At 39.6% G+C, this 68,545-nt stretch overlaps 6 protein-coding genes across 20 annotated transcripts in view; 2 read left to right on the top strand and 4 right to left on the bottom strand.

Moving 5' to 3' along the window:
• Positions 1-7,932: 7,932 nt before the first annotated feature.
• On the bottom strand, positions 7,933-21,556 carry LOC115663880 (ATP-dependent DNA helicase homolog RECG, chloroplastic). Of its 3 annotated transcripts, none has more exons than XM_056308386.1 (16): positions 21,397-21,556; positions 20,169-20,956; positions 19,959-20,071; positions 18,909-19,143; positions 18,289-18,452; positions 17,993-18,074; positions 16,275-16,364; positions 15,302-15,535; positions 14,940-15,011; positions 14,653-14,802; positions 14,424-14,567; positions 12,725-12,883; positions 11,058-11,141; positions 9,145-9,717; positions 8,471-8,768; positions 7,933-8,269 (listed from the first exon to the last, which is right to left on the bottom strand). In XM_056308386.1, the coding sequence occupies exons 2-15, from the start codon at positions 20,877-20,879 to the stop codon at positions 8,676-8,678; spliced, it is 2,904 nt and encodes a 967-aa protein (XP_056164361.1). In that variant the 5' UTR covers positions 20,880-20,956; positions 21,397-21,556; the 3' UTR covers positions 7,933-8,269; positions 8,471-8,675. The 3 variants fall into 3 exon arrangements, with proteins under 3 accessions (XP_056164361.1, XP_056164364.1, XP_056164363.1); XM_056308389.1 differs by having other exon boundaries at positions 20,169-20,879; positions 21,397-21,552; XM_056308388.1 differs by having other exon boundaries at positions 21,054-21,549.
• Positions 21,557-22,674: 1,118 nt separating this feature from the next.
• On the bottom strand, positions 22,675-24,425 carry LOC115672145 (serine carboxypeptidase-like 50). Its single transcript, XM_030593928.2, has one exon. It carries the CDS (start codon positions 24,254-24,256, stop codon positions 22,862-22,864), a length of 1,395 nt encoding a protein of 464 aa, XP_030449788.1. The 5' UTR covers positions 24,257-24,425; the 3' UTR covers positions 22,675-22,861.
• Positions 24,426-27,612: 3,187 nt separating this feature from the next.
• LOC115672562 (uncharacterized) lies at positions 27,613-43,799 on the top strand. 13 transcript variants are annotated; one of them, XM_030594395.2, is made up of 26 exons: positions 27,615-27,820; positions 28,354-28,466; positions 28,593-28,719; positions 30,547-30,645; positions 30,728-30,796; positions 30,886-31,020; positions 31,087-31,155; positions 32,120-32,175; positions 32,255-32,414; positions 33,006-33,170; positions 33,748-33,832; positions 33,935-34,168; positions 34,285-34,379; positions 34,509-34,551; positions 35,643-35,800; positions 36,556-36,666; positions 37,661-37,729; positions 37,831-37,974; positions 38,138-38,212; positions 38,298-38,474; positions 38,566-38,651; positions 40,851-40,905; positions 42,061-42,186; positions 42,290-42,403; positions 43,012-43,128; positions 43,405-43,799. In XM_030594395.2, the coding sequence occupies exons 1-26, from the start codon at positions 27,698-27,700 to the stop codon at positions 43,468-43,470; spliced, it is 2,871 nt and encodes a 956-aa protein (XP_030450255.1). In that variant the 5' UTR covers positions 27,615-27,697; the 3' UTR covers positions 43,471-43,799. The 13 variants fall into 13 exon arrangements, with proteins under 13 accessions (XP_056164143.1, XP_056164144.1, XP_056164141.1 ...); XM_056308168.1 differs by having other exon boundaries at positions 27,613-27,820; positions 30,728-30,762; positions 31,122-31,155; positions 33,748-34,168; XM_056308171.1 differs by lacking the exon at positions 33,006-33,170 and having other exon boundaries at positions 27,614-27,820.
• Positions 43,800-44,350: 551 nt separating this feature from the next.
• On the bottom strand, positions 44,351-51,113 carry LOC115672609 (SEC12-like protein 2). The gene is made up of 10 exons (XM_030594471.2): positions 50,754-51,113; positions 50,081-50,175; positions 49,630-49,780; positions 48,950-49,041; positions 48,731-48,830; positions 47,999-48,074; positions 47,789-47,909; positions 45,770-45,886; positions 45,620-45,687; positions 44,351-44,769 (listed from the first exon to the last, which is right to left on the bottom strand). Exons 1-10 carry the CDS (start codon positions 51,033-51,035, stop codon positions 44,684-44,686), a joined length of 1,188 nt encoding a protein of 395 aa, XP_030450331.1. The 5' UTR covers positions 51,036-51,113; the 3' UTR covers positions 44,351-44,683.
• Positions 51,114-52,900: 1,787 nt separating this feature from the next.
• Positions 52,901-62,842, top strand: LOC115672597 (protein ESMERALDA 1). Its single transcript, XM_030594442.2, has 10 exons — positions 52,901-53,500; positions 54,732-54,801; positions 55,952-56,019; positions 56,143-56,231; positions 57,250-57,447; positions 58,682-58,886; positions 58,976-59,143; positions 60,878-61,045; positions 61,129-61,319; positions 62,063-62,842. Exons 1-10 carry the CDS (start codon positions 53,135-53,137, stop codon positions 62,223-62,225), a joined length of 1,686 nt encoding a protein of 561 aa, XP_030450302.1. The 5' UTR covers positions 52,901-53,134; the 3' UTR covers positions 62,226-62,842.
• A 700-nt stretch (positions 62,843-63,542) lies between these two features.
• LOC115672634 (uncharacterized) overlaps positions 63,543-68,545 on the bottom strand; it is a 5,005-nt gene continuing 2 nt past the window's right edge. Inside the window, exons 1-7 of the mRNA XM_030594504.2 lie at positions 68,313-68,545; positions 66,702-66,938; positions 66,455-66,510; positions 66,127-66,205; positions 65,901-66,039; positions 64,156-64,269; positions 63,543-64,050 (exon numbers count right to left, since the gene is read on the bottom strand). The exon at positions 68,313-68,545 is cut by the window's right edge and continues 2 nt beyond it. Coding sequence (XP_030450364.1) covers positions 63,859-64,050; positions 64,156-64,269; positions 65,901-66,039; positions 66,127-66,205; positions 66,455-66,510; positions 66,702-66,904 — 783 coding nt within the window. The 5' untranslated portion in view covers positions 66,905-66,938; positions 68,313-68,545 and the 3' untranslated portion in view covers positions 63,543-63,858. The remainder of the gene's footprint in view (positions 64,051-64,155; positions 64,270-65,900; positions 66,040-66,126; positions 66,206-66,454; positions 66,511-66,701; positions 66,939-68,312) is intronic.

Here is a 68,545-nt window from a genome sequence, read left to right as displayed (position 1 = left end):
GATCATTACAATCACTGAAAGTCCACAGACAATAATGCTTGTGATAGGATTATGTGAGTAGACAATTTTATTGGATCGACCGTTTGAGTAAAAGCAAAGTTTAGAGAATTGCATGCTGGCCTCTATTCACTTTTCTTAATACCCGTACAACTAAACCTTGAAATATATCACTTCCTCGAAAACGCTTATGCTTACGTACGTGCCGAAAAAGATAGCGCTCATATTCTCATGAGATTGGCTCAGTGATTAAAGAATGGACTCGTATATGTATGTAAAAGTAAACGACGTTGTCACGTCATTAAATGAACGGATTTTATGTTTGGACTACCCCCTCAAGATTTCTAACTCATGCTTCACTCGATTCAATCTCGGGGCAACGAGATATTCCATTACTTTAGCACTTACCTATATAAGATCACTTTCTCATTATTAACAACAAAAGGGTCGATTTTGTTCAATGTTTCCTTTACACCGGAGATAGGGGTTGATGATACCAAGATCGGATACGCTTGGTTTGTCTTTCGGTTCTCATTCAACTTTGATCCCCCCAAATTCACTCGCTTTTGACCAGGGAAAGGGAGATAAAAAGGTGGGTTGGGGGGAGGAAAAAGAGGGGAAAAGGTGAGGGCTTAAAGGTGATCAGTGGAGCGAAGGGTCTTTGGCGTGGGAAGATAATGAGGCAATAAATGCAATTACCTGCTCACGGGTACAAAGAGGGGAGCTGCAACGCCTCTCTTTAAACATCGATGCTGAAGAAGAAGAAGAAGAAGACGACATAAATTTTTCTAGGGTTTCATGTTTTTTGGACGAACGCCATTTATATGCCCTGTGGATTCTCTTCATTATCTGCACTGCTTTCCACGGATTTCTTTCTCTTCCGTTTCCCTTTGCTATGCTAAGTTGAACTTGAGACTGAGTTGATTACATGAAGAAAAAAACGCAAGGAATCAATACACTTAAAGTTTTTTTTTTTTTTTTGTAACCGAGGATCAACCTCCATTCCCCGGGAACAAACCCGTACAGGTAATCGGGGCGCCTATACCTCGGGGGAGACTAGCCCAGCAACCCACCGCCAGGGCCTCCCACTTAAATTACGGAACCGAACGGGGATTCGAACCCAGAACCTCTCTAAGGGAAGGAAAGCGCCCATCAACTCGGCCATGCGCAGGTGGGTATCAATACACTTAAAGTTGCTAATGATAAAAACATAAAAGAAAGAAAGAAAAACGATTGCGGTTCAGATCCGTATCAGTCATTAATTATGTGACGTGACCGACGTGGGATCCATATGATCTCAGGATATAATGGAGCCGGTCCACATGAACCGGTTCATGCAAATCTTCAACCCAATCTGATATTGTTATAGAATGAGATTACGACGTATACCAGCGCTCATAGTTCCAAGGACATATCTTGAAATGTCGATAATGAATATAATTTTTATTAACTAATTACCTCAAGCGATAATTTTTATGATAATGTTTTCCAAATCATTTATTTTTTGCGAAGCAAACGGAAACTTAACGGGGACAATTTTGGTTTTGTTTGACTATAGTATTCAGGTTTTCATGATTCCAAAATTATTTATTAAGCTTTATCAATATGGGGGTGGGGGGTGGCATTGAATGAAGATACTTACTAATGACACACTTCTATACTTCATGAGAAATTTAAGCAGGGCAAATTATATTTACTTAGTAATAAATTATTGAGCATAACTAAAAATTCATGACCTAATTCAAAGTTCTAGAAAAATTATTGGGAAGCAACATCTAACATGAGTCTTTTACGTTACACATTGCTCAGAACCGTGAGACAAAAGGAAATAATCGAGAGGCAATTAAATCATATATATAACTGATACTGCAGTCGCATCATAAAGAGCAGGGCAATTATTGCTCAACAAATTAAGATTTAATGAGATTTCCAATTGATACAAGAACATCGAGTTGACTCTTCAACGGAAGACATTTACAAACCATTATTAACTTGGGACTCATCCTCGTACTAATTGCAACTCAGTTGTTATCTAATGCTTGTTTCATCGCTGGCTTAACTTAAGTACCTGGTTTTAAGTTAAATAAGTGTGTTAGGGTTACTAAAACCAATTTCCAAAATGACACGGTAATTAACACAACTCTGAACTTCCTTTGCGATTCCGAACGTTAGTTTCATCACGTCGCGTGTTACTTTATTGCAATCATCGCATAATACGTGACGCCGTACATAAATCTTATTATCATACGAATAGAACATCGCCGGGGAAGAAAAGAAAACAAAGCCCCCGACGGAGTTGTTTCTACTGCCGCGGCACGTCATCGTGACGGAAGATATCATCATTCAAAAACACACTGCTTTTGCAAAAGCCCCCCACTAACTTTCCCTTGAGAGAGGGGGTTTGGCAGGTTCGAGGGTTTACTAGGCTACAACCAAACATGGTACTGTTGAATCTGAATGTGGAAAGCTTTTGAGTTCATCATGCACAGGCTCGACAATAATGTCCGAGTGCCGAGACTTTCCTGAGCAACCAAATCGTGCTGTGTGCACCTTTGCCCCCTTCCTTATAAAAGTCAATGAATCCAATCACTAGTGAACATGGACTTGTGTCGCCTATAATGTCCCTCTTTGCCACATATGTTTCAGTGGAGTATATCATAAGGGTCAAAAAATAGGAAAGAGATTATGTGGAAGGTACTGTTTTAGGTTGCGTTAGATAGCTTCGCTTCTTCTTCTGCTTTGCGTTTGTCTTTCATCTTTTGGACACTCGACGGACACTTTCTTTTCTTTTCTTGTTCTTTTCTTTTCGTTTATGAGAGAAAGAGAGATCACACTAAGGCTACGTTTGGTAACCTGGATAAAATTCGAGATAGGATAAATTTTATCCTATCTCATGTTTGGTGCGTGCTCAAGATAGGATAAAGTTGGATACAGGAGGGATATAGCCTAGATAAAATTATCCCATGGGAGAGGTGAAATAAAGGTGGATAGGATTTCTACTATCCATAATATAAAATTATTTTTCTCGAATAACAAACTTGTTAAATTAATAAAATTAAAATAATATTTGAATTTTAATATAAAAAATTCAAAATAACAAAAAAAACAATACATTCGCTTTTATTTATTATTATTTTTATTTATATATTCAAATTTCTTTCTATCTTATGATATAAATTTTATATATATATATATACATATTTAGTATATATATTTATTACATATTTTAGGCATATTTGTGTAGTTTACTATTTAATAAAATTTTATTAGAGAATGATGGAAGGGGAATAAATAAAAAATAAAATAATTAAAAAAGAGAGGGAAAAATAATAAACTAAATAAATAAAAATGAAATAGGTAAGAGTGTCGTGAGAAATTTTTATCATCTCCGTTTATGTAATTTTTAGGTTCATTTACACTGATATAACGTTCATAGCAAATAATGGATATAGTAATATGTGAAAATATCCGGCTTTATTCTTGCGATTCACCAAACAGTAAATATTTCATATACTATCATATTCTGACTAGAAATTAATTCGAACGATCAGACACAATCTAAGGGATTTAACATGGATCAGGTGTACGATTTTCTCGGGAAAATTGGCAGGTACTTGGTTGGACCATTTGGAACATCTCATCGTACTTCACGAGAGAGAGAGAGAGAGAGAGAGAGAGAGAGGAGCACTAGACGAAGCTGCACGATTGTCATTTTCTGGGTCTCCCAACGAATAAATAATGGAGAATTGGGTGCAGAACAAGAAGAGGTCAAGCTCAGCAAAGGGGAAGGGGGGGTCATTTCCTGTTTCGTCAAGTGCCCACACAAGGCACGGCACAAGTCCTCCTTCTACACGGCACTGTCGATACACCAAGCAATTCATTGATTCAATTGTCAAATATAGCATCCATACATGATGGTATCGCGGGCGCGCAGACACACCATACCCCTATAAACGCCATACAAAGTACTTGTCACGCCACGTCCGAGCATCGTGTCCCGTGACATATCGATCATCTCAACCGGCCGATCTTTCTGTGTCGGGTTATTTTCGCTCCCGCGTTCAGAATAGAAACCCATGATTCGGACCGCGAGTATACCCCGTTAAGACGTTACGAGTCGGATCCACGAGATCTATTCGGTCGGTATCGAAACGACGGGACAGGGCCACCGGCACGGTTATTTCTATTGAATAAAGATGACACGAACGGTCCCTGAACGATGATTCAATGTGCAATGTCATGCCCGAAATTTTAATTTGTACAACGCGGTTCCTGAACTTTTATTCAAATATCTAATGCCGTCTCCAAACTTGTAAACATTTTCATATTAGTCCAGAGATTACATTGAACGTTCGTCAATAGTTAGGGAATCACGTCACACAAATCAAAAGGTTTGAAGACGGCATTACACGTCGGACCAAAATTTAAGAATCGTATAGAACAATTTGTGCTGATATCCCCTTTCCTGTCGCGGGAGAGGAGGATCCCCTCGAGATGCTCGAAGGCTAATTTACATGGAAAACCTAGCTCTATCTTATTATTTTCCCAAATTTTTTTTTTTTAAATAGAATATTATTGCGGGGGTGGGGGGGGCCAGGGAGATGATTAGGTGAGCGGACAAAAGGGAAGGAACCAAAGTCTTTCTCGGGGTGGGGACCGCAGTTGATGATTGGGTAGGGGACCGAGGTGGGCCCCGCCCTGTCCCCTTGTCTTCCCGTGAATTGCTGATGATGCCCACCCCCGATCGCCATGTCGGCCCCAACAACACATCAACCCCTCCCTCCCCCCTCTTTGCAACGACACCAACATTCGCTTCGTGGGAAAAAAAAAGAGAGAGGAAGAAAATCGATATATTAGTTTTTTTTCTTTCCTCAAAATTTTTTTAGTAATTGATATCGCAAGTGGCGCCTTTCAACGACGAGACAGCCCTGCTTTTAGAAAAGGGTTTAGTTCCGAGCACACTTGGATCACATTGTCGGAATTGGATCGGATTAAAACAGAGGGCTCGAATCGAATCGTGCGTCTTTGAGAAAAATCGAGATGAGTCTTGCCGCGGTACTTCTATCGTATCGAGTCTAGCCCCCACCAAAATAAGGGCAGAGTTCGTGGGTAGGGCCCCGAGATATCTGAATGAACGGATCAGTTAGCTCCGATTAAGGGTGAGCATGGTTCCAAGGTAGAATCGATTGATGGTCCGATTTCCACCGGTCCGATTCCGAATTTCATAGTATGCAAGGTAGGTTTCAAGTTCCAAAAATTGGAAAAACGGTTTTAACGAGTAGGTTCTATGATACCAAGAACAAGACTTTGCGTTTTTCTTATTCTATGTCTTTGCGCAATCATGCTTTATTATATGGTGTCCGATGATGAGTGTGTAATCTGGAACTACTAGTCTGAGTTTTCCTTTCCGGCAATATTCATAACTGAGCATTTTATTTTGTTAATGTTTCGTATTATTTTTGCATCTAATACGAGATGTGGTCAATGGCAACAAATAGCGGTTGTTAGAGGTGAGAATACAGGTGAAACTGGATAGACCCTGGAATAGGTGACAAGATAGGTTTCAAATTCCAAAAAATGCAAAATAGGTTCCATGTTCCAGAAATTGAAGAATCGGTCCAATGAATAAGTTCCAGGTTCCAAGTGAAACATAAACCGACCCTAGAGCCCCTCACCCCTAACTCCAATATTCGATGCGATAATTTTCACTTGATATCTATGCGAGTGAGTCGTTTGGGCATCGATCGACCGTCTTTTTTACCCCACGCGCGGGGGGCCTAGCGGTCGGGCAACTAGCCATCGTTTCTCTTGTGGTGGCGCGGAGTGTTATTCTCTCCTAGATCTAATTCGCATCTCACATTTCTCTTGCGGTCGCACAAGTGTTATTCTCTCCTAGATCTCATTCGCATCTCGCCCTCCCCCCATTTTGCACGACGACGGGACAATCCATCCGCCTCGGAGGTTCCTTAAAACGGTCCATCGATCTATGCCGATCGCAAGTTTGCATTCATATATTCAGAAGTGTAAACAAAACCCTCTTGATTAAATTGTGCAAAGCGTGTCGGACATGTCGTGTTATATGTGGTTCAAACGTGGGCGAGCGCGCAGTTTAGAAAAGTTTGTGAGATTATGGAAAAGCGAGGGGAAGACAATCAGCATTCCATAGCTTTGCCAATTTTCTGTCTCCTTTTTTAAGGCTCAAGCATAATTGCGCATCGTTCATCGAGGAAAGTAGAGTGACTATATAATTGCAACCTTTGTCTTGTCTCCCCTCGCAGACAAAGCAAGAGATTGGAGGCACACTTTTGGGTTCCTTTCGTCTTTGACAACTCATCATGGAAGAACTCTCCTGGTTTTTTCCTACTTGCATGATCAGCCTAGCTTGTGTAAATTCCCCCATCTATCATGTGTTATTCAAGTGGCATTGCATGTGAAACATGATGGAAACATTAGTTTATTGGTTCGATTCGATAATTTTAATTGTATGGTGCAAGACAAGCCCTAGCAACGTGGCGGAAGCTGGTTGTTTCGGATTATGCTTGCATTCTCAAATTAAGAATTTTCAATTTTCGCCTTTCGCCGGTAGGATAAATTACCGTGGTCACCAGATTTTTTGCCAATATAGTATTATCAAGTCGAGTCTTGGAAATTGTCTCCGCATGTCCCGTTGGACGACATCGTGCGTAGGGTCGCATGTACTCTCATGTGACATTTATCTTATCTTTTGAGGCAACTTGATTCAATTGGGTATGAAGTAAAATTTCACATCGATGCTCGTCATCATGTCGTGACATTGTGATAGGTGCAGCTTTCAAATGAGGCCACCAAACATGCATCAAAACGCAAGTTGTCTTGCAATTTTGGTGAAAAACACGAAAAGCAGCATTATGGCTTTAATATAGCTTGAAATCTAATATACTGTCAAGAGTGAGCTCCATGGCTGTCTCTCTCCCACTTGCTTATTATCCATTTCTTGACCAAAAAGAGAAAAGAATCAATGTCTAGTCAATGATCTGCTCATACGTCGTGATGCTCAAAATGTATAGTTGCTTGCTAGATTAAGCATTTTTAACTTTAGCCAAATAAGTTAAGTAGCAACAAAGGAGGGCAAGCCAACTCAAGTCCACTTGAATCGAGCCACACTAGGATCCATTGACGGGACCATTTGAGATGCTGAAAAGGGCATGCAAGGTCTGTGCACAATGTATTGAGTCAAGTTTAGGCTTAACCATCTTTTCATAGGCTCCAATTCTATCCCCTTTTTGTCTTTTTGGAACTGTACAGTGTCTTGACCTTTGTCTTCCCTTCCCTCTTTGAAGTCCCAAGTAAGATCGTTCTAGGGGGTGCATATCCTTCAGTCATGATCCAGCTGTTTGACAAACCCTTCTTTTGCACAGGCAATTTCCTCCCTCATCTGACACCGTCCCTCCTCTCACGTCTCCCACAGTTTCCTCGACCTGCCTGTGTTCCCTTCATTGAATGGATTTTCCTGTTTTCCTCCTCAAAACATGGCCTATATTTGGGCCTGAAAAGGAGTTGTTTTCCGGGCAGTGGTCTTCACAACCACCCCCAACAGAAACTTGCCCTACAATCTTCAGAGACATTAGTACTATAGTTTGTTTATCTTCATATTACGAGTAATTAATTTGTTAAGAGGTGATTGGGTTATCTTTGTCCCATAAGCGAGTGTAGCAGCTACACATGATATTCTTACTAGTTTTTTCTTTCACATCGCATGACATGCTCTTGAGCAAAAACAAAACATCATGCGCGAGTTCAGTACCCCGGATTTCATCAGTTCCTTCCTTTTTCCCCCTCGCCTACCTCAGTTAATATCAGTTATCAATTGCTATGTAGTAGAAATTGAACCACTTCCAAGCCCATTTTATGACAGTTAAGAAGATGAGAAACTTTCAATAGATACTGGCATCAAAAGACAGCATAATCGGCTATATATAACACTTTCGGTCGGGACAAAAAATTCAAAAACAAGTCGGGGCTTGAAGACATTATGAGCCATTAGATCTCCGGTGGTGCATCCTAACTCAATTACTATACAAAACATTTCCTTCCTTACTTGTAGTTCGATTGATTGATGAAAAGATCGTCTTGTATGTTTGAAGCTTTCCTCCAGTACTTATCTTTCGAGTCTCATGAGAATGCTTTCTCCATGACAAAATCTTCAGTTTTAAACGACTTCAGATCCTCCCAGTATGTACAAGAGTCAAGTGCAATGATGGCTCCAATGATCATAATAATTACTCCCGTCATTCTAGAACAATGACAACAATCAAGCGAAACAGTATAATCAACAATTATGAGATGGATCAGAGTAGCTATGCACAAAAGAAGTGATGTGAGGCCTATGCACCTATTGTATCAGCTTACATCATGGACTGTACAAGTATTATGAAACTTAAAAATAAAGCTCCTATTCTTGAGAGGTTAAAAAGGAAAAGGGCGAAACACTCACCGAGAAAGCGTGAACCTTTTATCTTGTGGCATTGACAGACGCATGCCTCCCATGACAACCATAAAAAAAGGTTATGTACACTGAGTGAGAGCTTTACAAAACCCAGTTTGAGAAGTGTTGAAGATAAGTCCTGCCAGATCTCTGTAGCTCCATCTTGCAAATGAATTTGGTCATTTTGTGCCTTAGGCATCTTCCTGTTTGAAGCTCAATCTCCAAGGGGGCTTAGTGGTTGACGCATGCTAAGCTCTACCTTTAGCCCTGGGAAACGCTCCAGGTCATGTGAAGAACCCAAAACTTTCTGCGCATCAAGAAAAACCAGGGATCGCAAGAAACTTTCTCGATTGTGTGCTGAAAAGAACTCTGATGGACATTTAAGCAAGCTACATCTCAGGTATTTGCCCTAGAAAATAGATCTAAGACAGGCCTTCGCAAAGTGAAATGAACCCAATAGGCTCCGTGTCTCCCAACAAAATAAGGATGATAACAAGAAGGTGGAAAGGATAAAGATGCCAACAAAGCCAAATATTCCATATGACATGGAAGAGATAAATCTCTGGCTTGATACAAACGAAATCAATTTTTACGCACTGACTAACCTTGCCATGGTAACTCGCCGTCATATATGAGAAAGTAGATATTCAAGTTTCCACTTGGTTTATCGAGCAAGAACTTACCAGTACAGCATGATGTGCATCTTGCAAAATATTCCCGTCTATTTCAAGTCTAGCAATGGGAAATTCTGGAAGGTGTCCTGACTGTCTCTTACCAAGCAAATCGCCCGGTCCACGCAAGAGAAGGTCCATATTTGCCAAGTGAAAGCCATCAGTTGAATTCTCCAGCACCTTCAAACGGATCAAGCTACTGGCAGTAGATGCTAAAAGGATGCATCTGGACTTTCTTGCTCCACGTCCAACTCGTCCTCTAAGTTGGTGTAACTGAGCCATCCCAAATCGCTCAGCATTCATCACAACCATCATTGATGCATCTGGGACATCCACACCAATCTCAATCACCTGTGTGGAAAGCAGTATATTTGTATCACCCGATCTAAATCGCCGCAAAGCTTCCTCTTTCTCGTCGCTTTTCATTTTCCCATGTAACAAACCACAGTTGTAATCCTTGAATCGTTGAGATATGTCTTCTAGATCAGCAGAAGCTGCACGAAGCTGCGGCAGTTGCTCGGATTGCTCAATAACTGGATAAACAAGGTAAATCTTCCCTCCATCTTCTAACTCATCAAACATCATCTGCATCAATCAAAGCACAGTATAACATCACAAGTTATTCATCACAAGTCATCGTGTTTTCTTTATGAGGAAGGACTCTTAATAGCATTTCTAATCTCCTCACAAGTTTAGATAAGTAGCCAATTTGTCCTATGCTTGAGGAACTAGTCCACTCATTATAAGAAAAGAACCTTCTAGCAAAAGATTTTGTAACTTCACAAGAATTCCCGCTTCAACCTACCCCAATTATTATAAAATCTAAAAAGTAATCAATTCAGTCAGTCTGGGTGCCCTCATTAATATGACTCATAATTACACTAGACAAGCAGTACCGATTACTCTCTCTTCTGGTGGGCAAAGTAGCATCAATTACTTCTAATATATAGGAGGCACCAATCCATTCTACCAATGAAAAAGCAAGGTACCAAAAAACAGAATGTCATGGACGAATAGGGCAATGTGAAAGATAGAGAGTACATTCGAACAGCCAAAAAGATACTGCTATCCCTTATGTAATCAATCCACCGGATTTATTTTGCCCTTTGACAGACGCAGAGTCTGACATGAAAGGGGAGGTAAAAGTCTTCACAAATTCACCGTGGTATCTACACATGGATGTGCCAAAAAACAGAAATGACAATTATTTTTTGCAGGGACGGCCTTCTCAACCTAGCAAATGGCTACCTGAACAGTAGGCTTCTTCCTTCTATCAAGCCCATAGGAACAAAACTGGCATGTGTTTTACGATACCCTTAGACATAGACGAAATGATCTCTTCCTGGATCAAGCTGGTTTAAGAATGACCTTACTTTGATTGAAATGAGATAAGAGAAAACTAAGAAGAAAAACTCATACAAATGTCAATCCAGTGTCAGAAAACAGTATGGAAGGATTGTGAACTGACGAGCACATTTGATCCATTTTTTCACATAAATAACACTGGCCTGGCTTCTGAAAGGTGATGTTCGCTCTTCTAAGAGAAGGTCATACTGTAATTCAAAGGTTGAAACAGTTTCATGATGAGCCCATAATGACAGTCCATAAATCTCCCATTCCCCTCTCGCGATGTGAAAAATGTGTTAAGCTGACAAGACAAGGTTGCTTCCCCGCAACTTCACAGATAAAAAAGAAAACCATAGAACAACCTAGTGGAAGTCCTGAAACCAAAACTGGGCTATAGAGCATGACATTTGACGAATAAGAATATGATAGCGATAACTATGAAGCATAAGAACAGTGATTTAACAACCAGAGACTTCAAGTCGATCAATTGAACAAGGAGAAATACTCTCAATAAGTGTATTTTTATGATTGCCTGAAGTTACTGATAACAGGATTCTTAAACAAGGGGACATGTTCACCTTATACATTTCTTGAAAGCCTTGTTCATTTCCTTCAATTACATGTGTTTCAACAGGAATTCTTCCAGGAGGCAAGTCAGTGATCTGTTTTAGCAAGCAAAAGATGGCAGTTAGCGGCCAGAAACAATACGTTGACAGATGCACTGGAAAATCAAGTGTAGAATATCAAATAAATTTTGTCAAGACAAAAAGAGCATCTGTATGTCAAGAATTAGAAATACTTGAAGCAAAAGTGTACAGCGAAATGAGAAGCAAGATGACTTTCTCACTCAGGCCCTCATGAAGAAAAATAAAGCATTCATCTTCCCTAATATGAGATAACGAACATGCTATACAAGCAACAATAAACAGTGTAATGTCCAGTCTACCCCATCTCACAAGAACAACCTAACCAAATATTTAATCCTAGCAACACTTAACAATACTGTCAAAAGCAGAAGGCAGACTGAAACTCACCAGCCCCACCAAAAAAGGGTAAGCATTGTATTTAAGAAAATTTTAGGGGGATTCCTCCCAGCCGAAAATTAACATCTGAAGCTTAATTAAGCGCCCAAACGTATTCTCTGTGTTGCCAAGAATTACAACCCCTTGTGTCTATATACACAAATTAAATAAGGCTAGAAAAAGCTTCCTGCTATGGCTTTTATCTCCCTCACTTAGATATAGTAGTTTTTTCGTAAAAATTCTACTTTTCGTCCGTGAGCTTACAACTATGTCCAATCAAGTCCTTAAACTTTTAATTTGTCTAACCAAGTCCCTGAACTTGCATAAATTTTCTAGTCAAGTTCCTCCGGCAACAATTCCTATCAATTTGAGTAAGATGTGGCCCTTGGAAAATGTCGAACATGATGTGAGAAAAAAAATGGGGAAAATGACCCGAATTTTCCTGTGGAAAACTTTACCTTCACGAACAAGCTACAATGGAAAAAACTCTTTTCCCCCTCATACTCCAACATGATCTGACAACCACATCAGCTCGAATTACCCAGGATTGGTGCCGGAGGAACTTGATTAGAAAATTTATGCAAATACAAGGACATAATTACAGAATCTATGTTAGTTCAATAACTTGATGAAGACAATTTAACGGTCCAAGGCTTTAAGTGGAAAAAGTGCGCAAGTTCAAGGATGAAAAATAGAGTTAACCTAGTTTTTTTTCTCGCTAGCCTGCCATTTAAGGTAACGCAGACCAAACTATTAGGAAACTTCACCAAACTTCTTTTTTCCTAAATTTTGAATTTTAAGCATTCGGTTTTTCTGGCAACGCATATACAAGGAAACAAAAGCCCAATAGAATACATATTTCCAACAAGCTAAATAAAGCCCCACTGCCCCCATACACCTCTCTGCAGACAATGCCTAAGCTCAGGTCAACAGGACCTCCCCTTCCCACTGAATGACCACAATCAGGTGAGAGCCTCAAGTGCTTTCAACGGCACTGATGCTCTTCCTTCATCAAGAATTTGCGGTATCTGTCATCTTTACTACTGGAAATGCCCAAATACCAACCAAACATTCAGTAGCTAATTACCTATATACAGGAAAATATCATTACAGAGTACACACCAGAAAAATCATCAATTAGTTTGCATAACATGTTAAATTATGATACAGAACCATGTATTACATGCCGATACTTTTGTTTAACAAAGGAAATACTGACGCACCTGTGTCATGGACATATCTCCATACAATGCTAAAGCAAGTGTCCTGGGGATAGGAGTGGCTGACATGGCAAGGACATGAGGGGCCATATTAGCATCACCTCTGGAAGGATCATCAAGATGAGCTGCAGCAGTTCTTGAACTTGCAGAGTTATAATACAACTGCAGAAATGAGATCTGATCAACACTCTCCTTTTCCAAAAGGATTAAAAATTTTATAACAAAAGAGAAGGAAAAGGTCTCCTGCTGAAGAGTGATATAGACAACAAAACTTCCTCCTTTACAAGCAATAGATGAAGAAAAAGCTTAAATTTCCATCTTATTCAAAACTTTGACCATCTATTCTAGCTTCAACCAGAACCTTAAGATGTGATTTGTCCGATAATTTACCGTGTTCAGGGTTTAAATCATCAGTCCGAAGCCAGGATTGACGTCTTACATTCATCGTTTAAACAATAACCATGGTAAAACACATGCAGAATGTAAATATCGAACTTCAAATGAGATTTGATATCTTGTCGTGGCCATTATTCACTATCGGCCAAAGCACCTTGGCACTAGGTCCAATGTGAAACGAAGAAGCTTCTTTCACTTACTCAATGGCTTAGAACTGATCTTTTGGACGGGTAGAAACTGTCAATTCAGAGTGCTTAGTCCCATTACAGGTACTTCTTACGCCGCTCTGATGCTTTTTTAGGCCGATCAAGTGATCAAAATGCAATGGATCTTTTATTCAAATTTGTTTAGCATCCTGACTGATTTGGAGCTCCCATTCCTGAGAATGATTGGTTGAGAGAAAGTTCAAAGGTGGTAGTTTCATTTTCTACAATGTAATTTATTATACTATTCAAACCATATCCAAATTTTGTGAGATAGATCATTAGATGTCTTAGATGGATGAAAACTGGGAAAGGAGACATTCCCTCAATATAATTATACTAATTTGGCACATAAGCAAATATCACTAATGCAAAAAAGACCTCAACAAACCCCTGTTATAGTATACAGGAAAAGGTCATTAAAGAGGAAAAGAACTGGATCAGAGAGACTTAAAAGGGCAGAAATTATTGCCAATACTACATATGCAACAACTAAAACTCTCACAGACGACTGAGTATACAATGAGTCCCATTCCCGCCAAAACTGAAATATGCTACCTTTCGCCTAATAATACCACCTTTTTCCCTAGGTGTTTTGGCTTTCGCATTTTGGATGATTGCCCGCACATATAAACTCTCTGGTCATATCCAAACTGACACATTTTTTTTCCTTTGGAAGATTTTATTGGCATGTCGCTTGGTGCAAAAGAATATCTATAATAGTGCTGCGAAATCACATGCTGCAGAATTGACGGTCAGTCACTCAAAGCACAAGAAAGCATATTCTTCAAAGGAGACAATCTAAAAGGTCAATCTCGAAAGGCAAAAATTATCCCCTTTCAAGAAAAAGCAGAGGACAAAACCAAAGGATAAAATATAACTAAGGCCAAATCAGATGCTGAAGAAATGTACAGCTTCACATTCCATCGCTGCTATGAAAAGGAAAATCAACTTTTAGTCGATAAATTCTATCACAAAATTTATCCAAGTCAAGGGAAGGGAATGACAAATGGCATGGCCAGTATGCAAAGCGAAGAGAATTAACTGCCTATCTAGCCACAGCATCTACATAGCTAATTCACAATATAAACATATGTATTTACCTTACTATTAAACCTCCCTCTTTGAACCACACCAAATCGATGTTGTTCATCCACCACAGCAATACGTAAGGCAGAAAACTCAATCCTCTCGGCTATCAAACTGTGAGTTCCAATAACCATTGATATTTCTCCAGCTTGGAGCCCCTGTTAAACAATCAGAATACCGATAACAGAAGCAATGCATGACTGGAAACAATGACAAGAGAAAAGAATGCATACTGATACATACCTCACGAATGACCCGAGATTGTTTTGAAGGTGTTGCACCAGTAAGCAAAGCAATAGAAGGTCTGGATTCGATGTCCAATTTCTCAAGCAAATTAAGCAAGTGTTCATGATGTTGGATCGCAAGCAACTCAGTTGGAACCATGAAAGCTGCCTAGACATGAGATAGAGAAAGTATAATTATAAACAATATTAAAAACTAAATCCATCTTATGGTGGGCTGTGAAGGAAAAATTTCAAACTCTAAGGTAAGTAGAATCTTGACATGAAAAGATATTGTGGAGAACCAACCTGATATCCAGAGCCAATTACTTCCATGCAAGCCAAAAAAGCTACAACGGTTTTGCCACATCCCACGTCACCCTGAAAAGGAAGATTTTAATTGAGCATGAGCAAGCTAAACTGTAGAGGCTGTATGCCAATTACGGGTTTTACTTTGAACGACCTTCAGCAGATGGAAAATATATACAAGCCGCCTTACATACCAACACAGGGCCTCCAACTTTAATGCAGAAGAATTAAATTGCAGAAAATGGTTACAAGAAATCTCAGTGTGCACGATCGTTCAGATGACTCACAAGTCACAATAATTATCAATCGACAATTAGAAAAGATGAAGGTCATAATGATGTTTGTTAATACAAACCCCTAACCTGCAAGAGCCTATTCATGGGAACAGGTCTTTTTAGATCTGATATGATCTCAGAAACAGCACTTAGTTGACTAGTTGTGAGGTCATATGGAAGAGTCTTCAAGAACTTTTTTGTAAGACTGGACCATTCCTCAATATATGTGGAGCTCATTTCAGGTTTTCTGTACTTGTCTAACAACCCAACTTTCTCGATTTCCGTACCAAGGCCTTCAAGCATTTGGAATAAGCGTCCCAACTGTCACAAAATTCAGTTAATGACTAAGAATTTAAGTTTGAACATGGTTAGTGCATAGACAAATAACTTATGGTCGGAATATAAAAGGAGGACCTTTAGCAAGGAATTAAGCCAAAGTAAAAATCCACTGAGACTGTCGGACAGATTAGCAGAGGATCAAGCTAAAAAGATGCCTATTCTAATTACAGCATACATCAGCATCAGTATAACCTCTTATTCCATATTTAGAAAGCTCTCTGACTGAGAAATCACTATTTGGGGCACCTGATCATTTGTATAGAAGGAGGCCAATATAGCATTTCAGTATAACCATAATTTGTGTCGAGTCCCACATCCAGAGTGACTTAGATCATAGAAAATGAAAATCTACAAATTGTGCTGACTATTCTAGCATTAGTCATACAAATTGAGATCCCACAAACTCAATACTTGCCTCCTCTCACCTCTCACTAGCATCTCAAAATTACTTTTTCTAGATGTTCTCTGGTAAATTATGGGTGAAATGGAACTGAAATTGGAGTTTAATGATTGCTCCCAAGAAAAGCCGATGCCCACTTTAATCTCCTCACATGACAAATCAGCCTGAGTACACAGAGTCCTGACAATATTCTCGTATCGATTCTTTCAGAAACGATCTAGAGATGTTAAAATTAAGTAAGAACTAGAGATGTTAAAATTAAGCAAGAACAGGAATAATCATCTTTTGTTCATGAAAGCATATGCAAAAGAGTTCTTTTACCTGCAGGTAAAAAAACTCATCGAATATCAGCCTTTTGCGAGCTGAATCAGCCTCATATATATTCTTTGGCTGGTGAATTCCCATGTATGCCTGTGTATTACAATAAAACCAATAAATGATAGTAGATAAAATGCTCCAGATAAACACCTTCATGGACGCATTGCAAGACTTAAATTTCTAGTCATGCCTTCATATTACCAGATAAAATACTACCACATTAAGAACTGGTTCGTCTTCCCTTCTTTGGGATTGATTTCAGACAAGTTGAGTCTCTGTAGGTAGATAGGCTTCTTTTCAGTCGCTAACTAATGTGAGACCATCTCAGGAAAGGGAAAGCCTCTAAATAACCTGGTCTTGTTCCTTTTTTATTCTTATCCTTTGTTTTACTATTATTTGTGGGTTTGAGGTTCACCTTCGTGCATCTTGAACAATTTATTTTCCCAATAGGTGGATTGGTCTATCATGCATTGAAAGTTTCAACCTTATTCTAAACATGGTTTGATGGGAAGAGTGCTTTTGATGTTTATATGTCTGAATCTATGTTAGATTGAAAAGAGTGCCAAGATGGATTTCTGTTTGTTCATAGATATCTGAATTAATGTTGGGCCAAAATTAACCTGACAACGATATCTGATCTGATGTACTTAAAAAGGGACTGATAAATGGTAATATGGATAGACTCAAGAGGAAGTGCTTATAAAAAATGCTACTAAGAAAATGGGTCTAATAGTGAAAAAACGCAAAAAACGGAAGTTGCTTGCTTGAAGTCTTGGAGGTCGACTTTATATTACTCTTTTTATATGGAGATAGACATCTGAACTCTCCACAAACAGTTAATTTTGTCAGTTTTATTGACCAAATTGAGGTAAAGAAAAGGGAATGGGATTTAAGACGAGAAAGGATGACCTTAGGCTCCGTTCGTTTGGCGGAAAATATTCTTCCGGAAAATATTTTCCGGGTTTTCCGGTGTTCGGGGGGCGGAAAACGTTTTCCGTGGAAAAATATTTTCCTTCCCCCCTTCACAAAATAGCCTAAGTCTATGGAAAATGACTTCCGCTTCTTCAAAAGCGGAAATCATTTTCCGGAGCTTCTTCTTCTTCTTCTTCACTAAGGTCGCCGGCCACCACCGCCTCCGTCGCCGGCCGCCGCCGCGCCGCCGGTCGCCGGCCACCGCCGCCGCCGCCGGTCTCCGGCCGCCGCCGCCGCTGGTCTCCGGTCGTCGGCCGCCGGTCTCCGGTCGTCGGCCGCCGGTCGCCGCCGGTCGCCAGCCGCCGCCGCCACCGCCGGCGAAAAATATTTTCCGAAAATTTTTCATATTAGTCGCCGAACACCGGAAAATTATGTTCCGGGAAAACATTTTCCAGAAAAATGACTTCGGGGAAAATATTTTCCAAAAGGAGAATATTTTCCGCCAAACGAACGGAGCCTTAGAAGAGGGAGTTCCAGCAACTAAATGGCAAGGATGTAGATGGCATACAGGTCAAGGTATGTGGCATCATATCAGCTATCCACTAACATGTAGCTTAAGTAACCTAGCTGTCGCAAAAATTTTCTGTCCCTGATCCTTTATTTATTTAGTTATTTATTAATGGCAAGGGATGGAGTTATATGAAAATTCTTATAAGTAGATCAGCCCCAAACAAAAGTTAGAAAATGTACATTTGAGGTAAGAAAAAAAATTCCAAAAATGAAGTGAATGAAAAGGACAGACCACTTACGTCACGAAGACATAAAATTCCAAGTTCCTGAGTGACATCTTTTGGAATAGGATCCATGCCGAAAGACAAGGTTTGCAAAGCTCTGACACGATAAAAGATACATACACAAGACACATATAAAAATGTGTACAGAGGATAGAGCAAAATTGTATATCACTGTGATAATACATGTCTATTTATAGAGACTGGTTTTGCAGACAGAGTAGTATATAGGGAAGAAAACGAGAAGGTTCTATGCAAGTAGAAGTGCTTGATGAAATCCAGTATTGAGCAATGACATTTTAGGAAGAACTCACCTTTGAATAACATCCCTAATAAAGGTAGGGTTTAAGCCACCTTTAGAAGGGTATATAGGGTATGGCCTCCCAGCAGTGCAGAGAGAGGAGTCCTCTTCATCTTCAAGCACGTCAATATTATACTCTCTAATTTCATAATGATCTTCAGAACTCATAGATTTTACCTAAAGGGAGAAAAGTGCTGCTCAAAATTTCCAGACAAGAAAGAACTCATTATTCCGTTCTTGAGATATGTTACCATTTAATAATATCTTTACACACGAATGCAGATAGTAGTTTTTGTTTGAGAAAAAATAAGGGAGGAAAAGCAGAAGTTCAAGACAAGCAAAATAAGCATTACAGTTGTAAGAATTTGCAGATTATTTTTTCTGGCAATACACTTGTAGGAAAATGCAGATTATTTTTCCATCCCACCTATCTATCAAATCTATCTTTTGAAGGTTCAAAACATTGACAACATATAGTTTGAGTAATGCAAATTCATGAAATTCACCGTCTTTATTGGTGAACAAATATGAAGTGTGCTGCAAAAATTGGAAAAATGAAGAAACCAACTTTTTTTAAAATGAATTTTTTTGATTTTCAGATTGCAAAATCAAAACATATATGCGTATACTAACCTTGCCACTAACACACACTATGTCTCCAACTCTGTGCTTCTCCTGAAGGATTCTTAGAAAAGATTGACTAGTAAAACGAGTACCACGAAAGAATTTCTTCAGATGCAGATAGATTGTCTTTTTCTCCTTCGCATCTAGATCACCATCCATATGCTCCCAAGTTGATTTATCATCAGCGATCTCACAACCCACAACCACCTCTAGAAACGAAAATGAACAGCCTGCTCTGATTCCCCTGTGGAGAATGGGTAAGGCTTACTCATATTAAAACTTCCTTATTCTACTTCAAAAACTCAACAGCCGAGGCAATCTTTCGAACAAAAAAAATAGTTACGGCCGAGGCTGCAAATATTTGGAAAAAAGAGGGGGAGGAGCAAGTACAGAATAGTAGAAAGGGGGTTTTAACATATTTAACTATTGGAGCCGCATGCGTACAAGTTTTACAGAATGATAATGTTAACAAGAACAGCAGAAAATGTGTAATAGATCGTCAAAGACATATTAATATTCTTGCTCCAGACCAAAACTATAATAGAGCAGTTGCAGTAACCAAAATTTAAGTTAGGAAGCTCCAGAAAACTACAAAAGCTAGTAGTGAAGAAAATACAAAGTGGATGATCACAAATCAACAACAGATTTTGTCACCTAATAAATTGATTTCAGTAATATATAAAAGGCCAACATGCTTGCACTATTTGCAAGAATTGCCAACGGTAATCGGACTGAAGTCAGTATTTGCTGTCACCTTAATCACAAAAGTTTCTGATTAAGTTCCCAGTCTTCCATTTTCCTCATTAAGGGTTGAACAAAACAATTATATGCAGCTATCCACATTTGATGGCTAGACTGATTGCAAATGACACAATCATTTTCATCAAACGTGTCGATGCACGACAGTTAAAGTGAAAATTCACTCAGCTCGATGGCAAAATGTGCATCATCACTTCCCTTATCAAAACAACTGAACTAGCAACTAAAATGCCTATGTCTTTTTTGGTAGGTTGAACTCCTATGTCAATAGGCCACAAAACATTGAAAAAATGAAATTACCTGGAAGACAAAATCCTGCCAACCGAGATCAAGTATTGTCCATCCTGAATTCCAATATGTGCATTCTGAAGATCAGCATAAGTCCTTGGAAAATGGTTTAGCATTTTTCGTATCTACAAGAAAACAAAAAGGGCAGTGAAAATACATGCTTTATTTCATGGATAAAAGCTCATATGTAACACAAATTTTACATGATCTTCGGGGGCCCACCGTGTGAAAGTCATTCTTTTCGAGTAGATGGCACTGCCTCTTAGTCAATCCAGGTAAGGAACTGATTGGTCTGTCAAGAATCATCTCAACCGTTGCAGCAACTAAATCTGTTTCAGCTTTTACTTTGTCCGAAGATTCCTCCTCAACAACTGACCTATCCAACCATCCAATTTCCACAGGCATGGGCTCATTAGGTAGCAAACTTGCAACACTTTCTTCCATTGGCAATTGTGATGGAGACTTTTCCTCTTCGAGAGAGACAGACAAGGAAGACCATGTATTGCAGAGTCTACTAGGAACACCCCAATTTGCATCAACGGCATCGTGGGGAAATCCCCAGCAACTTTCGGTTGCTGTAGGAGAGAAAGAAGTTGTCCCATCATACAACTCTATCGTCGGAGAACTGCCAATGATGATGGATGGATATTTCTTGCACACCAACAAGGCATCGAATTCATCCTTTAGATTCGCACCGGAATTCTTCCCATCCCATTCATCCTCAACGAGATCGTGAATTCCACTACAAGGTATGACGACCCGGGAACTTAAACGGCGGCCTGGAATATAGATGCAGCTATGGCGGCACAAATTCAACCGGCGCAAGTAGTGGGACACGATTCCAGCACGCAGCGGCAGCAAAGCGAAACGCTCTGTGACAAGTTGCCCGGGAAGGCCGCCGCGCAAGTTCATGAGCAGCCGCTGGATTTTCATCTAAGAGAAACAACATAACAGTCAAATCCTACGGGCCCGTAAGTTCTTCCTGCCAAATCTCGGTGGACACGACTCATCTGGGGCAATATACAGTCGCGGGTTCTAATCAATCAGCAGAAGCCAAAGAAGCACACGATACGATGACAAAACAATCGCACTCGAAATCAAGCGAACCAAAGCAATTCAGAAACAAATATTAGCTCTCCATCACCCGACATTCACGCGGCCAAAACGGTTCCAAGCGACGGCATCCAAACGACAAGGAACTCCGGGGGGGAAACAAAAGTAAAATGCGAACTTTTCAGTCGAACAGCCACGACATTCATTTCCTTAAGTTCCCCGAGCTCAATCGGACCGAATCGGAATGGAACGCCCAGCTCGTCTCGTCAGAAACCAACAGAAGACCCGCGGCGCAATCGGCGAGAGCAGGGCAACGCGAAGAGAGAGCCAAAAGGGAATGAAGAACGAAGGTTTCCGAAGAAGAAGAAGAAGAAGGAGAAGGAAAGTGGTAGCTTACGAGCTTCTGAATTTCGAATCGCCAGCTCAAGCTTCGGAGCTCGCGAGCGTTTCCATGCCCGAGCGTCCCAGTCCCGTGGGTTGCAGAGAGAGAGAGAGAGAAAGGAGAGAGATGAACAGCTGCTGTGGAGTTTGTAAGCTCCAAAGTGGAGTGCTCGAAAAGATCCGTGCGCGTTTGATATTTTCCGCCCCCTTAATAATCATTTATTAAAAGATAAAAATAGAGAAGATATTGAAGGTCAACTGTAAAAATTCTTAGAAATGGAAAAGAAAATTATTTTTACTTTAGATTTCAAAAAATTGTAAAGAAAAGTATCTGTGATTGTATGCATCTAAATGATACGATCCGCGATACGTGTTTGAAAGAGTATAAGAGAACATTTGTAATTTTGAGTCCGACGGCATCTTGCTGTAATTATAGTACATACGTATTCGAAAAAAATTGACATCATTTTTACTTCAAACTCTCGTCTCTTTTTGTATTTGCGTATTGTGTAAAGAGAAAATAATATTATTGCAGGAAATTAAGCATGTGATCACTTTTCCTAGACTTTTAAAACTATTTTCCTAAATAAATAAACGTGAGGGAAAATGTTTTACCATCTGACTTTGCGGCAGTAGCGGCTAAAGGGCCCACTTCCCCCCTCAAGCAATGTGCATCCCTTGTGTTGCAAAATTCATTATTATGCAAATGTGTGTTAGTGGAAACGTGTACTTCGAGCGGATTGATATGACCAGTTAGGATTGCTCGCATCTAATTGCTTATAATTATCTTCATTTTGATTTCACGAGAATTTACAAAGTTTGGAGATGAAACCGAGAGTTGAAGTTCATTATCAAAATAAAGAACTTTCCACTCTAAGAGGATTGAAGCTACGAATGACTCGAATTAGAATTTTATGATTGCATTCTTAGACAACTTTTGACTAAAAAATTGAGTCAAGTCCAAAAGACAGTAATTATGCGATGCTGGATTACATAGCCAAGATTAGCCAAGAGTTGCGTCCTCTTTTTTAAGTTTTCCCTTCACACAAGTGACAAAGGGAACTAAAATGCCTTGTTTCCGCGACAAAGAATTTTAGGATAAAGTTATCAAAAAGAGTATTTGGAGACAATGTGTTAGGCGTAATTAATCGTGCTTTCGAAATAAACATATTTTGATTTGAAGGAAGCAACTTTTCAAAAACGCATTCGGATTTCAAATTTCAAATGACATTCATATGCGTTCTTACCGAATAAGCACTTAGTATCTTGAAAGTATCTACTAACAAGACCGATCTACGAGAAAATGGGGAACAACTTGCCAACATGCTATGCATGTACGTGAACTCGGCATAAGTTAACCGGTGGCATTTATTTTGACAATAGCAATCCAATCTTCTTGGACTCTAACATCCTGTCCTTCTTGTAAAAAACGATTTACACAAGTGGCACAACAAGAACAACAACAAAGACGACTGATCAAATCAAATTACCAAGTGATCCCTTCTTGCCAAGCGCTCATCCTTCGAACTGGCAAGCAAGCCCTTCTCCAGAACCCAGTCCTCGATCATGGCTTGCGAGCTCAACGGCTGGTCGGTGGGCACCAGATGGCCAGCACCCAACACCACAACATGGCTCAAGCTCCCCCATTTCTGCACGTACCCAGCGAGCGCCCCGTTCACCCTCCACACCTTCCTGTCTGCAGACAAGAACTCATCGATCCCTTCCCACTTCATCGTCTTCACCCAGGCCTCGGTGGAGACCACGCCGTCTCTCAGGTCGGAGTGGCCTTGGTAAAGCAGGACCTTGCTGTTCTCGACCAAGTGCTCCACCATGTACTTCACGCTCTTCATCACATCGTCGTTCAGCGCAGCTCCCACTACGTCGCTGCACTCGTCAAACGCTATTGACTCGTTGGCCTTCAGTGCCCTCTTCACTTCCTGCTTCTGCAAGATCTGGGTCACCCACTGGGTGTTGTACGGCACTTTCCTTGTGAAGTCGTACAAAGTGGCCAGTCCTGTCATGTTCTGCAGAGATCTCAACACCCCAGTTCGGGCATCCGTCGCTTGGCTCCAATTCCCCATCTTGGTGAGCTCGACAGCTTCCCACTGGGCTTTCTCGAGCTCGGATTTTTGCCTCTCGTTGATCAAGCCGGAGAAGTAAGCATTCGCGGCGTGAGTCGCCACTTGGGTCGCTGGGTCCGTCAAGCCGTTGCCTATGGCGACCCCCGCTAGATTCAGGCGCTGCGACGGCGGCAACTCCGCATTCCACTTCAACGTGTAGTACCCAATCGCGGGGACATACTTCCCCGCGTAACTCTCGCCGGTAACATAGATGGGGCGAGATTTAAAAGCCCTGTTGAGCTTAACGAACGCGGTTATCGCGGCGAAGAGATGCTTCGCAACGGTAAACTGGTCCCTCGGGATCTCCTCGGGAGAGGCGGCCACGCTGAACCCGACGCCGATGGGGTTATCGAGGAAGAGGAGGCCGAACAAGCGGTTCCAAGAGCCGGGATTGGGCTCGACCACCAGGTGTTCGACATTTCGCCCGACAGAGCTGACGCGCCAAGGTCCGAGCTCGTAGAAGTTGCCGATCATGGAGGAGCAACCGGGACCGCCCTGGAGCCAAATCAGGAGCGGGGTCTGCGAGGGAGGCGTGGTGGGTCGCTGGGCTTCATAGAAAGCGTAGAAAATGGCCGAACCAGAGGTGGGGCTCACCGGGAGATAGCCGGATTTCGTGGGCAGCGACTCTTTCGGGAGGAGCTCCGCGGTTGGACTCGAAATGGGTCGTGACGACGACGCCGACGAGGCAGGAATGCAAGCGATGCAGGAGAGCAAGAACAAGAGCTTGAGCGGAGGAGAGGCTGCTGTTGACTCCATCAAGATTCCCCAGTCCCAGCGAGCATCGTCACTTTGGCTCTGTTCGCGTGATAAGAACCAAGGACATTATTGAGAAGAGAACGGACGTAGGAGAAAACAACAAGCGGTGTCTGACAGTGACAGACAGCATTGCTGTCTGCTGGTGTGAAAGTTTGTCGAATTCACGCGCGGTTTTTCGTGGCTGGCTTTTACTGGCGTGCGCAGGGAATAATGGAACCTCGAAGCTCTTTGTCTTCCTCGTCCTCGCTTCGATTATTGGCTCTCATACCCTCCATCCGGAGCTACAGCTCCGATCGGTCCGTGCAATTGGAGCGGCCTTGTCTTGTCGGTAGTTCGAGATAATCACGATGTCCTAATCTCGCCGCCGGCGTAACAGAGGAGTTAAAGGTAGGGGTGATCGGTTCCCGATCTAGTCCAGTTCCAAGGTGAAATCGGGAACCGGACCGAGAGAACCGGTTTCCAATTTTGGGAACCGCGGACCGGACCGGTTGGTTCTAGAATCTGGAACCGGTCACTTAGAGTTTAGTTTTTTTTTTTTTTGTTAAACACTTAAGGTTTTGTTCATATTTTACTAATTTTTGTCAATGAATTTATGTCAATGAAGTTCACTTAAGGTTTAATTCACATTTTACTAATTTTTATCAATGAATTTATGATAATAAAGTTCATTTAGAGTTTAGTTCACATTTTATTAATTTTTTTAAAGAAAAAAATAACAAAAATATATATTAAATAGTTGGTCCGGTTCCCCCTTTGAACTAGGAACCGGATCGCCCGGAAACCGGTTCCGCTTTTAGGAACCGGGAACTGGACCGATAGTCTCGAGAATCGGATCAAACCCGTCGGTCCGATCCGATCCGATCCGGTCCGGTCCCAGTTTGGGCGGTCCAAGTTGCTCACCCCTAGTTAAAGGAGATCCGGACAGGACGGTTGCCCAATGTCCGAGGACTTGTGGGAAACCAAATAAAAAAAGTATATAACAAATTTTTTTATAATTTATGGAAATTTAAATTTTCAAATTTATGTAAAACTAAACATATACAATAAAATTAATGAGGATTAACAAGTGCCCTACGGACACTTTTTTAACATCTTTCTACGTGTAAATTTAATGATTAATTTTTTTATATTATACAGTTAACCGGATGATTACTTGATTAAATGAATGGGCATATAGTTTTAACTTTGAGAAGAAAAAGGAAAAGGGATAGTTGTTTTTTGAGAAGAAAATTAGGCGAGGGCGATAGTAAGGGTGCTAGAGTGGTGGATGGAAAAATTGTCCAAAAAGTCGTATACCTATTGTACAATGGCTATTAAAATCCTAAACTTTTTAATTGTACCAATTTAGTCATAAACCATTTGAGGATCTGTCAATTTAGTCCTTAATCTTTTAACGAATTACCAAAGTAGTCATTTTACAATCATACTTAGAATTCTTCGGGGAAAAAATGTCCTATTACGCCGTTCATGTGGGGATTGTTGTAATTATAGGTTATTAACGACTCAACATTATTGAGATGTCTCTTCAGTTCACGTGTAAAAGATTTAATAATCGTTTCTTCAGTTCATGAGCATAAGATTTAGGGAAATTGGCCAAAAAAATCTTAAACTTATTCAGTCGGTAAACCTTTTAATTTTATCAATCGAGTCATAAACATTTTTACATTTTGCCAATTAAGTCCATTCGGCCAATTTTACTCCATTCAGCCAATTTTGCCCAGAAAAATTGCTAATGTGGACGTTAGCCATCCTACTGACACGGTCGGTGCTAACGTTGACAAATTTTTATAATATTTTAATAAATTTTCTGTCGTCGACCAAAGGAGTAAAAATAAAATAAAATAAAATTTCAAAAAAATATTCGATAGTTTCCCCTTACAAACAATTTGCTACTTCTAACTAAATTCGTAATTCTACCTAACACGTTACTAAAAAACCTTTTTTTTTAACTCACTCCTCGCACGTGCCCCACGCATCCGCGCGTACTAGCGTTTGCTGTAGGCAACGGTCGTGTTTCCCTTCTCTTGTTTACATGCAAATTGCGTGCGGATGAGCGCCGTGATAGCAAAAAGGGAAAAGAAAACTAGCGAATTGTTGGGTGCAATATAAAAGAAAAAGGTCAGTAACATTTTAGAAAATGAAAAGGAAAAAAAATACTAGTATATGACTTAAAAAAATATCTGAGTCTCATTTTTTAGGAATTTCATAGTTAATCCCACGTAAGATTATGAAAGTAATTCGACTTTATTATTTTACGTTTATCACTTCACCAAGAAGCCCACCAACTTTTCTTGAGTCTGTCTAGTCTCCTTGCCCCACGGATGTTGCCTCCGATTTTGGGCGCTGCTCGCACAACTATTTATTCTCCATGCTAATTTAAACTTCTGTCCTCCATTGGGCCTCTATTTTTTGTTTTGTTTTTTATAATATAAGTATCTAAATCTCGTGACTCGACTCACCCCCACGAATACGGGCAAACTGACTCTTCAGTGCATTGGGTACGGCATAACCCACAAAGGACGCGGGCGTGGCCTTCAAATTCAATTCGAGTGACCGACGCTGTGATTTCAATACATAATCTGTTAGATCCGAACTAAGCATTTCTTTGTATGCTACGACTTAATTTCTTGTGTGTTTATGGATACTAGTGTCTGTGATGCAAAATAATCGCATAAGTGCAGCGAAGATTCGAAAACTTGTCGTAAAAGCGTAATTGAGTCCCAAAACTTTAAAAAAGTACAATGAAATCCTAAAATTTGTAAAGCTGGTCAATCAAGTCCTAAAACTTGTCAGTATTTTCCGTTTGTTAAGTTGGACGAAATTAATGAAATGACATGATTGCACCTTTTGAATAATTTTATGACTCGATTGCACTTCCGTAATAAGTTTTAGGACTTCGAGTGCACTTATTATTTTTCTTTTCATTAGACAAACCCTTGCGAATACTATATTATCAAAAAAGGAAATCATCGGTTATTGGGACCAAAATAAGGAATAAATGAAGGTAGATCAGAAAAAATGGAAAGGAAAAAAATATCACGGCTGAGAAAAAAAGAGACAAGCATCATATTAAAAAAAAAGACAAGTAAAAAGGAAAAAACACGCGATCACGAAAAAAAAAACACCAGAAAGTGGCCAAAAGGCAAAAGAAAAAAAATAAAAATAAGGAATCCGAAAATATTAAATGGAAAATCAGCAGAATCAGGAGGGGTGTATTTACATCGGGGAGATTCTCGCACACCCATTTTCTTTTTTATTTTTTATTTTTTGCCTTTTTGCGGTTTATTTAAGATAAAAGATTCCCTCCCGCATCTTTAATTGACTGACCGATAGACAGGTTTCTCCCGCTACAAGCAATCGCAAGCAAGCAAGCAAGAGAGAGAAGTTGCAGGAGAGAGAGAGAGAGAGGGAGGGAGGTTGGTGGTGGTGGTCCGATTGGAGATGGACGATGAAGTGGTGCAGCGGGTCTTCCAAGAAGGAGGGAGGGACTACTTCCAGCAGCAGCCTTCCACCTCCTCCTCCTCCTCCTCCTCATCGATCCTCCAGTCCCTCCCTCTCCACGTGGTATTGCGTCGATTGATTGCGTTTTCTTTGCGCTTGTGTCTATCTTTCGTTTGTTTCCTGGAATCGATGCGTTTACGTGCGCGCATTTCCGGTGCTGGCGGCGATCGGCGCGAGCTCGGAGCTCGTCGGCAGCGGTTTTGAGGGGGGGGGGGGGGGCAGAGAAATGGACGGAGACGGTGGCGTTTTCAGTCTGTTCCGGGAAAGCCGGTGTTGGTGTGGGTGGATTGGTGGGGTTTGGTGCGACATGATTTTGGGCATCGGGATTTGGAGGAAAAGACACGAGCTTGGAGATGATGGGTTTTCGTGTTGTGTTCCGCGAGGAGTTATTTGGTTGGTGCTCGGGAGTTAAATTATCCTGGCATGATCATTGTCTGAGTCAACATTGATCGTCAACGGGCTAAAGAGATTTTTCCAGGAAGCAATTTCTTTTGGCACTAGTTCTTGCTGTGATGTTAATTCTCATTATCGCTATTCCTGGCAACGTCCTTCAGAAACTTTTGCGTATCTTGCTTATCGCATGTTGTTTATTGCAGTCTTTTGATCACGGGTATTATTTGTTGGTAAAATCCATTCAAGAACTTCGGGAGAAGAAGGAAGGTCTCGTTACTGTGGGGATTGGAGGACCTAGTGGTTCGGGTAAATCGAGGTACTTGTGCTATCAAAGTTTGCCCTTTATATCACAGTTTCAGCAAATTAGCGAAAACTGAAACTTGTCAGCGAGTTTCCTTGCCTGAATTGCGCTCATCACTTAGTTGTTCAATTGTTTATGAAGCTTAGCAGAGAAGGTGGAATCTGTAATTGGCTGTGCTGTTATATCAATGGAGAACTATCGAATTGGATTTGATGAGGGGAACGATTTGGACTCTATAGATTTTGATGCATTGGTTCAAAACCTAGAGGTCTGTATACTTGTTATCTTTACAATGGTTGCTTATCTTAATACAATCTACAGCTTTTTTTAGCCATAAGATGCTAATGATTTAGTGGTACTATGGTGACACCTTTTTAGTTAATGATTGTTCTAGGATACTCATAATATGTATACTGACAACCAAATACTCGAAATTGATAGTTTCATGAATTTTCTCCTTGATTTGCTTTAGCTAATATCTTGGTGATTCTTTGATAGTTTGAGGGCATGTTAAACCGAGTATCAATGGGACTGAATTTTGTGTCACGAGGATAGGATTGTTGCCAATGACATGCTTGGACAAGGGCGCTTGAAGTGGAGGAGTTAAAAGCTCGCATGGAGTCACTGCACACACGTGCGCGTGTGCAGAGAGAGAGGGAGAGAGAGACTTTTGATAAGTGTAGAAGAAGAGAGGAAGGTGTTTATTGTTGATAGTGATGGAACATCATTGAGTGTGTTATGGGAACTTTGGAGGCTCCATGAGGGTTTATACTCTTCTTCACTTGCAATGTTGTAGCTTTTAACCGTGCAGGACTTACTTGTATACATACCAAATCCTTGGAGTTTTTCTCCATGCACTTTCATCGATGTAAGTGCAATATTCCTGCAGAACAATCCTTGTAGATTTCCTGCTCTAGATCACCCTCACCGCTCCCGGATTCTTCATCTCATGCTCACTAATGCCTGAATAAATATGAGACACGTCCTTTCCTAGATTTAAATGGTTGCCAATGTAGAGAGCATCAAATGAATAGAGATCTTTGGACCATCAGCTAAAGAACACAAAACTATCATACTCTCTCCTAGAGTAGCCTAGACCGCTTATGAGCATTGAAGCGTGTGTACCATTGTGTAAGAGATGTTTCATTCCATATAACAAGTTTTTTCAGCGTGCATGTATTATATTCCTTGCACGAAATTGCCCAGGCTGATGCATGTAAATATGCTCCTCTAGCTTTCGATGTGGCCAAGCAATTTTTCTGTCAAGCCGCTCTTACTCCGATTACTGTAATTTAACAATCTCAGAAGCACATGTTGAAAGCTGTTTTACATAATTGGAGAGAACATATCATCGAAATGAATTCCTTCTCGCCAAGTGTAGCTACTAGCTACTAACCATGCTTTATAGTCGGATGCCTCTATACTGTGGATACCTTCCTTTTTTTTCTTGTAGACCCACTTGCAGCTTACAATCTTTTGACTGTCTATAGTCTCACTGGCCTTATGGCTGATTCCTACAAAAGAATTTCAACATTTTCATTTATGGTTATTGTTCTCTATGCGGAATCAGGGCTTGAGATAGCCTCATCTCATGGCAATAGGATGGATCCTTAGGCTCGACGTCCACGTCTTGGCTAAAGATATGCAACAACATCTGGAACCCATCGCTTTGCGAACTCATAATCTACCTCATCTTTTTCCTAGTATTCGAGTGTCATTATCCCAAACTCATCGATTGCTTTTTTTGAGCTGGGTGATCCCTCATATGCGTGCATGCTACTGCTAGAGCTTAGTGAAGCCCCCGTGGCATGTGGACTCTAAATCCAGGTTGCCAATCTTAAGTTGTTTCCCCTTTTTCTCTTTTTATGAGGTTTTCACTTTACCATGAAGAGTTAAATTCATAATGTGAAACTGGGAGTACGTGTTCTCAAAGTTGTGATTGTGAGCTGTTCTTGTGATCTCCTCGATTGTTCTAGTGGTGATTCATTTCTATTCTCCCTGTGGATATAGGTTGTTGACTGAGTTGTGTGAATGTCTTATACATTATTTTACCATTTCTGCTTGCCGTGTCTAATGATTTAGACTTTATTAATAGGATCTGACAAATGGAAAAGATACTTTGGTACCTGTGTTCGATTTTCAGCACAAAAGATGTGTCGGTTCAAAGACAATTAAGAGTGCTTCCTCTGGTGTGGTACGCTTCTATAACTCGGGGGTTGACATGTTGCTTGGCACTGTTGCAGTGGGTTCATTTGTTCTTCAATTAATTGTTTTAGGTGATTGTCGATGGTACTTATGCTCTACATGCGAGGTTACGGTCGTTGCTAGATATTCGGGTTGCTGTGGTAATTTCTTTTTCAAAAATTGCACGACTCATTTGATTCGTTCTTAATAAGATAATTGTATGATCAGATTCGTCTCTTCTCTGGATCAGGTTGGTGGTGTCCATTTTAGCCTCCTTTCAAAGGTCCAATATGATATTGGAGACTCTCGTTCACTGGATTCTCTCATTGACAGCATCTTTCCATTGTTTAGGAGACACATTGAGCCAGATTTACACCATGCACAGGTTGGTCTTTCATGTTTGCCATTTTTGAGCTTGCTGTCCTTGCTTATTTTTTGGACTTCTATGCAGATTAGAATCAACAATAGCTTTGTTTCATCATTCAGGGAAGCAATCTACAAGATAAAATGCAGAAGCGAGGTTCGTATTGTGCAATTTTCAAATTTAAATCTGGGAGAAATCATTACCTTCACTAGGATAAGACTTTGACCTCATTCATGTTTATGTGCTTACTTTGTCTTTTTTGTTTGAGTGTTTATTTTGGTCATATATTTCTTGCCATCTATTACAGTGGATCTCTAATGAGTGCTAGTTCTGCTCTAGCTTCTTCTCCCTGTACATTTTTTTAATTTGTGTACCCCACTACTCTGTCCCCCCCTCCCTGCTTCCCCTCCCCACCCCAACAGTAAAATTTATATAGCCAAAAGTTATCCTGTGTAAACCATGAAATGCAGGTATAAAAGAGTGAGGATAGTTAAAATCATGATGGAACCTGTCCTATGTTAGTCATCTCAGGGTACAAAAGTTCTGAGATGGTCACTGTTTTGGTGAACCTTTCTATGCGTGACCATACGAAGGGGCCTATTACTGATATGTCGGACAGTAATTTTTTTTGAATTCAGGAATTGCAATATTAACGTAATACTCTGAAAAGACTAATTGAGTTTAGTGGGACTGATGCAGAGTTATGATCCAATGCTTATATGTAAACCCCATTGGGACTTGTGAGTACTTTTTTTTGTTTAACTAACAAAAAGAGGGAGTAATCTACTTCCTTGTTATTCTTGACACATTTTATTGTTCGATACTTTAGTTGTTCTTGGGATTCTTTAAAATTTGTTTCATGGTGTATAATCAACAAACTTTTTCGCCAATAGTGCCTTCTTCACAAGTAATTACTGTTACTTGTGATATGTATTTACATCATGGTTACTTAAAATGCTGTGTTAAGAGTATGTCGTACTGAAAGTCATGATCCGTGGTAGTTTTTCAAGAAGTTTTAAACAAAACATGCTATTATGAACGCCATCTCCTGTTTGAATATATTTTTCCTATGTGTTTTGTGGTGGGAACTTTGAATTAATAGTGCAACATAATGTTACAGTCTCCAGATTCCTTTCCTGCCCAGGTTCTCCAAGGAAATGAAGCTCAAACAGATAAGTAAGTATATCTGCAAGCTGCTACTCTTTTGTAACGAGTGAACTTGGTTGTGGGGGGTGACATCCTCTTTTGCTTTTAGCTTTATTGAGATGTACCTGAGACCTCCATCAGCCAGTGAAGAAGCACGAATAAACGATTGGATTAAGGTGCGTCAATCTGGTATTAGGTACTATCTTTCCCTGGGTGACCAGAGGATTGTGGACAAGCATTTCATTATCCGACCCAAAGCAGAGTTTGAGGTAAGAAACATCTCATATTTCATTACACTAAATAGTCGTCCTTTGAGTTGACTTGATGATTTACTATGCTGATGTCTTGTCCTCTTTATCAGTTTTGTAAGGTTTCTATTTCACTCCTATGAACCTTGACATGCAGCTAGATATAGCATTTGAGACAGTTTTCTTCTGCAATTTGAGAATTGGCATATGTAAGAATCAACTTACACATATATTTGATAGTAGCCATGAGAGTAACGTGTCCATAGAATATTTCCAAACAACTGTATCAAGGAATTATGAAGATGGAAACTTTTGGTGGTACTCCGATTAATAGTCATAGTTGCTTCATTTTTTAAGTTGTCAATTTGTATGGCTACAAACAATTATGTTTACTCAATGCTGCATGTTAGATAATTGTCTGATCTCAACTGATAGTGTCATTTCATGGCTTTGACTAACTTTGTCTGAGCAGACTTGCCTTTTGCAATTTGGCAATTCAATAAAATTATTGACTTTGGCTGATTTTTTATCCTTGAGTTGTGTTCCTACTAAAATTCTGATGAATTGGGTGGCTATTCAGGTCTGTCTCTCTTTGATCTTATATTGAAACAGGTTGGACGGATGACACTAGGTGGATTGCTGGCTTTGGGTTACACAGTTGTGGTCAGTTACAAGAGGGCGTCTACTTTTGTTAGTATGGGCAATCTCTCAACGGCTCTCGAAACCATTGATAGTCTTAGCGAGACATTCATGGTGCTGAGGGGTACAAATAGGAAAGTATGAATTTCTCATAAGATACTGTAGCTTTATATTATTTTTTATGCGAGATGTGTGTTCAACTAGCATTTCCACCAGGCTTTGGAGTACTTCCTCTTTGGGGCGTGTCTATTTTTAAAGTCAAGTAATAATCTTGTATGCGACCTATTTGAAGAAGGTTGCTTGTGTTAGTACCCCAATAATCCCCATGGTGGATCTCATGGACATCAATTACTGCCTAAAAACAATCAAATTGTTTTGGACTTGCAAGAATAAAGAAATAAGAAGTTACCTACAATGGTGTGAATCGAATAAGTTAATAAATCATTTTCCATGTAGTCCTTTGTCAAACTGCTTGAAGTTCCTGCTACCATTGGGCTCTACGTTCTCTCTCTGTTGAGCTTCTTTAGCTCTGTATCGTGTGCTCAAGATGCAGCTTCTGTTATGATGTCTCTGTAAATTTGTGCTATTTGAGTATCTGTGCTGCTCTAATTTGCTAGTTTGAACTTTGTATGCTTAACTGTTGTTGAATTTCCCATTCAGTTGAGGAATCTGTACATAATATTGGAGTTTATTTTGGTCATTTGTTGTGCTTTAGGCTGTTGGTGCAGAAGCATTGCGGTTGGGTATAACAGGACCATGGATCACAAAGTCATATTTGGAAATGATTCTTGAGACGAAAGGTTGGAATATATCCCGATGTCCTGATTGTTCATTTATTTCCTTTCTAGTAGCGACAATTGCAGCTGATCCTTTTCACCAACTTTTTGTTAATCTGATTACAGGTGTCCCGCGCCTTAATACACCACCACCATTGTCAAGTGTACCTGTGACTGGAAATCAAGAAAGAACTGTTGTCGCCCCGAAGCCAATTCGTGTTACCCCAAATCTTGTGACACGGCTTGAGGATCTGTCACAACCATGGACTCGATCCCCTACAAAATCCAAAATGGAACCCCTTGTTGCAACTTGGCACTTCATTTCGTCGGATCCTTCCAATGCTGATAATGCAGTCTTAGGTATATTCACAGTACTACTGTGCTTTGTTCTTGCGTCTAAATAAGTAGTTAAATTGATTGTAATATAGAGGTCTTTTCTAGATATATTTAAGGCTTCTCTCATGAAGCAGCCGCAGATTCTTCTTCTTTCAGGGATACTATGAAGCTTGCTCCGATGCCTGATTCATATGATCTTGATAGAGGCTTGCTTCTAGCTGTTCAGGCAATTCAGGTAAGCACTGCAAATTAAGCCAGAGGCTCACAGGCTCACGTACGTAGACATTTGGGTACCTGAGTTTTCTGTTTGTCTCTCTGTTTTAGCAAGTTTCCTTAACCTTATATTTTCTATTTCCTGATGCAGGCATTGTTGGAGAACAAGGGTGTCCCTGTTATTGTTGGAATTGGTAATGTGGGACTTTGATCATTTGCGAACACCCTTCCTCTATATTGCCTCATAATTATGTTGGCAATTACTTGTGTTGTGTTTGCGTGCATATTTTTCCTTCAAAGAATTTCAAGCATTTAGAACCATATCATGAGAACTGGTAATAATAGAAACTTCTACAAACACAACATTCTCTGGAGGCCACTTTCACTATAGTGAATTACTGCTAGTAACCTGTTCTAAATTGGATGATTTCTCAGGACCAGAGCGCTAGAAGCAATTCGTATGAGACAGAACAAATCCTCTAGTGGTGTCGTCTGTATTCTTATTTTTAGTACATTGTACATGTCAAAACCCAAAAAGTAACTAAATGAGTTTGATTGGTGATGAGCATGCATTCATAACTTCATTTGATAAATTAAGTCTTTTCACTTGGTGATGTCTAAGAAGATTATAGTTTGCAACAGGAGGGAAACTGTTTTGGGGCTAAACTTACCGGGAGGAGAAGACAACTAAATTGAAAATGAAGTGTCATAAGAACTTCTCTGCTTGGAAAATTTGAATGTTCTCCTCAAGATTTTCCTTAAGTATCGGGCATTCGAATACTCATATAAGATTGCCATTGCTAAGATACAGAATAGTTTTTTCTCCTTTTTCTAATAGCTTAAGGTCTTTGAACAAACAGTCACGCATTTCAACATGTGTGTCAGATTATAGCACGTCATGACTCCAGGGCCGATACTCCCTCTTACAGTTGTTCTATTTTCCTTTTCTAGTCTCCATCTTACAGGTGAGGGGTAGTGTTAGGAAATAAACTAGATTTAAAGCGTTGCCCAATCCCGAACTGCTTAAGTTTTCTCAACAAGTTCATATGATGGATATGAATGATTTGCATCAATTCAATGTTGTTGAGGTTCTGGCTGTTCATCCAGACATCTAATGTGAAAGAGAACAAGAAAATAGTTGTTGCAGAAAAAAGTTTTTGAGTTGCCTGTTAGACGAAAGTTAAAACTATCGCTAAAATGATTTAATGTAGCCACTCAACTGACATTCTTGGAACCTGGGTATTTCAGTATGTCAATGACTTGTTTGCTTTTATTGTTGTTGCAGGAGGTCCAAGTGGCTCTGGAAAAACTAGTTTGGCTCACAAAATGGCAAATATAGTAGGCTGTGAAGTGGTTTCTCTTGAAAGCTATTACAAAACCGAGCACATGAGGGATTTTAAGTATGATGACTTTGGGTCTATTGACCTATCTTTGCTTTTAAAGGTAAGCAAGAAAAGAATAATGGCTTAAGTTGCTGTTCATAGGATCCTTCTCCTTGGCTTTAAATGCCTAAAACCAGTTTAATGGTCTTGTGGTAAAGAAAGGAATAGGGCAGATACTATTTGGGCTATATATATGTTTTTTTTTTTTTGGTAAGAAGGGCTATATATATGTTTTATGTTCTATGACAGAAGAATTGCTATCACTAAACTTTCAAGTGTCTATTATCTGGCTTATGCTTTATGGGGTAAAACTAACATTTAGGCAATTATTTTTTTTTCCAAAGACACTATATTTGCAGGACAAATTGAACTTGATATATATTTCATGGCTTCTGTTATTGGTTTGAAAGAAAGGATTAGTTAGGTCTAATGTTTTTGTGGCTTTTTTTGGTTCAATGCTGAAGTAGGCACTATACTGTTTGTTATCTTGTGCTGTCTTCATCCCCAGTGACCATCTCTTGAGTTCTGTTACTTTATTTAATCTGCCTCGTGAAAGGATGCCGTGTTCCTATGTATACTTTTCTTTATTTTTTTGGCCATTTCTGTGTTACTTGATTGTCCCTCGTCAACTACTTGGAATTTCATATAGTATGCGCTAGGCAATCCCTTCTGTGCTGGGTCCTATACATTTTGTTCACTCAGGTTTCTTGACTCAAATAATGAGGATGCGGTCATCTTATTGTTGACAGCTTCGAATAGTTGTCAAGCAATTATTTGGAATCTTCGAGCTAATATCTGACTTTATGACATTTGCAGAATATCAATGACATAAAGAAGGGTCGGAAAACAAAAGTACCAATATTTGACTTGGAGACTGGTGCTCGAAGTGGATTGAAGGAGCTCGTAGTTTCTGACGATTGCGGTGTGGTGTGTCTTGATGGTCCTTATAGATTACTCCTATGTCTTTTCTTAATTCAATCTCCTTAAGAAGTCTCGCAATTCAAACTTCTTAGTTGTCTATGATTAAATTCCTCTCTCTTAGCAATAGATTCCTCATGGAAGAAGTTATAAAATTGGTAAATTAAAGAAATAGGCTAAAAGAGGAAGTGGGACTGGTCATTTGATTTTCCAAGCTTCTTAACTTGCAAAGGGAAAAGATGTAAAGCTCGTGTCGAGTGGAGGGAAGGATGCAAAAGGGTGTTAGTGGGGGAGTTGAGACCACATTTTGGAGACTGTACACCCCTTTTAAGATCCAGAGTGGACTCAACTTGGTAGAAACCAACTTACGGGTTAAGATTCTGGATCTGGATATCAGTGTAACCATGAAATCTTCTCAACTGACAAATGCATGACTTAGAAAGAGGTATTTTTCATCCAATAGCTTTTGCTGGTATCCTAGCAGCAACAACTTAGTTTAAGAGTGTCTTTTAGTGCGGACAGGACAAAAACTTGCCGTCACTCGTATATTGTCGATTGAAGCTATTTCAATCTAAAAATTACCTTGAAGACTGTCGTGTTTACTCAATTATCATGCACGATCATTATCGATGTAAATGTGAAACAGCTTTTGTTGTAATCAGTGTTGTGTGGTTTATATGGTTTGTTAAATATGCTGTTTTCTCTATGGGTTGTGATGATGCCATGTAGTTGTTTGAAATATTAAAACAATGCAATGGATTTGGCTTGTAGTCCGGCAATAACAAAGTAAGCAAGAAGAGAGAGAAAGAAATGGGATTGAAGTAGGTTTTCAAATTTTAGCATCAGCAGTCTTGATCTATTAGATCCTGAACAAAAGCTGTACTTCCTTCAGAATCTATGTGACCGGGGGACAATTATTATCTTTAAGTTTGAGCTCTCATCTATATTTATGATATAGTGAATATTGCTGCCAATTTAATTTTTCCTTTTTCCACTGGAGCAGATAATTTTTGAAGGCATATATGCTCTGCATCCTGATATCCGAAGAGCACTTGATCTGTGGATTGCTGTTGTACGCACTGGTTTATACTTTTTATGTAATCCTTCCGATCTTCATTTTTTTCTAAATCTTGAACATCAATGTCTAAATGCCTCTCAACGCTTTTCAAACAGGTTGGAGGCGTTCATTCACATTTGATATCTCGAGTCCAAAGGGACAAAAGCAGAGTGGGCTGTTTCATGTCTCAGAATGAGATCATGATGACTGTCTTCCCCATGTTCCAACAGCATATCGAGCCCCATCTTGTTCATGCACATGTAAGTGAATCTGGGATTATAAGGCCGAAATGTTTAATTTTAAGTGAATTTTTCCTAATTTGCTCTATCATTTAGATAATTTACCTTGGAGAAATATGAACTGTTAGATGCTCCTTTGTTCTAATTGTCTTCTTTGAGGGTTAACTTTGGTCCTGCATTGCAGCTCAAAATTCGGAATGACTTTGACCCAGTACTTTCTCCTGAGAGTTCGCTGTTTCTTTTGAAGAGCAACAAACAAGTAATAGCACTACAATGGCTCTATTGCTCCTATCTTGAATATTTATTTGTTATGTACAATGAAATAAAATGCCCTTCTATACTAGGTGGCTTATCAAGATATTCTAAAAATTCTGGACCGTGCAAAGATCTGCAGTTCTGCTCAAAATTTCATTGATATATACTTGCGGCTTCCTGGAATTCCTGCTAATGGACAGTTGCAAGAGAGTGACTGCATAAGAGTCAGGATATGTGAGGGCAGATTCGCCGTACTGATACGGGAGGTTTGTGATGAAGTTGCAATTATCATCTTTCTACTTCCTATAGCTAACGGAAATACTAGCTTCTCATTCTCTTCTAAACAATATATGTCAGCCTATAAGGGAAGGCAATTTCATTATTCAACCCAAAGTAGATTTTGATATCAGCGTCAGTACAGTTGCTGGTCTCTTGAACCTTGGGTGAGTTATATAATAGCTGGTCTAATTTACTAACTCCTTTATTTACTGCAGAATTTTATATCAATTGAAATTTAAGTTTTGTAAGATCTTGTAATGTATCCTTATTCTCGTGATCTAATGCTAGTGAGCTTGACATGGTCGTGTTCTCCCAAAGTAGATAGCGGGGACTCTGTCTAAGTAATGCTTATTTAAAAGTTTTCTTATATAATAACTTTAGGATCTCTTACTGTCAATAGTTCTGGGTACATAGGAAGGTGTTCATTTTTTTGAGTTTCTACTGGATATTGATGCCTTTAGAGTGATAATTGAACAAAAGAATGATCCCTTTAAAGTTTTCATGCCATATACTGACCTTAGATTAGTGTGTAGAAGCCATCCTTAGTTTTGACTGTAGTGGATTTTCTTGAATTTTTATAACTGTCTGCTCAGGAGCATTTTCTTATATGCGGGAGTGACAGTAGAATTGATGGTTCTTGTTTTCTGGTTATGTGCGAGAATATGCCAAATGCTGAATAGGGTGGTGTCTGCTGTATATTCTCACGTGAGAGAAACCTAGTCCGTAGAAGTTTCTTGATATTGATTTGTGATTCTTGAGGAAGAATTGTAGTTTTGTCTCTCGTTGGGTGGAACAGTTTGGAATGCCAAAACGAGGAAAAGCTTTGAGGATAGAAAATGATGCTGATTTTAGAGAGATTTGTTAAGTATCCAACATTGTTTGTTTTTGGGTCTTGACTGGGCCTTATGTACACGTTATCTCCTTCCACCTAATAGTTTAAGCTTTTGGGTTTAATATCTTAACAAAAAATTAATATTTTATTTCACTTGTGGTCCTTGTCTGTCTAACCGCTTTCATCATTCCACTTCCCGTTTGCACCTGAAAGGGTATATTTAATGTCCTATATCACTTGTCTACCAGGCTTGTTAAGGCTTTATCTATACTTTCCCTAGGCCGTATAGCTTAAGGGCATGTCTACAAGGTATATTTAGGCCTCGTCTCTCTACACCTTATAGCTTACTGTGCACTCATTTGACCATATTAAACCCAAAACACCTAACACTTTCATAATGACAGAAATGTTGACACATACATCAGCGTTTAGTTTTTCAATTACTTTTTCAAATTTGGATGTTATTTAAATTTTTCCGGGAAAGGAAAAAGGTAGTTTTTGCCTATGCTGAAATAGAAGTGAACAAGCTCTAAGTTTTTGGGTTGGATATTCTGACGAAACTTTTCTAGAAATGGACCTGTGAATGTGGTGAAAGCTTTAGTATTTCCTTAGCTAATATGACTTTCCGCGCTAACAGAAGTATAATTACCAATAGTTCGAGGGCAGTGTCAGGAAAACTTCTCTCATTCTTTGATCACTTACTGAGATGGTTGTCTAAGGCAGTTCAACCTTGCATTGGACCCTCCAAGCTAAGAATTTCAGAGTTATTCATAGGAGTCACAACTCACGTCTTCTTCTGCAAGGAATAGAAAGGTGAAATGAAGATACCTGCATCTTCTAGCCAGGATACGACTCGATGGAACATAACCTGTCGGGCATACATAAGCCTGTTTATTGATCTTTGATCAGGGGAGAAAGCTTTTCTCTTTTCTGACATTAAGACTTCTAGTAGCTTGATACAGTTTTATAAGAAATTAGATTCAACTTCCATAGTTCCAAGAGAAAATGGTTCTTGGACTTCTTACCACTTGCTTCAAGAAGTTTACATTAAAGTGCTTGGACAAAGAGAGATGTTGTGATCTGTATCTCACAGCAATTTAAGAGGTGCCTTTCCCTCTTCTCCTTCTCCTATTCTTTATGTGGAAACAACTTTTGTGTCTGTGTCCTTGTTCATTATCTTTGAGTATTGAAGCTGTGGTGAGAGTGAGGAAAAAGCCTCTCTGGAGAGATAGAAGAAGACTGATCCCATTTGATTGCCCTCCCCAAACCTCACAAATAGGAGCCTCGGTTGCTGCAAAACTTTTTGGAATTACTAAACCACTATTCTTTCTTTTACATGTCCCACACGTGTGCATTCCTCATTTAAATTTTTACCTTTATCTGCTACTTTGAAGAGCTCTTCATACATGCACAACTGTTATGGATGCACTCTAGCTTCCCTGTGTTTTGGGTTCGGTCCACTTGTAGCTGGTGGCTTTGGTTTGGCAATCTGTTAATAAAACCTTCTCTCTTTCTCCCTTGTCTTCTCCAGGTATCAAGCTGTGGCATATATCGAAGCTTCGGCCTTCATATATCAAGATGGGAAGGTTATAATAGCTGACAACCTTTGATTTTCCTTTCCTTGCTGGTTACAATAGTTGACAGCTTATTAGTAGGCAAAACTTCTTGCATCTTTTATATGTGCTCAATTTGATATGTTCACTAAGTGGCATTCGATCTATGTGTAACTGGGGTCCTTTCATTTTGCTGACTTTTGGAGCTTGCTTACGGAGTCTTAGTTGCAGCTTTTTTTTTGCCACTTGAATATCAGCGATTTTCAGGTACTCATGTGGAGACCTCTAAAAATAAACTTGACTGAGGTAAAAGGAGTGTTTTTATAATAGTTTGCGTAGGTTTCAAGTTCATTGAAGTCCTGTGAGGTTAAATTCAATTCAATAGCATCATCTTCAAAGCCTACCATACAAATTCATTCTTAACGAACAAGCTCTGCCTGGAATTTTGAAGAACTTGGGTACCAATTTGTATTCCCAAGTTATACTCAGGGAGGCCTCATTGGCAGATTACATTCTGGTCAATGTACGATTTACAAGCAATGTTTGTGATGCATTGCAACAGGATATTACATTGAGTACCAATATGACGCAGTTCTTTTCGAGATTTTTAGGATCTTAAGTAATCCAGAAAAAAGAAAGCTCTAAATTCCTATACTCCTTGGTGGCATTACAGTGCTTCTTCTGGACAAGGCCACTAATTTCAAACTTACCACCAGGTGATGACATAACCAGTTGTCATCGCATCGCAGCATCTCCCTTAATGGACCACTTCTAATAACTCAGTATTTTAAAACTTTCTGTCTGCATTGTTAGCATCCTTCTCTATCAGTTTCGGGCATATGACTGATCATCTGATATTTCTACTTATTTATCCATTTATTATGCCCAAAGCTCATTATTTCCTGATGAGTCGAGCCAACCTTTTTTTCTGGTGTTTCTTGCTCGCATTTGACTCGAGGACTTATTAGCATGAGATCTTATCTGCATATCGTCCATATTATCTGTAATGTATGCATGCGGTGAGTGATGATTGACTCCCTGCAATTCTGATCTGTATTCTACATATAGTTAATTTTTTCAGCAAGTCATTGAAATTTATGAGTTTAGTTTCTTGTACTTATTATGTAGCAGAACCTGGAGCACATTTTCTTTTTTAAGACTTTGACTGTATCTATATGCATCTGTCAGATTCTCATTGAAGTTGACCATCTACAAGATATTCCTAGTCCTTATTTGCAAATCAAAGGGGTCAACAAGGAGGCTGTAACATCTGCTGGTTCAGCTCTAAAGTTGGATGGCTCCTATACAACTAAGGTTCTTCCCTTCTTACGTGAAGTTATTTAGTCATTTTAAGCTTGATGTCTTGACACGTATAGTTGTCGTGCTTTATGTTAACTAAAATTTTGCTCTTCATTAGAGCTATCTTCAAATAATTATGGAAAGATTACCAGCAATAGAAAGGAGTTCCAGTGGGATTCATACTCGACAATCCGCAAGATTGCAGGAGCTTGTGGAGCTTATACAATCTCAGGTGCTTACCTCCTACCTACTTCAAGTTGCTGACACTTTACACAACAAGGACTCACTAGTTTCGTTAGGCAAATAGTTTCTTGTGGTACTAATGCCATGCTAAGTCAAATCAGTCCACTATTCTAGATCTCTTAACTGCTTCTTCATAGAATAAATACCGCAGTTCTGGTTCTTTGCAAATATACTTTTCCTTTATCTAGGGGGGCCTAAAACTCTTAACAACTTACAAAAAAATTTGTTCTATAATGGGTGGATAATATGTCATCTATCTATTGAAAGAGTTTGTTGAACTGCTTTGTCATCATATTTGAACCAAAAAGAGTGAATTTTGATCTCTACGTTTGCCTGAGATGGAACTTATCTTGCGGCAGCATCATGAAAATGTAGTATTTCGTGTGACAGATATTGAAGCAGACCCAATTGAGCCATGTAGTTTAGGTGGTTATTGAATGCTCAGGGTAAAATTTGTCTTGGTAGACAATGTCATGGATGGACATATTCGATTAGCTTGCCTACCCTTATTGTGGGCATTGGTATATCCTATGTATCAGCCACGATGGATACTAGAATTCTGAACTTGTATTCTGCACATTTTATTTCATCGTGTAGGGAAGCTGTTCAGCTTCAGAATCCTCACCAAGTAGAGAAGTCATTCCAATAGAAGGTGTGATCGAGGACATGCAATCCAGGATTAGAAGGCTGGAGCGATGGCATGCGATTAATACGGTATTTATCAATCTCTCTATTCGGATGTTCACTTGTTTCTTTCCTCGAGGGATCATGTGAAGTATATATTTGGGGGTGGTTGTGAACGTGTGACCTATGCTTTTCCACTCCGTGGAGCAAGTAATTTACATCTATTTTCAGAGTTCAGAGATCTATATGCAAGGCAAATTGAGCAGTGCGTAGTTCTTGCTCAACTGCTTATAGGCATAGCAAACTGTATTATTGTTCTTTTTGTTGCCCTAATTTATATTCTTTTGATATGTCTGATATTTTCAGGTCTTGTGGACTTTTCTGATGTCCGCCCTCATTGGCTACTCGCTTTATCAAAGAAAGCGCCAATGACTTTTCAGACTCCTTGCGTGTACATATTCCTATTTTTTTCTTTGATAGTAATTGCTTATCACAAGGGCTGATTCAACTTTCTCAAGGCCACTGGTCTCCGATCTCCCTCAGCAATGATTTTGCTGAAGGCCATTAAATTAACCCAGAATTAGAAGAGGAAACAAACTCCGCAGATTGTAGATGCCGGTGCAGGATTTGCTTAATTCTTTTTCTTCTGCGTGTACTTGTTAGGATATTCAGAACATGAACACCTGTTTAACAAAAATCCTTGGTTTCCTACGATCCCATGGATCGGTTGATATTAGAATGCCGACAGAAGCGGAATCCCTTCATGCTACTTTTCCATCTATGCCTTTTGTTGCAGAATGAGCGATTACCGAGAAAAATAAGGCACGTGAACCCGTTATCAAACATGGCATCCACACGAAATCAGTATGCTCTTGCGGCGCCGAGTCAGTCATTTCTTAATCAACTATCGTAGTCTGTCCAAATAAAGAGTCCTTAGACTGCAGGCAAAGGGGGGAAATACCTTAACTGCCTCAGTCAACATCTCTTTACTCTCGGTATTTTGTGGTGTACTCAATCTCTCCTGTAAATGTGAATTACGCTCACGTAGGATCGAAACAACACATTACAAGAATGAATGAATATGACAAAGTTCATACTGGACTTGGTAAAGGTGGATCTACCACCAACTAAAGAGGTACATGCTGAAGTCGTGACAAGTTGCATGCACATGATACTTTGACAGTAAACAGTAGATGTCAGTAATTCATCTTGATTAGAGTATAACGAACAAAAGTGGAGTCATCTGCCATGAACATTGGCTTGAAATGATTGGTACGCCTAATACACACGGTAGAATATCTTCAGGAGGCTGTAAAGAATCATAATCCATCTGTCGACGATGATCAAAATAAAATGTTCACCAGTCAATTTGATACTATAAACAGTAGCATGACGCAACCTGCTGAAATAAATCCACCTCGTGCTTTTATCACACCTATAGATAGATGTCCAAAAACCGAATCGAGGTCAACTACATTCACTGCACAATAGACCAATTTGAAGGGCCACACATTGGTTAAATCACTGGGATGAAACATATTTCACACTGACGAGTCATTTCATGTCCCTAAAATTCGCTTTGCAAATTTAGCTTCCCTTATTTTCATGCATCAACTATCGCCTTAGTTTAGGAAAAGTGACCGTGCTAGGGGAAAAGGCCCCGTCTCCTCATGAATTCCGCAGCTATTGCAAGTAGAACTATAAATATAATGAGCCACAATCTTGATCCTCCTGCATTAACAAAAGATCAAAAAATAATGAAACAGTAGTAACAAGCTAGGGTCGCATTACAACTAATTTCTTCTTTGGAAGTATGCTTAGGTATGGAAAACTGACAAATATAGAAATATGATAACCAAAGAAGCTATCTAAAATCAAAGACCAAACTCCAAAATTTGAAAACCTCTAGAATTCAAGGTCTAAGTCACAAGGAGCTTGACAATTTTCAGAACGTCCTTCAAATGAAAATACAAATTCAAGTACCATGGATCCAAAGATCTTCATAGCACTTGGAGGTACTGCACTCCAATAACTAGGACTCAACATTCTTCAAATTGAGGATTTTGTATATTCATAAATCTGACGGATGGATTTAGAGGTGGAGTCTCCATTTGCCACAATCTCAAGGGGAAACGAGGTGGAGGGATTAATTAAAAAAAAGTCCCAAATTACAGTATTCATTCTGTGGAAAGAATGAGGTTCTTTTCAATCAATAGACATGATGTGAATAAGGCACCATAGACCTCAATCAACTTTCAAGAGAAAATGAAAGATCAATATCTAGCATAAAATTTCTCTTCCCTTTTTGGTTTACAGACTTGAGTCCTTATATATAATACTTGAATGCTGTAGTACACCTGAGCTCAAGTTTGAAAGGTTGACCTATACGGAAGTCTATAGATTCTACGTTTGTCTTTAACTCACGGAAATATTCTGTCTCTGAGCCTTGCCATATTCCCACCTTTTACACAACATGTATTTACGACAATAACAAAAAGTTTGACCTAGGATCTTTATTCAGAACTGCCTTGGCTTTTAAGGCCATATTTGTGTAAGTTAGGATACTATAGAAGTCACATACCGCCAGTATTCGAGTCCTGAACCTGAGTCACTGTAGCACTTGAGGCCATGGATACTGAAATAATTGCCCTGCAGTGCAAACAATCAGATTAAAGCTGGGGAGCACAGCAATCCTTTACTGCAAAGATGAGGATAGTGTCTTAATCAAAACCTTGAATCGTGAGAGAATGCTAATGCCGTTACAAAACCAAGATGTGCTCTTTTCACAACAGCCTGAGTCTTCATACTAGTTGAATTTAAGACAACAATGTCTCCTTCGCACGTGCCGCTGCATTTCAATCATTCCAATCAGAAAAGGACCGTAGGAGTGCCTCTGAATGAAGTGACAAAACACATAGTAACCATTCAAAGTAAAGATGGAATGAACCCACATGTTCACGAGAATGCATCGACTGATGTAATCGAAAGCAAACATTAACCTAAAAGGCATGACTAAGAGGCAAAAAGCATCATTCAATATCATTCGATGTAGATCTAGCCTCTAGGCAATGAGATCAGCAAGTTTTCAATCAAGACAAGTATGTTAATTAATCATTTCAACCAAACTGACAAATATTTTCTCATCCGTTTGCCCATAACCCTCTAAGTATGATGGTTTTAAAGCTAAACAGCATCCTCTTTTCAATGAGCGCTACTTAACTCAATTGAGCTCCAATGGCAAGTATAGAATCCGAATCTTAGACTTAGGGCCAGATTTGCGAACGTGCCTAAACAGTAAACGAATTACTTGATGAGTATAATGCATAGATTATATACTCTTTCTTCTCCACATTAATTATTAGAATTTTCAGTGCTCCAGATTCATCATGCAGAGAAATTAGCATCCAAGTGTCTACAGCATGTTGTTGCTGGCTGTCGATGCCAGATCCAAAAGCCCTTCACACTACAACCTGCTGAATGAGGATATCTTCATCCCAGGGCACACGAATTTGAGAAACTAGGGCACTTTCTTAAGAGGTCATAATATAGCAGTAACGCCATACTGGTTTTGCCCCACTCTCACTTTATCACGGTTGACTGCAAACCCCACCCTTTCTCTCCTTTACCATACAAAGTCATACCTCACAGATTCAGTTAGTTACAGTTTCGTTCCGCTTTTTTTTTTATAATATATGAAAGCAAAGCACATTTTTATCGGTCTTGTTTTCGTACCCATCTAAATTGTAAAAAAAACTGCAATTTTATTTTCTCCATGCATATAATAACCCAATCAGAATATCAACCAACAGGTTCTTTCTCAGTTTTCCACTTATTGATCCCGTTACTGATATCAAATGGCAGAACTTCAGGCCACTTAAACAACTTAAGCAGACGAGTTTCATAATTTTAGTCGCAACTTTACAGCCACATTTCAAGACTACTTGAAAGATGTGGAGAAGTATACGAGCAGACTTTCGTTCCATACATGACACCTTTGCTTCTTTGAATATTTAATAAGAGATATTCCATATCATAATATTCCAGTTTCTCCTATCCTTAGAGGCAATTGGTTAAGGCTCAAGGTGGGCTTCGTCCTCATGCTACTTAACCATCACCAAGTTGCAGGAAGTGGTCACTCTTTTCAGTAATATACACCAACATTATACAGGAAAATCTAGTAAACTGAAGTTGCTGCTTCTCACTGGCAATTCAGAAAAAACAAATTCTATATTGAAATTTGAAAAAGATATCAATCTTCTTATATTTCATTTGGAGTAACAAATTCTGTTCAACTATCCAAGACTACTTGAAGGATGTCATCTAGTATCCTTAAAACCGTCCAATCCTTACATAGCAATTTTGTTTCATTGAAAATAGAAATAAGATATCCCATTTCCTACTATTGCAGGTTTCACTATCCTGTTAAGGCGCCTGATTAAGGTTCAAGCTAGGGTAATCATCACCGAGTTGCGGGGAGCATTCACTCATTTCAATGATGAACAGAAGCTTATATGATCAAGTTAATCAAAGCTGCTGCTTCTCACTGGCAATTAAAAAAAACAATCAATCTCCAAAATTTAATGAAGCCAAATGCATGAAAGCTGCATAAAAACAGATTTCCAAGAAGAAAATTATGACAAAGGCTGCCTAGTTCTTCTCATCAAATCAAATAACTTCTAAACTAAGAAATCGGTGACACATATAATGGCCACAGTCAGTTGTCACATGAGTTGAGACCATAATAACTTACACCGCAAGGAGTTTTCCATCTGCTGAAACATTAAATGCGATAACTGAATCACGAGCTACATGCTTGGAGCCAATTCTCCTCCACGAGGATGTGTTCCATGTCAAAATGCTTGCCCCTCGACCTATTTGAGAGTAGCAGAAAATATTTCAAATCAAAATACGGAAAGGAAACGTTTCGGTGAATACAAGATGAGGCCCTTGATGTTATCACCTGTGCCTGCAGTGACATACAAAACCTGCGTCCCATCACTACTTTGAGAAAATCTGCAAAACAGGAATGTTTCATCCTGAACAGAGCATAGGAAGCCCATCAGCCCCAAGAGCATGAAAGGGCAAAACAACTCTACTGACAATGGTAGCTAAGTAAATGTCCAAGAAAGATGTCCTTTATTTCGGTTATGCACCAAAAATATGTTAAGTTCGAGAATGATCGATTCCTGTAACTGCATTTATTTAGATTACCTTTCCCGGAAATGTTTCACCAATTCAAAAAAAAATTCCTAGCGGAAACTTGCTCGATGTGCATCCTTTCATTTCTAGATCCTAGTATAACCTTGTCTTATTTAGTTTGTTTCATAAATTAGGTCCATCCAAATCCAACAACACATACAGAGTTCTCACAGACTACCAAGGCAACAAATTTTTCTGCAGTCATATGAATCTGCGTCAATGGTCTGTCTTTATAACTAAAGAACACGTGCATGAGTTCAAATTCTGATCCTCTGTAGAAAAGTTGTAAATTGCCTCATTAGACAGGAAACCCATATGTGCTTTTGGTTGTAGTTGTACTCTGAAAATTCAAGTCCACTTGATTGCTTGGTAAACATGAAAAGATGTACAGGTATTAGAGATACCACAGCACAGCGATGAACCAGATCTTATATGAAGAATCCAAGAACTTCGCTTGAAAATTTTAAACAAGAAAAGGGTTTCATGAGCTCACATTCTCTTTTGGCAGAGAAGCTACGGCAACTGAGGAAGTTAGATCCCAAACCCGACAGGGGCCAGATTTCCTCAAGGAGGCAAGGAACTTTCCATCAAGGCTGCAATGAGGAGTGTGTTGTACTGAGATTCTATAATTAAGGGCCACAAGAACCTTATTCCTACTTTTTATTGAGCTTTCCAATCAAGAATTAGTTAATGCTACAACAACAAAAAAAACCTGAAAGCAAGGTCTTTTAGAGAAGAAGGAGTCTGGGCCTCATTGAGAATAATGTCCATGCTGGGCCACTTAAAGACCATTAGCTTGCCATCCTGTACTGCACCAAAATACACATCATCTGTAGTGCTTTTCCAATGATTTTTTCCCAAGAGTAAAGCAGAACCATTATATTTATATCAAGCTTCATCAGATCATTCCCAATATCGATGTAAACTACACAGCATTTTCCACACTATTATAAAAAAAGACCACAAAAATACGCATGAGCTTGGGTATCCAATGCAAATGGAAGTGTTTAGAATCTCCAAAAAGTCACTTCACTTCTTTTTCCCATCGTTCTTGATCATTAAATGACCATTACAACGAGAATCAGGTTAAAAAAACCTTTAATTTTTTCATGACCAACCTTTGAATTGATTAACCTAGGTCAAGGGTTCAAGAAAGCATCCAAGAAATTAATCTAGCTAGCCATGCAAACTGTAATACGCTACAAAGAGATAAACTACTGTCCAAAATTAAAATTTTTCTAACTAACCCATATCTTTCAGGGGGGAAAAACGCATGACACCGCATTAGCAGGCCAATGCAAAAGTATCTTTCCATCTCTCCCCATATTACGAGTACTTGTGCCATATATCCATCTATCCTCTTCGCATACAACAGAAAAAAGAAATGTCTACCTCGCCACCGGCAGCAAGCAAAGAACCATCATGGCTAAATACTAATGCTAACTGTTGTCCAGCATTTTCTAACTGCCCGAGCACTTTCTCTGACGTCTTAAGGCCCAGTTTATGATCTTCAGCGTTTTCAGGATCCTCCCATTCAAACAATCTGTTTAAGCGAAATAAACATGTTTAATTCCATTATCTACCAGCAATAACCACAGCGCAATTTAGCCTTTTCCTTTCAATAAAGAAGAGATTATAAGAGGAAGTGGAAAGGAAACGAAGGACATAAATTTCTTGACATTGCTGAAAGTGTATCATGAGATACAACTTTCCAAAACATATAACTCACAGTTGATTGGCTTACCTAAAGCTTTAAGTAGTTTGCCAAAGTTACCACTAACATTAAGCTAGTGTCAAGTGACCGCAATGCTCATTGGAATGGAAAGGTGGCAAGAAAACTTACCTACAACCTTTTGGTAACGCGCAAACGACACCATCTCCTTGTGGGTGAACAGCCATCCTGTAAGGCAAATCGGAACCAGTGCCAAGCTTAGCAACCTGAAGTACACAGGATAGAGTAAGGGCTCCAGTTATGAGACTAATAACCCAGAAAGTGCAGATGGTAAACGGAATTAAATTTCACATACAATGAATAATGCACTGGAAATAACTATCCAATTACAGAGACATGAAAAAGCAAATGATTCCCCAGCATCAACGTCAACATCAAAGCCAATGGTGAAGAGAAACGATCGAGGACAATGTATGACTCAGAACTAATCACTGGCTAAAACACACAACAACTCCGATCCAGTTCAATATCTAGTCGAACATGAAAAAAAAAAAAGCACCTTTAATTTTCTAGACAAAGACTCACCCTCCTGTGATCCAAAAACTCCGAACGAAATGTGCTACGTCCATTCATTCCACAATTCAGAGAAAGTTACGGCGAGACTCCAATGAACCGCGAAACAAACGCAGCCGACTAAACTCAAGCTACCTAGACAGCGCAGATTCGCCGCTTCACCGTGTTTTAATCAACCGAATAAAAGTGACCAGACGAGAATCAGACGCCCAAACCGAAATGCCGACACGGCAAATCACGCAGACCGATCAAGGGATATTCCAGATCTTACAGGCTGCTCGGAGAGAGAACCGGAGGCGAAGTCGAACTCGGCGAGGAGGACGGCGTTGGGGATGCCGCTGCTGCCCTCGCCGCCGCCGCCCGCGAGGACGAGGTAGCTGCGATCGTTGCCGTCGCCGGACCGCTCGCCGTCTGTGCCGCCGCCTCCTCCTCCTTCCGCCTCTAGCTCCGCCGGCGGCCCGCGCGATCGGAAGCGAGACCGGATGCGGTCGAGGGGAGCCCAGGCGGCTCCGTAGAGAGGTACGCCGTACTGCTGGGAATTCTTGCTCTGCATCACGGATCCGGTCGCGTTGCTCTGCTTCCTGATCTGAAAGAGCTAGCGAGAGAGAGAGGGAGCGTATGCTATTTTAACCGTACTGCTTCTGGTTTCTAATAGGAGTCCTTCGAATTTTTGATGTATTTTAATCGTGTCCTCCCGGCTCATGACGCAGGTAAAAATTTCACACTCGTGGATCCACGGCACCCGTCTTCTTCGTCGCCACGGATTTATTTATTTATTTATTTTTTGATAACCGAGGTGTCCGCAAATTACCATACAAGACTCGACTATTCCTCTTAGACTAAAGACAAAGAACTCCACCACCACTACAGCCCACTTAAATCACAAGCCACAAATTTAATCGAACCCTGACCAATGCACCTAACCACACAATCCCAAATACGTCATAATCAACTGAGCTACCCATGAATGAATTATTCTTTTTTCTTTTTTCCTAAAAAAGAACCCACTTTTTATGATTCACTGCTAAAGAAATCCCATATGTACAAACAGAAATAATGTCCATCAATCAATTCATAAAAATATTGTATGATCTACAGCTCGTTAGAGTGTTCTAGAGCCACAGATTCAGCTATGACAAAAAATGTAAACAAGTTACAATAGCATTAACGAGGCAAATTAGCTAGTTTATGCTGAATCTAGTAAAAGAGAAGAAACGTAATTAATCAACTTTGCAATTCTAAAAAATACGGTGCTTTGACTCTCAATACTTTCGCGAAACTTCAACATGAACAGTTATGAAAAAAAGAAGTTTCGACTTTTTTGTTGCTTTTATTGATTTTTGACGTGAACTAGAGAGCTACATAGAAGAAGGAATTTCGATTCACTCATCTTTTTTGTGGAGCTTAAACGTGAATAGAGAATTATGGAGGAGTCGTGAAACTTCATAAGGCAACGAACAATCATGATTGTGTAATGCATTCAATATTTAGAGTGATCATGATCCGTTTTTCTTTTTATAGCAAAAAACTTCAAAAGGTCAAGTAATCAAACAAGATCCGGTCTTTTTTCTCCAACGCGCAAAATAAATATTATGTTGATCACAATATTCGCAACCCAGAATAACACATTCGTTTCTACCTTTTTTATAAAGACAACATAATCTCGAGCAAGAAAATGAGTCCACACACTACTCAAAATATCTTCTCGCGTTAGAAAATTAACTAGTAATGTAGTCAAATCCATTTGATAGGGGTATCGGGATCCAATAATGGGTGAAAATAGTGCGAGCCTTTATTTTTTTAGTTTTTCTTTTAATTTTTTTCTTTATTAAAAAATCTTGCGTTGGACCTAAGTAAGTCCTTAAATTACTTTATCTCGGGTTTCGTTCGGACCTCGGGATCGCCACGATATAAAGTAAAGAGAAGGTATTCTCATCTCCCAGGGAAGAAAAAGATTTGGGAGAAATTGTGGGCATGGTGTGCGGGCACTAGCGCGTTAAAATAAAGAACATACCCACGAAGCCCGCGCGTCACTGCAATGCAAATGGACAGGCCGCGAAAGCCTTTGTCATATCTTCGGCTCTATTTCTTTGGTGAGGTTACCTCTTAACCGAATACCAATGATTCAATGAGAAAGCCTTGGTAATGTAGTCAAATCGATGTGATAAGGGGACGTAAGGAGCCAATAATGGGTGAAAACAGCGCGAGCCTTTTTTATCTTTTGGTTTTATTATTATTAGTAATTTAAAATTTTTTTTCCTTTAATAAAAAACCTTGCATCTCCAAGTGAAATATTTTCGCAAAAATAAAAAAAGGAAGCTCTAGCCCAAAAAAAAAAAAAAAAAAAAATACTTTCCTCCTCCCGTCAAAAATCCTAACTGGCCGCACCACCTTTCTTCTCCCCGAACCACGTGCTCCCTCCCCTCCCTCCCTCCCTCTCTCTCTCTCTCTCCAAACCACAACGAAGCATCGAAACTCAGGAGCGCGCGAGCGCGAGAGAAATCGAAATCGGGCCATCATCGGAGAATCCACGGCAGCTCCGCCGGCGATGTAACGATCCGGCGAGCGGGAAAGAGAGCGCGCGAGGGAGGAGCAGCAGCAGCAGAAGAAGAAGAAGAAGATCCGACGCGCTGCCCCCCCGCGCCGGATTCGATGCACGCGTACAATCGGCTCCCGAGCAGCGGACACTCGACGCCGTCCCCGCCGGGCTCCCCACTCCGGTCCCCGCGATACCGACATAGCCGGTCCAAGGGCCGGTTCACCCCGGCCCAGCCCGGCCGGACCCTCGCCCAACGGGTCGCCTGGCTCCTCCTCTCCTGCCTCCTCCGCAGGCAGGGCGTCTTCCTCTTCGCCCCGCTCATCTACATCTCCGGCATGCTCCTGTACATGGGCACCGTCAAGTTCGACGTCGTCCCCGTCATCAAGCACCGCCCCGCCCCGGGCTCCGTCTACCGCAGCCCTCAGCTGTACGAGAAGCTCCGCCCCGACATGGACGCTGATAACTCGTCGGCCGATGCGGTCAGTGGCTTGGGATTTCTCTCCTTCTCTCTCTTCTGGCGTGATCGATCCGTTTGGTGTTGGATTTGGAGGTGGTGTTGGATTTGGAGGCAGTCTTTGAGAATGCCTGTGAGATTGTTGTGTTTGCTAGCCGAATTATCGGGTGAATTTGGGTGAATCCGTGTGTAAGTGGATGGCGAGGAATGAGTGGATCTTTCGGCTTTTAGGTTCGAGATTTGATCTAGTCCGTGTTTTGTCTGCCAGTGATTTTGAATGTGGTGTGATAAAATGTGAGTGGGAGGATGGAATGATTAGAGCATTACATGGCATTGCATTGCATGCTGTAGGTACAGATTTAGACTTCCAAACAATACTCTTTTTTGAATTTGGAATTTATTAAGCTTTAGCCCAGTTCTATTTCTAAATTCTCTTCTGTGCTTACGGTTCTCTGGTGTTCGATAAATTTTTCAAGCGTAAGTGGTTGACAGTGTGTACTTTGTTGCATCTTCAAGGTTAGGACAATTTTAGCCATTATTCAAGGCAATGGTGACAGTTGGCAACATAATTGTGGACAAATTGATGGACTATGTTGCCGGTTATGACATTTTTTTTCGTACTGCACATTGTGTCAATGGGTTGCTTTGAATTTCTTGTGGTCATGAAAGCATACAGTAGATAAGACAAATCTACTTCTTTGAGAATCATCTCTGGGTTCGTCTGGTCCATTGCACCCTGTTGCAACCTTTTGCTGTTTTAAGGAGGATGTGAAACTTCTCTAGATCCTCAGACTATTGAATTTTTGCTTGGTCACGAAACAATGCAAGTTTTACTATATCAAATTACGATTTGTCTAGAGTGGATTGACTTCTATTACTTTGGAAATGCACCTTCAAACAAGTTGCCGTGTCTTATTTTGTTAGTGTATTAATGCTGAATTTGGTTTTGAGGAGATTTCTCTTAGCCTATCCTTCTCTGTCGTGAGTGCTGCAATTGCTTTCTTTTCCATAGCACACCCTTCCGTGCATGATTGATGACAATGTTGTTGTTAATTCAATCTAATTTTCGAGTTAAATTTACTGCATCTGTAGCAGGAGTTACTAACCATTTTCTTTTCAGTATAACAGATCTGTCCTAACTTTTGGAAATTCTTCTTTCAGATCTGCTTGTTTGAAGTTTTGCCGTGTGCTGTATATTCCTGTATTTCCTATTCTTATGCTGCTAGATATTGATGAATGTTTTCATTTAAACACAGATATCAACTATATGGAAACACTCCTATAAAGGTGGTGAGTGGAAACCATGTATCAACCAGTCTGCTGGAGGTAATAACTTTATGTCCAAGTTATTTCTTGGTCATTCATGCTGTGTTTCTTTTGGCCCCTGATGTTACCATTTTTCACGGGTTTTCTTGTTCCATCCACCTTTGTTTACATTTTGTTGAGCATTATTTTTCAAGGTTTGACTTGTTCATCTCGCATCTCTTCCTTTCACATTGCTTGTGAGTTTGGCTGGGCTTGGAATTTTCTTTTCATTTTCTCATTATGATTTTCTTTTCTTTTATTTTCTATAGTACATTATGATCTTCATGTGTGCTTGATTTTTTTGGTCAACTTTTTGATGAATATCCGACGTCAGTGGACTTGTTCAGATCTTTTATAACTCCTTTAAGTATTTGCTTGCTGCTTAGTTATATACATGTGCCCGGGGACACAGCTAATTCTTGAATGAGTTCATGATGGTTTTGCATGTGCTTTCACGATCTCCCCAAAAATAAATAAGCTCTGCTCTAAACTTATCATTTTCAATCCATTTATGTGAATATTGATGATAATAAGCCTGAGTTATGAATTTTGTTTAGCTAAGATAACTTTTTTTCTATCAATGGGTGGCAGTGAACCTTCTAGAACATAAATGGATGTTTTTGATTATTGGATCCTTGAGACTTTGAATACTATTGAAGATTGTCTCCTGCTTTCTACAGATTTAAGGTTTTCATACAATCTTGATCATGATTACTTCTGAGATGACATAGACAAGATGCTGCCGGAATAAAGTTTCGTTGCTGAATATTTATAGGATTATGAGCCTTCAAGTAGATCTTCTATCAGGTCGTATGGATATTAGAAATTGGTGGTTTAGAATATGCTGACGGATAAGTTATAAGATCTGTCAGTGAATATGCCTCGCTTCCAGCTTTCTATCCTTGCAATACATTTTCTTTCACCTACCGCTCGAAAGCAGTTGTGGAATTTTTTATTGTTGGTAGCCGTTAGTGTTTAAATGAATCTTTGGATATATCATCAAATTTGAAGCCGACTCTACCACTACCAGTGTGTATGGACTCGTGTTTTTCATCCTTCTAAGCATGTATCACAAGCTAGGAGAACCTCAGCAGACATATATTTTTTTGTCTCAACTTGTATGTTATTCAACAATTGATCTTTTCTTGGTTATTGCTGTGACCTCTTATAGGTTTACCTGAATCAAACGGTTACATATATGTTGAGGCAAATGGTGGTTTGAATCAGCAGAGGACTTCGGTATGTTCATCTTAAACCTTATATACCATATACACTGAGTAATTTTGTTTTATTGCTGCTCCCTTGTGAAGTTATGAATGTAATAACCTCAATATGACACCCATATGTCATTATTGTTTATAGATATGCAATGCAGTTGCTGTTGCTGGCTTTCTTAATGCAACCCTTGTGATCCCCAATTTTCATTTTCATAGCATCTGGAGAGATCCAAGGTATGACAACTCCTCTTTGGCTTCCATTTTTGTTAATAAAGTATGCTGCATCCATGCATTATTCCTGATTATGTTTTCATCTGAAGAAGATCAGTTCTTGCATTTTCAGTATGTTACTGAAGCATATAAGTTGGACATATCAGGCTACCTAGCTGTTAGTGTTGATGCTCTGCCTAGATATTGTTTCAGATTGGTTGGAACACAATATGAGTGGTATACAAGGGATCGATTATGGCCCTACCTATTAATGAAATATGTTTTGTAGTATCTCTGTTTCTGTAGCTATTTTAGATAACTTGTTGCTACCTTTCCTTAGGTGTCCGTTTCCCATGAAAATCGATGTACCACGATCTTAGTCTCATTGTTTCTCAGAAAAAAGAATTCTTGAGATATAGGTGAATGCCATGAAGTGACCTATAGATGATCTTTTCAAGTTACGACAAACATTTTAGGGAATGAGACTATTAATTATGGCCTTGGTTGTGCAAATTGCACACCTTATCATATGATTCTATGATTGTACGTTACAAAACCTAAGAAATGATCTGTGGAGTTTTAGAGGGTTTCTATCCTGAATCATTTAATAGATATTTAATTTATTCTAAGAATAAATTCATTAATTCTATTATGCTTTATCAGATTTCATGGAGGAGATTTTTGTTTTTGTTTGTGTTTGGACTGATTTTGATTGTACTTTTCTCCTGAAGAGAAATTGAGGAATTTCTTTGGTTCTTTTATGCATGCTAACTCGACAATGCTTCAACTTTTTCCATCTTTTTTTGCGATCAGGTTGTGTAATTTGCCCAATGAAACTCTTTTTGGATAAGTCGGGCTTCTCCCACTATAAATCAGATTGTTAGAATCTATTGAGAAAATGCCCATATTGGCTTTAGTCATATATTTTGCTGTAATCTAAACCTTGCAGTTCATTTCATCATGAATTTGGTAGATAATATGCTTTTGTAGCGGGATTTTTGCACTCATTAGAATTATCTGACAGTTGATTATATCTGTGCAGCAAATTCAGAGACATTTATGATGAAGAATTCTTCATTAAAACCTTGGAAAATGACGTGCGCATAGTTGATAAGATTCCTGGGTATATAATGGAGCGGTTTGACAACAATATGAGTAATGTTTACAACTTCAGAGTTAAAGCATGGTCACCCATTCGATATTACAAAGATGCAATTCTCCCAAAGTTGCTGGAGGAAAAGTTAGTTGCACTTTTGACTTTGATATTCACCTCTCTCTTTCTATGCCACTATTTCCTATAACCTACATGTTACAATGCATCACTCTTTTTGCCTATTATAATTTGTCTAGAAATGAATGAAGCGGAGTGCTTGTATCTTTTCCATTGCATAAATTTTCTTTTGATGTCGACATTCTATTATCTGAGGAGAGTGCTCATACATACTCTTTCCTTTTTTGCATCAGAGAGCGGTGCACCGTCAATAAAGTATGTCTTGGTGATTGTATGCATCAGTTTGCATGATTGCATACAATCCATATAGTGTGTGTATATACATACATACATATATACATACATATATATATACATACATACATACATACATATATATATATATACATACATACATATATACATATATATATACATATACATATATATATATATACATACATATCTATATATATATATATATATATATATATATATAAAATATGTCTATTTGTTTTAAGTTGGCGTAAAGGAAAATGTTTTCTTCTTATCTTGTTTGAGTGAGTGTGACTTAGCATTGAGGACATGAGTGTTTTTGGCTGTTAAACTATATGATCGTGTGCATGATATTTGTGAAAGGTGCCAGCATCTTTACTTAAAATCCTTTTCTTTCCTGTATATTGGATACTTTTTTTTCTGGGTGTATTTTGGATGCTTAAACTTTAGTGAAACAACTCATGCATATTGATCCACTGGATGTGCAAGTGAATAACCAATCATTTATCATTTGATTGGATCATTTAGAGTAAGTCAATCCAGGCACCAACTAACTTCTCCTGTCCTATCAACGGGAAATGGACAATTTTTTCATTCGGGAGAACAAGCACTTTGGTGCCATATCTTGATTGCCATTGCCCTTACGATCTTAGAGGAATATCATGAGGTTGGTTTGGTTGTATCTCCGGGCAGCATTGACATGATCCATAATTTCACATGTTTTCTTGATCTCGTGAAATGGCTTTGGTTATTTGGATCGGCAAGCAGTGCTCTGTCAAACTTTGTTGCATAAAGAACATGTTTATGAAGCATTAACGAGAACGAATATATCTGTATGCTTTTAGTTTGAAGGAACTTGCTAGTTGCTAATATGTCAACAACTTCTCATCATGAGGATGTAATATTGACTAAATAAAGCAGGGTATTACGGATTTCTTTGTGGTTATGACTTAAATTAGTTGTTAAATGTGTAATGCTTATAAAACAGGGTCATACGGATTTCTCCGTTTGCAAATCGATTATCCTTTGATGCTCCTCCAGCCGTACAACGGCTTAGATGCTTGGCAAATTATGCAGCTTTAAGGTTTTCAACTCCTATATTGAGTTTGGGCGAAAGCTTGGTAGCTAGAATGAAAGAGCACAGTGTCAAAAATGGTGGAAAATACATATCAGTTCATCTTCGCTTTGAGGAGGTTAGCTTTACTGCATGAAAAGCGCTTTGATTTGGTTTTTTGCTCTTTCTCTTTGTTTAGTATGATTGTTAACAGCAATCTTTGTACAGGACATGGTTGCTTTCTCTTGTTGTGTTTTTGACGGCGGGGAGCAAGAAAAATTAGATATGATTGCTGCACGGGAAAAGGGTTGGAGAGGAAAGTTCACAAAACCCGGTCGGGTCATACGTCCTGGTTCTATCAGGATAAACGGAAAATGTCCCCTCACTCCTTTAGAGGTAAGGTCTAGTTTCTTTTAGTAAATATGTGAATGCTACATTACAGATTGTTGAAGGGCTCTATACATTGCTACGATGAAATCTAGTTTATTTAGAGGTGTCACATTGGAAGGTGGAGGAGGTCATTGAGTGAAGTACATATGCTCAGACTTTGATGTTTGTCAGCAAGACATGTTTGCCTTTTCTTTCTAGCTTGTGTCCTGTTGGCTACTATCTGGGGCTGGATTGGGAATTCTCATGCAATGGGTGATTATCATCCTACTATGTTAAGATGGAGTGATTGGGAAAGAAGGGGAAGGTTCAAGCTAATTATTAGGGAAAAGAAAAGACTAGAAAACCTCGGATTAAGTGGTTCACTGTGTTTATTAGGGTTGATGAGAAGAAAGCAGCAGTGGAAGGAAATTTGTTTTACCTTCAAGGGGGGATATTAAAATCACTTAACTACGGAGGCATTAGCAGGGATTCTGGGGAAGAGTGAAATCCCTCCAACTCATTACTCTTCCTTCCACTAAAACAAGCCAAACAAGTCGATTAGGAAATGACTCCTTTGAATCCCTTCCCTCCTCTTTGAATCCCTTTGGCCTAATGAAAGCCAGTCTTGGCTTTCCTGGCCTTTTTGTGCATTAAATTTGGACGAGGGGTTGGACGGATACAGTAGCAAACTAAGTGAATCTGTCAGGACAAGTTCAGTTTTTGAATTACTGGTATGACTGTGGGGTTTGGATCTAGTCTTAATTTTTCCTTTATGCAATCTGGAATTGATGCAAAATTATGGGGAAGCTAAATTTTGAGCATGCTTTAAATTAAGTTCCAATAGGTTTGATCTGGTTGTGTTGGCCATGTTGTGTTCCCTGGTCACATTTGTTTGCTTACGCACAAAGCATAGGATCCACTAAAAATAGCTTTCTTTATGATTGTTAGCTCAGAGAACAATTGGCTCATGCAGTGCTACTATGTTCTGGATGTTCCTAAATGTATTTAAACTATCTAGGTAAAATGGGGCAGTCGTCTGAAACCTTAGGTCAGTGAAATCAAAGAGATTCTAAGAAAGATCTGGCAGCTACTGAAGAGGAGAAAATTGTCTAAAATTTTATCTTAGTAAGTTCCTTATTCGAGGAAATCTACAAATGCATTTACTTATAGGATCATCTTGCCCTGATATCTTTCTAGGTGTTCCATTTACTTGCTAAGAAACTACAAAAAAACTCATCGAAATGTTGCATTACGTTAACAAGTAACATGGTTTCTATTTATTGTGCCAATTTAACTTGAGAAAAGACGATGTTACTGTGGTAACTCTAATTTATCCTTTATGTGACTTGTGCAGAATTATTTTCCTTGTTGTTCACCACACCACTTATGCATGAGATGACAAAAAGGAACATATAAAACTACGAGATACCGGAACTTCTCTGATTTTTCTTTGGAGCTTGTGGGAATTTTTAAGCCTGAGACCATTATATGTTAGAATCATCGAGGTCTTTATATTTCTTTTGACTGCTTTAAGGAATAGCGTGGATACAGGAAAAAGGATGACTAACAAACTTGTGGACGTTCAACTTGTTCTGGCGACAGTCTTTTTTGTTCTTCTTCCTTACCTTTATAGGACAATGAATCCTGTCACATAGCAATAAGGACTCTGCATCCTCTCCATTGTCCATTTAAGGTTGTAACCAGTTGCAACTTTATGAAGGATACACATATCTAATTTCGTGTCTTGGTTGCATATCCTAGGTGGGCTTGATGCTTAGGGGAATGGGCTTTGACAAAAGCACGTCGATTTATTTAGCATCTGGAAAGATATACAATGGTGAGAAGACGATGGCACCCCTGTTGGAAATGTTTCCCGAGCTGAAGACTAAAGAGATGCTTGCATCCGAGGAAGAACTAGTTCCATACAAGGTCAGAAAAAATTCGATTGTTCATGTGTCTTGTTTGTAATGACTTTTATGACATCACTATATTGACTTTAGTTATGCCTGTAGAACTATTCTTCCAGGATGGCTGCAATAGACTACACTGTTTGTCTTCATAGTGAAGTTTTTGTAACAACTCAAGGTGGAAATTTTCCTCACTTTCTGATGGGCCACAGACGATACATGTATGGTGGACATTCCAAGACAATTAGGCCTGATAAGAGGAAGTTGGCATTAATCTTTGATAATCCCAATCTCGGGTATGTCATCAATGCTATAGATCCTTAAGCCTGTGTCCTTCAGTAACCATCATAATGTATATATATTGCTCTATCCAAAATGAGGGAAATATAACAACAATGCATGCCACCCCTAGGGAAGCCTTTTTAAACTATATCTTTGCAATGAAGGCCTGAAATAAAAGAAAGAGATGCATCTAGGGAATCCCTACATAATGCTTCTTCTGGGAGGATTCTGGTGAGGGTGTGATATGCAAAGGAGCAACGTCAATTAAAATTGGGTTTGCGAATTCAAATACAGTCACTGTAGTCTGTACTTGTATCTATATGATTTTCCCCTTTGAGACGGTGTGTGTCTCTTAAATTAATGTGGATCTGGCAAAACCAAACCTCATTTAGAACCTGCTGGACGTAGTGTGGGGTTGACATTTTCTTCGACCTGGAACTGTAGCTAAATATCACTCAGCTTGAATAACCACAGTTCAGCTTAGGGCTTGGCTGAATTCAGTTCACATTCTTCCATAAATCATGCCTATAAAACCGGTCTGTTCATTGTGCTCACTTGCTTTACAGCACTGTTGACTGTTTGAATAGTTTGCCGGAGAGAATTAAGAATGCAAGACTGAAAAGGACTCTTTGTGTAAACAAATGTCATAGGGTAAAAGAGCTTGAATGGTGTGTTTCTTTGATGTGGCCAATATTTGGCCTGAACATCCTAGTTTTATTGTTGAATGTAACTTGTACTCTTTTCATGTGTTCTCCAGATGGAAAAATTTCAAGCGGCAAATGCTGAATATGCGATCTCACAGTGATTCCAAGGGATTTGAGCTCAAAAGACCTAACGATTCTATATATAGTTTCCCCTGCCCAGATTGTATGTGCCACAGAAACAAAACAGAGGATTCTAGATCATCATCAGCCACATGATTTACTTGGGCAAGGTTTTAAGCGGTGTTCCCCTGTACCTACAATTCACAAGCTTACCTCTCTTCTGATTCCCCTTCGGGTGTTGTATTCTTTCATTCTTTCCCTCTGTACAGCAAGCGGGTCAGTTTACACTTGAATTTGGAAGATTGAGTTCTTATTGGAGGCAACATTGGACATTATCTTCCTGGGTTTGGCTGAGGGGGAGTTGCATCTTTCTGCAAATCATGCCAAATGGGACGAACAACATCAAATTTCTGTTGCTGGAGTCGCTGCTCCGGTCACTTACTGAGCGTTTTTAGTATTGTTGCTGGAGCTGCTTCATCTAACACGCTGAAAATTAAGTTGACACATCAATTGGTTCGGGCCCTGGTTCTGCCATTTTGTACATTGTTAGGAGTTTGCTTGTCTCGCAAGAGTGGGAAACTTGAAGAGGTTTTGTAGCTTCGAGAGGAATCAGGGTCCTAATTTCTCTTTCTGTAACACTCATTTAGAATTATCTGTGTTTAGATATTACAGCATTTCATGATAGTCTTGTAAGCTGCATTTGGCAGATATTTCATTCTTGAGCTATATGCTCCAATTCATTCTAATGGAGGCAGAAATTTGTCAAGTTTTAACCTGCCGCTTTCCGTTGACTGTGTATAAGCTCAGGCCACTTTGTGAGCTGGTGGGAGCTCTCTCTCGCTTGTTACTGGTTAGTGTCATCCTTTATGTGAAATCATCCCTTTCTGCGAAAACTGTTATAACGATGAGTTCGAGATACTCACTCAGTTCAGTAATTCCCTTGCTCAGCACTAGATTTTTTCTCTGGAGATTAGACTCCTTCCAAACTTGATCTATGCGACCATGGAATGCGGGAGCTGATACCGTACTTTGGATGAGTAGAGGAGCAAATTTCAGATGGAGAGTTGGGTGAACATTCCAAGGGAAAGTAAAAGTAAGCCGAAATGAAACTAACGACATAGGCTCGGCCAAACTGCGGTTAGGACAAGAACTCGAGAGAAGTCGAGAACCATGCGCAAAAGTCAGAGTAAAAATGCATGATATTAACCCCTAAGCAGAAAGATGAGTTACTTCTATCTTGCCACTTGCTTTTCAGTACTCTCAGTACCAAAAGGTTTTCTATCTTTTGTGGAAGTGTCCATGATCGGACGGACTCAAAATTCCATTTCTTTGTTCCAAAACACTCCAATGTGATTTTAGACACAATATGACAATTTGGAAATTGAGAGGTTACTTGTTTCCATTGGATACCCGTCACTCGATAGAGAGTTAAGATTGTGCACGCTCAAACAATTCATACTTTGGCACGATTGATTAGACGAATAAAAACACTTTTTACCCTTAGATTCCAGACCAACGATAGTTGCACTGGAACCTCGGGCAAATACTTACTATAGCTACAAGCCTAACTCGATGAATGCGAAGAATGGCTTAGTTCCTACTTCCGAAATGAAAATTACTTTACATGGTAAACCCAATTTGGGTTTAACCAGAATCAGCAGCTACAATTTTACATGGCTTCCCCTCCCTTTCTACATAAATTTCGTAAAAGGAGGGCTGCTGTGGTTGTCATTGCTTTCCTCTTGAAATGTTGAAGACAGTTGAATGTATAGGGTCATAAGGGAATACACTACTCCAGAAGCTTGTTGCATGTGCCGACGCAGACAGCTGCAGCGAGATGCCAACCGGCATGAAGATATGGCGTCCTGGGAAAGACATCATCAGCAATGAAAAGGGCACCTCCCAGCAAAGTTGACATTTTATGAATAGTGTGAGCCATCCTTAAATCTGGATCTTCCAGTGCTCTTTTTGCGAATGCTACCTGCAACATCACTTGGAGAAATTATGCACAAAACCAGAAAGAATTTGCTGTATTTTTTACATTGTATGGCACTGCTATTGACTGAATTTTGAACTTTAAGATTACCTCCATCATTCCAGTGTGAATTGCTGAGACCATCAGAGGTTGGACAGGAAGAAAAGCAGCAGATGCTGCCATCAATAACTTCGGATTCTCAGTTCTGAGGGCCCCGGACAGACACTGTGGACAACGAGAAATGACAGAACATTATCATTATGAGTGAGCAAGCTAATGGCTCAAAATATCTTGAAGCCAAATGAGAACAGGGGCCAGAATCAGCAGAGAGAGAAAAACAAAAGAAAAAGATAGGATAAGTATTTGCAGAGAGGATTTCATCAGAGTGCAAGAAACTCGGAATATTTCAAAATTTTCAAATTTCCCAAAATTAACATGCTAGAGCAAGATATGCATACATGATATCCTTTATCTAGATAGATCATGGTGTCAGATACACACATAATGCCCCTCTGTAAAATAAATTATTCTCGCTTCATTGTTATGGCGGTTTATATTATCCAATCAATCTTTTTTTGGATTCAAGCCCCAATTTCGTGAAAAGAAATGATAAAAAATAAGAGGGAACCAATACTTCACACCACGTGCTCGGGCGCACGAGCACGCGCACATACTGGAGGCTGCTTTCTGGACAACTTAAAGCAATCATTTCACATGGTAGCAAAGCACATTTCTTTTTTTTTTCTCCAAAAGTTCAAATCTTGACACTCCATATACTTTTTGTCTGTTTTCCAGTTCTCGTGCTTTCATCTATCGTCTGTTTTATAAAGTCATGCTCATAGATCGCGTTTCATGTGTAAGGTCCAGTAAATAAATAAGTGTTAATAAGCACACATGATTGTTTTGAATTTCAATTAGAAACTCTTCATCGTGCATGCATAGAGAAGAGAAACAATAAACATAACTAACTAGCTTCCTGACATGTTTTCTTTTCTTTGTAATCTTTTCAAGGAAAAGAAATTGTGGGGGGGGGGGGGGGGTCGAGTGGAGATCGTCAGAAAGTATCATTAAAGCAGTCTACTGTTTGAGTCTTAAAGCTTGAACAGAGAGGAAATAAGGAGAGATAACTGGAAGCACTAAGTTGCTAACAATCACACTCCATGCTATAATAATTTTAAAGTTTCGTTGTATTAGTGCCTTACAAGGATGAACATCTATATTCCTCTTTTTTGTTGCTCGATACTGTTTCAAGTACCACACATCTGTGCTCTTGCCAGAGTTCGAACCATGGTCATGCCCCCATTCCCTCCCCAATCATGCCACCAGTCAGAATGTGCAGTAACATGGATAAAATTAAAATGTATAGCTGGGAAGGAGATAGTGATTAAATAGAAGGAGACAGTTCAATAAACAACAGAAAAAGCATTCTGGTCTTTTTCCCGTTTTTCTCCTTGAGAGTAATAGTTTATCAAGGTTAATCATGAGTAGCTATAGCACCAACTAATAAGACAACCACCGTGTTCAAAGCCCAAGTCATTGAACTAGCCATGACCTCAAAAAGTTCATCAAGGCAAAGTAGGTATGAACCAACCAGGGAGCAGGAAATTCACGAGCCACACTATATATTTAGCACCAAAATCAAGAAGGTGTATAAACAGTCTCTTAAACCCATTTAGTTATCTTACCCAAAGCTAAGGTTTGTTTGTTATTATACACATAAGGCATTCAAGTCACAATAAGAATTGGCGATATTTATTATTTAACTCAATAAAAGGCGAAAAGACCAACAGATAAATATGGACCTTGTTCATTAGTTGAGCCAGAGCATGGAGAATCATATTTAGCCAGTTACTTACCACAGTAGCAGTGGCTATCATTGTGTAGTCAACCCATCTAAGGAAACTCCTCAACTTCCCTCTTGAAGAATGATACAAAGATGATGCAACTCCAACTCCAACTAAAGAATTAGCATAGAGCTTCATGTTGAGATTCTTCCTAGTTGTACAATCCAAAATCATCAGAACCGACGATCCAAAAATAATCATAATATTGATCGATTGAACACGTTAGCAAGCCAATCACCTTGGCGTTTGCATGCCAAGAGCAATGAAAGGAAGGGATGTGAGCACATTTGCAACTGTTTCTGCAAGATGCTGATCACCTACCAAAAGAGAGAAAAATTTGAAGAGCAGTTTAGAGTGCATGCTGAATTTTGTACTAGCAAAGAAAATTCTGAAAACATTGTTTCTGGTCCTCCAGCTAACTTCAACTTTGGGGATGGATAGGCTTTTAATTTGGTAGGTGGTACAAATACAAGCACTCTAGACCAGGGTCATATGTTCTCAAACATGTACTAGTACAAGGGCAGAGAAAGCCCAGGTCTGATAAACAGAAGTATTTTCTGCCATACCGTGAATGCAACATTGGATAGGCCTCAAACATGATGGTCTTTGCTGCCATACTCGCCTGCAAAGTATTTAAAACAAATTAGAAACTTCAGTAATATTTCACACTTGCATATGAATCTAAAACGTGACAGTGAATTCAATCAATATTATGCCAGACCGGGATCTGAAAAAACATATATATCAGCTAAGCCTACTGACAAATGTCACTCAAGAATCTTCTTGGATTGTCATCTTTTTTGTTAAACTTACTGCACAAAAAGCTGCTGATTTAGTCCAATTCTTGAACTTGATTGAGGATAGTCCCCATGCTTGCTAATCTCTTCGAGTGCAAATGGGGCATGAGGCACGATATGTACCCCATGCACACCTTCTAAGGTTTTACTGGAGTTCAATGTACTCTCGAGACTCATAAGCAGTCGAGCAACGGTTCGAATGAGTCTATCCGTCGGCATCAATTGGCTGCTGTGCGCGCCAACCGCTCAATGTCTGCAATGGCACAAAATGCACAATCAAGACAGAGCAATTTACCTCAACTCATCTCTTGAGGAAAAAGAAATGCCAATGGAAGCTTTCAATTAGATTGGAGAAGCCTTGTATTAGTTCACATTAGCAAGCAAGCTCCTTTTCTTAAGTAGGCCTACACCTAGACAATACCTAATGGTAGAGATTCCAAATTTACAACAAGTCATCACCAAAATTAAGAGAAGGAATGAAAAACTTTTGCGACTAGCAGATTGTTACTTTCCCTGGTGCACTTGAGACCATAAGAGGAAGAGGTTAATCTCGACAACAACATGGACCAGACGCACTACTTTTGTGCTGAGGAAGAGCACAACCTTGAATAGCTAATCTCCCGATGCCCAATTCCTTTGCCATTCCAATCAAATCTCCTACATCTAAAGTGATTTTGAATAAATCAAATTTAGAGACTCGAGTATAAATCGAAATACATTCTTTAGATTTGATGAGATTTTATAATTTTCCATTTATTTTGGAAAAAGTTTCACTTTTTATTAATCAATGGCCTAATTCGCAACTAATCAATTATCGAACCTTCAAATCATATGAATAGCTTTGGACTTTGTGTTAGGTATTTAGAAGTTCAAAGCAAGGTAGTTAAGGATGAGGACATGTATAAGCATTTTTCTATCTATAAAAATGAAGTGGGGGTGAAATTTTAAAGAAACCCTGTCAGTACTGTGAGGCTCAATTCATTCTAATAAGGGGAAACTCCGCTCACTGGAACTGGCAATTAAGACCATCTTCAACCTTATACACTAAAAAACCCAGTAATGTGTGATGGAGCTCATCTCTCTATGCCATCATTCACACCAACTCCAAACTCAAACGGCCAATCCAAAAACCAAATCTTCAGCATCAAGAGCTCCAGCATCAGACTCCATTCCATTCAAGATTCCACGACCCCACCCCAACCATATTCAGATTTCAATTAAAGAAGAAAAAAACAAGAAAACAGGGTGGTCGCATTCTTGAAGGAAAAAGACCAGCATTACCCAGCCCCAAATAGACTGACATTGCCGAATTCATCACCGTATCACCCAGCCCCAAATAGACTGACATTGCCGAATTCATCACCGTATCAAAGTCCTAAACAGACCCATAAAACAAATCTCCCGTTTCCGTTTTCCAGGTAAACCACCCAACCCTCCAAAACAAACGCGCAGAGCTCCCCAATCGAAACCGCAAGAAGAACAAGAACACGGGCCACGATCGCCAGCTGAGAAACCCACGACGGGTCCTTCACCGCGCGCCGTTTCGCCGATCAAGAAAAGCGGAAAAGAAAAAAAAATAGCAGAAGAAAGAGCGGAGACAGAGACGAGAAAGAGAGAGAGAAAGAACCTGAAGAGATGGAGCTCAGAAGCGGTTGGGGGTTACACAGAGGAGAGGAGCTGGAGGACGGAAGGGGGGGTTTTATAGAGAGGGAGAGGGAGAGGAGGGACCGAGACCCGTTTGGTTGAGAGCTTCACAGTTTTGTGGGGGGGGAGCGAATCATCAATGCACAGAGAGAGCGAGAGATGCGAATCTGTGCGTGCGTTCTTCTCTCTTACATGTTCCTCGGAGCCACGAATCTT

This window comes from Syzygium oleosum, unplaced genomic scaffold (genome assembly GCF_021117445.2).
Source record: "Syzygium oleosum isolate NSW1041296 unplaced genomic scaffold, Sole_v2.1 Sole_v2.02, whole genome shotgun sequence".
NCBI lineage: Eukaryota > Viridiplantae > Streptophyta > Magnoliopsida > Myrtales > Myrtaceae > Syzygium > Syzygium oleosum.
The sequence above is the reverse complement of the archived record's forward strand: the minus strand, read 5'-3'. Positions and strand labels throughout refer to the sequence as shown.

Bases quoted from the DNA above. Each gene is read 5' to 3' on its own strand.
- LOC115672609 (XM_030594471.2), bottom strand. From the start codon at position 51,035: ATGCAGAGCAAGAATTCCCAGCAGTACGGCGTACCTCTCTACGGAGCC. The intron at 50,176-50,753 runs GTAAGATCTGGA...TGTGTACTTCAG, and splicing joins GTTCTCTCTCCGAGCAGCCT to GTTGCTAAGCTTGGCACTGG. The intron at 49,042-49,629 runs GTAGACATTTCT...GGTGCAGTACAG, and splicing joins TGCTTGCTGCCGGTGGCGAG to GATGGCAAGCTAATGGTCTT.
- LOC115672562 (XM_030594382.2), top strand. From the start codon at position 27,698: ATGGACGATGAAGTGGTGCAGCGGGTCTTCCAAGAAGGAGGGAGGGAC. The intron at 34,552-35,642 runs GTAATGTGGGAC...TTGTTGTTGCAG, and splicing joins CCCTGTTATTGTTGGAATTG to GAGGTCCAAGTGGCTCTGGA. The intron at 37,730-37,830 runs GTACGCACTGGT...CTTTTCAAACAG, and splicing joins TTGATCTGTGGATTGCTGTT to GTTGGAGGCGTTCATTCACA.
- LOC115663880 (XM_056308386.1), bottom strand. From the start codon at position 20,879: ATGAAAATCCAGCGGCTGCTCATGAACTTGCGCGGCGGCCTTCCCGGG. The intron at 18,453-18,908 runs GTTAGTATACGC...TTCTCCCTTTAG, and splicing joins TAGTGTGTGTTAGTGGCAAG to GTAAAATCTATGAGTTCTGA. The intron at 16,365-17,992 runs GTAAGTGGTCTG...TGTAATACACAG, and splicing joins GAATTTTATGTCTTCGTGAC to GCATACATGGGAATTCACCA.
- LOC115672597 (XM_030594442.2), top strand. From the start codon at position 53,135: ATGCACGCGTACAATCGGCTCCCGAGCAGCGGACACTCGACGCCGTCC. The intron at 56,232-57,249 runs GTATGACAACTC...ATATCTGTGCAG, and splicing joins AGCATCTGGAGAGATCCAAG to CAAATTCAGAGACATTTATG. The intron at 58,887-58,975 runs GTTAGCTTTACT...ATCTTTGTACAG, and splicing joins TTCATCTTCGCTTTGAGGAG to GACATGGTTGCTTTCTCTTG.
- LOC115672145 (XM_030593928.2), bottom strand. From the start codon at position 24,256: ATGGAGTCAACAGCAGCCTCTCCTCCGCTCAAGCTCTTGTTCTTGCTC.